This window comes from Dermochelys coriacea, chromosome 9 (genome assembly GCF_009764565.3).
Source record: "Dermochelys coriacea isolate rDerCor1 chromosome 9, rDerCor1.pri.v4, whole genome shotgun sequence".
NCBI lineage: Eukaryota > Metazoa > Chordata > Testudines > Dermochelyidae > Dermochelys > Dermochelys coriacea.
Genome location: NC_050076.1, coordinates 37,402,617 through 37,474,705, shown reverse-complemented (window position 1 = coordinate 37,474,705; position 72,089 = coordinate 37,402,617). Strand labels below are relative to the sequence as shown.

The 72,089-nt window shown below is 41.9% G+C and overlaps 1 protein-coding gene across 1 annotated transcript; it reads right to left on the bottom strand.

The window, feature by feature from the left end:
- Nucleotides 1-14,065: 14,065 nt before the first annotated feature.
- SERPINE2 (serpin family E member 2) lies at nucleotides 14,066-58,188 on the bottom strand. Its single transcript, XM_038417555.2, has 9 exons — nucleotides 57,995-58,188; nucleotides 34,396-34,671; nucleotides 29,528-29,755; nucleotides 28,415-28,612; nucleotides 19,635-19,833; nucleotides 19,399-19,499; nucleotides 16,067-16,153; nucleotides 15,240-15,323; nucleotides 14,066-14,761 (listed from the first exon to the last, which is right to left on the bottom strand). Exons 2-9 carry the CDS (start codon nucleotides 34,649-34,651, stop codon nucleotides 14,724-14,726), a joined length of 1,191 nt encoding a protein of 396 aa, XP_038273483.1. The 5' UTR covers nucleotides 34,652-34,671; nucleotides 57,995-58,188; the 3' UTR covers nucleotides 14,066-14,723.
- Between the last annotated feature and the right edge of the window lie 13,901 nt (nucleotides 58,189-72,089).

Sequence of the window (72,089 nt, the reverse complement as noted above, 5' to 3'; positions counted from 1 at the left end):
GAAGGAGCAGCTATTCAATATTTCTTTTGTACTCCTCATTCAATGCATCCTTTCCTGGGGCTGCACCTTGACATGGTGGAAAGGCCTGTGTAGTCCTGAGCACTATGCCGGTGGAAGCCCTAACTCCTAGTAGGGTCATCCAAGCCAGACAAGGCAAAGGACAAGGACCAGATGAAAGGCATTGTGCTGGGATCTCTACAGTGGGGTTGAGGGATAGGTCAAAAAGTTAAGATATAGAACACAAGATTCCTGCCCTTGGCCATGTCCGACAGCACGGGAAGGATTAAGATTCAGGGTGTAGCCCTATGCATTATTTAGTACACACCATCCTGAATTCAGAATTATTCATTTCCCCAGGGGTTTTTCTGTGGTGCTGTCATCACATTACTCGAGTGCTTTACAAACATTGATGAAATTATCTTTAGTGAGGTGAGCTGAGCTATTCACCTAACTAGAATCTTAATTCAGTCATAAAATCCCTGTATACATCTTAAGCATCCAGAGCCCTTTCTCTGCTGCACTTTACGTGAAACTGTTTTCAATATGTTAGCAACTAAATATTGGTTTTGGAAGCTGATTAATTAACCAAATACCAGAAATAGCAGCTTAGCCTAGTGTACTGCAGGAGTGATGACTGCACATAAATGCATTTGTAAAAGAACAGCCATAGCCAATTTCTGATATGGTTCTGAACTTCCCCAGGAGCTTCTTGAAAAAAGTCAATGTTTTTGGGGGCAAATTGTTAGCCTTTAATCCTAGCGGAGCATGGACTGAATCCAGTTTCTGCTACAGATTGAACCAAGATCAAAGGATCAAGAAAATAGCTGATCTGCCCAGTCTCTGTTCTGGTTCTAAGATGGATATGAACTTGTAACCACGGGGGAAAAAAAAAAACACAGCCGTGGGTTTTGAAGAACTAAAAATCTACCAGAGCCCTAGGTTGGAGCTGGGGGTGACCTCTGGTAAGCTTTTTGGCATACGTGAATGAATAAATGATCAATAACAGCTGTCAAGCAATTAAAATTAATTGCATGATTAATCAGTCATAAAAAAATTAATTGTGCTGTTAAACAATAGAATACCATTTATTTAAATATTTTGGATGTTTTCTACATTTAATATATTGATTTCAATTACACCACAGGATATAAAATGTACAGTGCTCATTTTATATTTATTTTCACTGTAAAAAACAAAATAAATATTTTTCAATTCACCTAATACAAGTACTGTAGTGCAATCTCCATCATGAAAGTTGAACTTACAAATGTAGAATTATGAACAAAACCCCCCTGCATTTAAAAACAAAATGTAAAAACTTTAGAGCCTATAAGTACAATCAGTCCTACTTCTTGTTCAGCCATTCGCTCAGACAAACAAGTTTGTTTATATTTGCAGAAGATAACTATGCCTGCTTCTTGTTTACAATGTCACCTGAAAGTGAGAGCAGGCATTTGCATGGCACTGGTGTAGCCAGCATCGCAAGATATTTACATGACAGATACGCTAAAGATTCATACGTCCCTTGATGCTTCAGCCACCATTCCAGAGGACATGCGTCCATGCTGATGATTGTTTCTGCTCAATAATGATCCAAAGCCGTACATACCAATGCATGTTCATTTTCATCATCTGAGTCAGATGCCACCAGCAGAACATTGGTTTTGCTTTTTGGTGATTCAGGTTCTGTAGTTTCCGCATCAGAGTGTTGCTCTTTTAAGACTCCTGAAGGCATTCTCCACACCTCATCCTCTCAGATTTTGGAAGGCACTTCAGATTCTTAAATCTTAGTTTGAGTGCTGTAGCTATCTTTAGAAATTTCACATTGATATCTTCTTTGTATTTTGTCAAATTTGCAGTGAAAGTGTTCTTAAAAACAAACAACATTTGCTGGGTCATCATCCGAGATTGCTATAATGTGAAATATATGGCAGAATGCAGGTAAAACAAAGCAGGAGACATACAAATTTAATTAAAGCATTTTTTTAAATGAGCCGCATCAGCATGGACGCACGTCCTCTGGAATGATGGCCGAAGCATGAAGAGGTATATGAATCTTTAGTGCATCTGGCATGTAAATATCTTGTGATGCCAGCTACAATGGTGCCCTATGAATACCTGTTCTCACTTTCAGGTGACATTGTAGTTAAGTGTGCAGCATTATTTCCTGTAAATGTAAACAAACATATTTCTCTTAGCAATTGGCTGAACAAGAAGCAAGACCGAGTGGACTCGTAGGCTCTGAAGTTTTACATAGTTTTGTTTTTTATATAACTGCACTCAAAAACAAAACAATCATGAAAAAGTGAAACTTACAAATGTAAAGAGATTGCACTAGGGTACTTGTAAGAGGTGAATTGAAAAATATTAATCTGTTTATCATTTTACAGTGCAAATATTTGGAATCTAAGATATTAAGTGAGCACTGTACATTCAGGTTCCAAGTTTAGGCCTCTAATCTGAAGTATGGTTCATTTATGGTTTGAGGCAGTGGTTGCAGTTTGTGTGGTGGTGATTATTTGCATTATCATAGTGGAATGTCATTAATCTAGGCGCTGTACACTGTATTGTGTTGTAATCAAAATGGATATATTTGAAAATGTAGAAAAATCCAAAATATTTAATAAATTTCAATTGGTATTCTATTAACAGTGCGATTAATCATGATTAATTTTTTTGAGTTAATCATGCGAGTTAACTGCAATTATCGACAGTCCTAATATACCAATTCATTTATATATTACACACACACACACACACACACACACACACACACGTTCTCTGTAATGCTTTTATCCTAAGAATATACGTGCTTGCTTAGAAGGAGTTGCATGGTAACTTATAACTGTGAGCAATACACTGGTCAGTTTTCTGGGAGAAAGCAAAGCACAGGCACTGGTGTTTTAGGCAGTTTGGCTTGCTGGGCATTTTGCAACGTAAGAACTTTATTATGACAATAGTGATTGTACCATGGTCATGTTTGCTTTATGGTAATAACTGAACCTTTTATCTGTTACCTCCTTTTGCTCGGTGAATTGTTTCTCTTCTCGTGCCTGGTGACAATCTTTTTTCCTTCTACACTACACTAATACGATTCACTCCCTTCTCTGGCTGTCTGTGTCACTATTTTGGAAATCTGGAACTTTAACGTGCACATTTCTAGCCATTGTATATTTAATATAAAAGGACAGACAGCACTTGCTTCCACCTCCCTCAGCCCGTAGATGTTTCACTAAAACCACGACACATACCAGGCAAAGAATGACACTAACACATTGGTCTATTTTGACATGGTAATTGCATAAAATCCAGAGAGCTGGATTTACCCAGGTTGGCACAGGGCGGTATCAAACTAGCCGTCTGTTAGCCTAAGAGTCTGTGCCAGAGAGCGCCTCACCCCACACCTAAATGCCTTCCCTCAGCATTTCTGCCCACAGCCCTCTTTGTACCTTTGACCTCTTTCCCATGCCTGAACAATTCACCACCCAACTAACTCTCCTCTACTACCCCTTGACTCAGTCTTCTGGTCCTGTTCTAGGTCATAGGCTCCAGTCTGCTACTCTCAACTTCCGAATTCTCCCGTCGATCTAACTACCAGCTCTCAGGGACGTGGATTTCCTGCACCAGTGGGAGAAGCCCTCCTGTTGGCATAGGTAGAGTCTTCACTGAAGCGTTACAGTGAAGCCAAGTGAAGTGAAGACAAGCCCTATAACAGCTAAAGATCAGAGTTTTTACTGCTCAACTTCCCTAGTCAGGTTAGAACAGCATGGTGAGTAGAGCTAGGCAGAAAATTTCAGTGAAAATAAAATGTGGATGAAAAACCAAGACAAAATTTTGGTGTCCCCCCTCCTTACATTCTGACCAAATACAGAGCAAAAAAGGCCTAGATATTTCTCTGGATAACAAGGATAGCAGATTTCAGAGTAGCAGCCGTGTTAGTCTGTATTAACAAAAAGAAAAGGAGTACTTGTGGCACCTTAGAGACTAACAAATTTATTAGAGCATAAGCTTTCGTGAGCTACAGCTCACTTCATCGGATGCATTTGGTGGAAAAAACAGAGGAGAGATTTATATACACACACACACAGAGAACATGAAACAATGGGTTTATCATACACACTGTAAGGAGAGTGATCACTTAAGATAAGCCATCACCAGCAGCAGGGGGGGGAAAGGAGGAAAACCTTTCATGGTGACAAGCAGGTAGGCTAATTCCAGCAGTTAACAAGAATATCAGAGGAACAGTGGGGGGTGGGGTGGGAGGGAGAAATACCATGGGGAAATAGTTTTACTTTGTGTAATGACTCATCCATTCCCAGTCTCTATTCAAGCCTAAGTTAATTGTATCCAGTTTGCAAATTAATTCCAATTCAGCAGTCTCTCGTTGGAGTCTGTTTTTGAAGCTTTTTTGTTGAAGTATAGCCACTCTTAGGTCTGTGATCGAGTGACCAGAGAGATTGAAGTGTTCTCCAACTGGTTTTTGAATGTTGCATCAATTGTGACAAAGTGGGAATTTCCTGTAATTTTTTTTATGCATCTTGTGTGCGCGCCTCAGTTTCTCTCATATTTCACAAGAGTACCCAGTGTCAGGGGGAAGGACTGTTTGCTCTCTGGGCAGGCTAAAAGACATAGGTATAATTGTCATCTAGCTGTCTGAGCCTGAATGCCTCAATAAAAAAAGGACTGGTCAAGGCAACTCCATATCAATGGAGAATGAGAGAAGTCAATGGCAAATCCAATCACCAGGCCATAGATACCAAGCAACCAATGACCTAGAGGGATACGGATTTCCCCACTGCTCAGAAAGGAAGTGCAGCAATATCCCTGAGCTGGAGAGGTGTGAAGTTGGGGGACAAGAGTTGGCTACTGAAAGGAGGCTTGGCTCTCACCTGTGATCTGAGGAAGGAGGTAAAACAGAGACAGAGCTCGGCTGGGCTCCGGGCTGACTAGAAAGGACTTGGGCTATGCTCTAACCTTCCTTTGTCTATGCCAACCTAAGGACTTTCTATCCTGCACTCCGACTGACTAATAAGCACTACTGTTTTGACAACACTGTTTGAGTGTTACTGCAAATGCTTAGCATTAATCCCCAAAGAGTGTACGAGTCTCTGCCAGGAGTCTATCTCGGTTGGCCTTGCTGAACAGTGTGAAACAGGAATGCTGGAGCCTCCGAGCTTCAGTTTAAGGAGGCAGTGAGGCCCTGAAGAGATTCCTCCTAGAGACTGTTCCCCAAAGCTGGGGGCATAGCACTGATCCTATGGTTCCATGACAACAGCAGATAAGAGCTTTGAAACAAATATCCTTCAGGGTAAAAGTCAGCTACTAGCTACTGGGGGTTAGGAGGAACTTTTTCCTGGGGACAGATTACCCCAGAACTACCTGCTGCGAGCTTCTTCCTCAGACAGTTGGCCTGGTACTGTCCACCCTGTCAGAGAGAGGATACTAGACTAGCTGTTCCACTAGTCTGATCCATTATAGCAGTTGCAAAGCTAACAGAAATAGGATTTTGGCAAAAAATAAAACAAATATTTGGAAAAAACTGTCACCATTGTTTTTGACCTTGTGCTGCCTCATTCCTTATGGCAGTAGGTACTAATCTCAAAGAGAAATCTAGAAAGTGTTGTGGTTGAATTTTCTTATATCTTTTCCATTCTGCATTCATTGTTAGTGCAGCTTTAAATTTGTGGTTAGGGCTCCATAGGATACAACCCATCAAGGATCTACAACCTATCCTGAAAAACGACCCATCACTCTCAGATCTTGGGAGACAGGCCAGTCCTTGCTTACAGACAGCCCCCCAGTCTGAAGCAAACACTCACCAGCAACCACACACCACACAACAGAACCACTAACCCAGGAACCTGTCCTTGTAACAAAGCCCGTTGCCAACTGTGTCCACATGTCTATTCAGGGGACACCATCATAGGGCCTAATCACATCAGTTACACTATCAGAGGCTCGTTCACCTGCGCATCTACCAATGTAATATACGCCATCATGTGCCAGCAATGCCCCTCTGCCATGTACATTGGCCAGACTGGACTGTCTCTACGTAAAAGAATAAATGGACACAAATCAGACATCAAGAATTATAACATTCAAAAACCAGTCGTAGAACACTTCAATCTCTTTGGTCACTCGATTACACACCTAAAAGTGGCAATTCTTCAACAAAAAAACTTCAAAAACAGACTCCAATGAGAGACTGCTGAATTGGAATTAATTTGCAAACTGGATACAATTAACTTAGGCTTGAATAAAGACTGGGAGTGGATGGGTCATTACACAAAGTAAAACTATTTCCCCATGTTTATTCCTCTCCCCACTGTTCGTCAGACATTCTTGTCAACTGCTGAAAATGGCCCACCTTGATTATCACTCGAAGTCCCGCCCCCCCCCACTCTCCTGCTGGTAATAGCTCAGCCTACCTGATCGCTCTCGTTACAGTGTGTATGGTAACACCCTGTGTTTCATGTTCTCTGTGTATATACACATCTCCCCACTGTATTTTCCACTGAATGCATCCGATGAGATGAGCTGTAGCTCACGAAAGCTTATGCTCAAATAAATTTGTTAGTCTCTAAGGTGCCACAAGTCCTCCTTTTCTTTTTGGAGATGCAGACTATCACGGCTACTCTGAAACCATTTAATTGTAAGTAAAGGCTTTCTTTGAAGTAGTTAAATACAAAGCAAGTTTATACTTTGGCCACAAGAGGGTGCTATAATCATGCCTTGTTCATTATACATACCAAATCTTATAAAGGGTATGTCTCTATACACTTTACAGATGGCAAATTTTATTAGCTTCCTGAAGAGGTGTTAATAAAAGAAGATAAACATCCACTTCTGTATTTAATATTAAGTACTACCACATGTGACAAAGCCATCAAAGGCCAGGAAATTCACCAACATTATTGGCTCATTGAACCTGGTTCTTGTAGGACGATTTAAAAATAAAAGTTTTTCTAAAAAGAAAAAATGAAGTGTCACTGAAAATACAGAGCACATTCTTCAACTTCCCTAGCTCCTTATGTATGCTAGGCATGAGTAGACACTCTGCTATGAAAGATGCTGCTCAGATAGGCATTAATTCTATAAGGAACTAAGCACTATGATCCTGATCCAGCAGAGCCCTTAAGCACATGCTAAAAGTATATAATTATTTGTTTAAACAGAGCTCAGTCCCTAGGAGGATGATCCCATCCTATGGCGATGGGGACCAAATTTGATAAAATGTGTATGCTATTGTCAAGTTAATAACTGAAAAGAAAAGGCCAAAACCAGAAAGTGAAAGAGCAGCAGCACTTCAGATATACAGGCAGAGTGGAAATCTGGGGCTGGAGGCAGTTCTGTTATTGTAAAGCCCTCTACAATTGGTTGTCTGACAGGAATTGAATCATGCCTGACAGTTACAGGGGTTGGAACAGGGACATTGTAGTGAGGCTTGGCCTGATACGAGTGATTAACACAGCGAGGGAGGCCTCATTTTTTGGAAGATAGGATTAGGGAAGGAAATAAATTAGGTTGAAAACAATATTTGTGTTAAATAAGATAAGTAAATAGGTCAGCATGCTAAGACGACAGAATGTCTGAGCCAACTAAGATAAGAGGGAGAACACGCAGGGAACTATTTACGATGAACTAGATAACAAGGGAAGTTAGGAATGTAGAGATGAGGTAAAGAGCAAGCTGAACCATGTTCAATGCATGCTGCACAGGGATTGGTTCCTGCCAAGTAACCAAGCCAGTCCAAAAATGTGTGATGCAATGTATAGTAAATGCAATGAGATAGGTAATGTATATAAAGGGAGAAGATTTCTGTGCAACTTTGGAGCTGTGATGTACACTGCATCTATCCCCCCTGCGTTTGAGTCTGATCAACTCAGCATAGCATTGTTGTATGACAAATAAAGATATCTGAGGGATGAAGGCTGGAGTCGAATTGCGTTCTCAGGAAGCAGAGTGGAAAGAGGTCTTGCATGGAATCCCAACACATATCTGGAATGTACTGGCGACAACTTGGCCACTCTGCTCTCACACTTTTACCTTTCATGGGACCAGACTCTTTCCCCTCATTCTGGTGACCTTTATGTTTCTCACATGCCACAAACTGATTAACTGCCCAGCTAAGAATTCCCCTCCAACAAGGGGAGTTCAGGTGGCATAATGCTAGTGGAGCATGTCAGGTATAGAGCAGAGCTGCATTTCAGCAACCCTCAGCTACTGCATGGTACATTAAGGTCTACAGCCAACTGGTGCAAATTATATCAGTGCTGATACAAATATGGCTTGTAAATCAAGATACCAAAACCAGCTCCTTAGTAGGCACTCCTCTCTAGAAACAAGTGGATCTTGATACGGAAATAATCTGGCTCATTAGTATTTGCTTTTGATGTACCCCAAAATGTGTTAAGTGCTTCATAAAAAAAATCTGATGGTCTCATCCTATTGCATAAACACACTTTTGGTAGATAGTACACTTGGATTTGGTGACTCTGTATTTCAGGGTCACTAAGAAATAGGAATGGAAATGAAAGTTCTGGAAAGTCTTGAAGTCCTGGCAGGTGGAAAAAAAGTGTGTGGGAGGATTCCCAGCCTCTCTCTCACTAAGGAGCTAAAATTGGACCAGCAAGATTTCCAGAGGGATCTGAATGTAGCAAGGGCCCACAAGTTTGGGAGGAACACAATGCTGAGGTACTTTTATTACTCTAGAAGCTAAAAACACCTCACTCAGCCCATAAACACACATCAACAGTGCACAGAGAAGCATAATCAAACATACCACTTTAGGGGTGTAGTCCAGAAGTGGTGGTGTATGGTCTGATCATCTCCATAATGTCACCAGTAGATGGCACACTTCCCTGGGACTGACAGCTGGATCCCACCAGTTGTATCTCTGATTTGCTGTGTGACCCGAGTGATTTCACCTGTCTGTGCCTCTTGTCTCTGCCTAGGTGTGTGTCTCTATTTAGACTGAAAGCTCTTCAGAGCAGAGCCTATTTTGCACTGTTTGTACAGCGCCTAGATTAATGGCATTCCACTATGATAATGCAAATCACCACCAGACAAACTGCAACCACTGCCTCAAACCATAAATGAACCATACTTCAGATTAGAGGCCTAAACTTGGAACCTGAATTATTAAACATTTTTTGATTGCAAGTTTACAGCTAAAGCACTTTCCATTTTTTAAAGTGCAATAAGATGGGAAAATAGTTATTCTGTTCCCACTCCTTAGTGGAGGTTGCAGCTCTGTTCCTAGATGTGGATCTGAAATTCTTATTCTTTTTAACCTTTATTAGCCTTGCTCTACTACAGTACTATATTGCCAGGTGACAAACAGAATTTTAAGAAAAGTAACTTTCTGAAATTGGTTGCCATGGTTGAACTCTCTGGCCCAGATCCTCAGCATGTGTAAATCAGCATAGCTTCATTGAAATCAATGGAGCTATATCAGATTTACACAGGTTGAGAATTTTGCTTTTTTCCCCATTAATGGCCAAGACTTAAAAAATAAAAATAGAACTAGGTTTAAGTGGGCCAGGCTGATGGCATATGCAGCATGCAAGACCTCAAGAACATTTCAAATTTAATAAGCCTTAAGAAAAGCATGAAAGACAAAATATTTTAAGCCTCTGAAATTATGAAAAACTTTATGATCCACCAGATGAACAAAATTTCCTTTTCAGAAAAAAAATGAGTTCTAGTAGACATTTACTATGAGAAATCCCATGTAGCCACCCAGCCTCACCACCTTTAATTGCTTTATAAAGAGGATGCACTTTCATATGCAGTTTCTTGATTGTAGCCCTTCTTGCAGGAAACAGTCACTGACTGTTCTCCCTCTGTTTCCTTTCTTCTTCCTGCCCCTCAGAGACTCGCCCCAAACAATGCAGATAAAATGATTTACCCATGTTCATTCCCTGCCCAGCGCATCATTCATACTTTAAATACCTAGCTCTTATTAAGCACTTTTCATCAGTAGATATGAAGTGCTTTATAAAGGAACTCTGTATCATCATCTGCATTTTAGAGATGGGGAAATGGAGGTGAAATATTTGCACAAGGTCACCCAGCCGCAGCACTGGGAATAGAAGCCACATTTCCTGAGTCCCAGGCCAGTGATCAACCCATTCTGACATACTACCTCTCTAAGGAAAATAGTTTTCTTCCTAAAGGATGCCAATAAGAGGTAGGTTGTATTTAAAAGCACAAGTTCGCTTCCATATGGTCTGTTTCCAACCTCTGTTTTGAATACTGAGGTAGAATTATTTTTCTACCATCACAGGGATGTAGGCATGCTGGTTATAGTGGAATTGCATATATCTACAGGGCTACAGACAGCATGGTTCCCCTTGAAGAAAAGAAAATAGGGTACAGAATCCTTTGGGTCTTTTGTGGGGTAGAGATCGAGAATTAGATGGGCTATGGAACAAACAGGGGCAGTGGGAGAAAAAGTGTGATTCAGGCCCAGCCACCTCAACATTCCTTTAAGTGAAGTTAAGATGGATGTCTAGAAACATGAAGGCATCAAAATTCCAATTTCCAGAAGGTCTTGGGTGGATACCCAAAAAGCCTTAAAGAACTGGAGAAGCAGCCAGTAGACTGAAGAGACTATGGTGCAATAAGAATTAATGAGAAAAAACACAGCACAAAGCACAAGCAGAGTCCAGTGCTAAAGCATCACTCTATCAGTGATCATTTGGATATTTTATATGAAATAACTCACTGAACTCAAAGTCTGTGTTTGTGGGAACAGTATTGATGCAGTCAGGGGTTTATCACAAAGACACCCTTGACTCTGCAGGGATCTACAATCTTTACAGTGGCCAATTCAGCCACTAACTTTTTAGATATACATTTCTCTCCCTTCTCCCAGATCTTCTCCTTATCCCTCTTTTCGGCTAAGGTTTTGGAGAAAGTCAATAAACAGAATATATCTTGTTCAGACTCATTTTTATCACCTTTGTTAGACATTTCAATCAGCTTTTCAGCCTTGTGTTAATACTGAAACAATTCTACAACAGGGAGCATCAAGAATAGTGGAATTCAAGAAACATGAGTCCTAGATACTAAATATTTCGACTGTGGATCCTAGAATTTGTAGGCGGATGGGCAGATTTCACTGACACTGTCTTTGTTTAGCTTTGTGCTGCTGCTTTTACTTGGAAAATTGTTCACTACTCCCAGTCCGATTCAATAAATGACATGCCACTAAATTATGAACAAAGAGGTCACAGACTCCACAACTAAAGATGAAAAGGTTTCTGTTGAAAAATCCAGTTTTGACCCCTTTTCTGATTTTCAAAGGAAGCCTTCCGGTGTGCCTGAGGATTCAAATACTTCATCCCATGCCAAGAGAAGGGTTTTTTGTTTGTTTGCTTTTTGCACTGTTGGAAGGGAAGGATAAAGTAGTTGTTTAAGGGGAGAAGGCGGCTAAGTTAGAACACACAGTAAAGTTGCTGTTTTTCATTTCTGGAGACATGAACGCTTTTTTGTCCCCCCCCGTAATTCAAACCCTACTTACTGTACAGAGTTCATACTGTTCATTCTCACTGATAGCTCCTGCCTAAGTCCCATTTGACAAAGCTTACATTCTAAATTAAAAAGTTATAATTGCCAATTCCTTAATATTGGCTACATCAGATTTCTTAGTGAGGTTTTAACTAGAGCTGAGTGGAAAACAGATTTCTACAGCCCCCCGACCCCCTTAATATTTTGCCTTTTTCACAAAATATCTAAAATACAAATATTTCAATTCAGAAACGCTGCTGTAATGACTAAAGGGAATTTTAGAATGCGTCTCATGATTCCATTTTCCTTTATAGGCCAGATTCCTTTCTCATCATGCACCATGATCCTTTATGGGAAGGGAAAGCAGTTCATCATGGAAGATGCAGTACAGCCAGGGAGCCCAGTCCATAGAGGAGAACAGAGACATGGAACATAATGGTACATATCCAAATGGAAATATTTTGGTTTTCAGGCTTCTAGTTTGACCAAAAAATCTAAGTTTTCTGCAGTAAGCAGGACTTTTTTTTGGCAAAAAGTTTATCTGAAAACCCAATTTATAGCTGAAAAACTGTTTTGATGGAAATTTTTGACCAACCCTTTAACTTCTAGTCAGATGCCTGGAAAAATTGGAAAGTCCCACAGGGAAGAGCAAAGCTAACTTACATTTGTGGGTGTTAAAAGGGCGTAGAATTCAATTTTTCCATTTAAGCAACTAACATGTGAGCCTCATCTGGCTCCTTTCTGTGCTCAGGCTCCCTATTTCCATCCTTACTTTTAGACTGAGTCTAATGGAGGTGAGGCTTGCTGGCCAGAAAGGTTCACCAATACAACAACAAATTAGGATCAGTTACACAACTAGGCATCTGGAGTAGCTAGACCCAGCTCCTGTAATTCAGTGCATCATGGACAGAGATAGGGAAGAGGATCTGGTTCCTACCGACTTCCCCCTCAACTTCTTTGGAAGTTGTAGGCAACGAATCTGGCTTCTTCCAAGAGTTATCTACCATCACAGGGCAAGATCTACTTCCTCTCAACATCTGTGGGGTGAATTAAGAGGCGAGCAAGAGAAGGGGCACTCTCTTAAGAGGCAGCTCAGCTTCATTCAGGCCCTCTGGTTTACTGCCCTTAATGTACACAAAAAGAACCACATGGGAGTCAAGGTTCAGTGGCAGTTGGGGCTGAGCCTAGTTAGCTGCTTTGAGAGCTGTACTGACATACAGGTTTGAAAACAGGTCTGCCTCACTGTAGATATAGGGACTAAAATTTCAGAGCACTCCTTGACCCCTTTCCCCACCCCAGAAACACAGGGCCCTGCCAAAGAGTGAGACTAGTAACAGCTTTAGAGTCAGGGAGCTACAACGGCTCTCTGATGGCCCTTTCCTACCTCCTGTTCTGCACATATCTTGATGCGGGAGAGAACCTGGCCTATGTTGGCAGAAGGGTTATAAAGGCTACTGACTATGCCAGCAGTGCTTTGTTAAATTTCTTGTATTCTTCTTTAAGCAGACACTCAGAAGTTACAAGCTTTATTACCCATTGTCTGCCACACAGTACCAGAGCATATAGTGCTACTTCCCTACATAGGTAGGGCTCCTCCAAATAAGATCTCTTGAAAATCACCATCATTTTCTAGACAAATGATCAGGTATTTCCTTTATTCCTGCTATTGCAAATAAGCAGTTAATGTTGACAGCTTATTTTAATGAGACCCAGTCCTGATTATCTCATACTGGTGATAATTTAAATCCGGGACAGATGCAGATGTGCTTGTTATGTGGAACTGTCATTTTCTTCTACTGCTAAGTTAACATACTAGTTCACACAAGTTTTAAATGCTCTTAGGCTTGTGATAAACACAATAGGCCCAACTCTCCATCACTCTTCATGTTACGCAGACAGTTACGCCAATGCACAATGTGTGTAGGACTCTATTCAAACAGAATGGGAGCATTTTATCCACACTGACTCTCTGTTGCCTTGCACCAGAGCAGACCCCAAGTCACAGGGATACATTTGCTCACAGAGAGATGATATGAGGGACTCAAGAATCTTCTGTTTCCATACCTCCAGCCCCACCCCGACTAATTACACAAAAATGCTCTCAAACAAGTAGGAAGGCAACTCAGTTGTAGGCAAACCCATCAAGTGCTCTTCCTTGGAACACTTTGCTGATACACTGTTCCTAAACGATATCCTCCAGGTGTTGATAATAATACTGTTTAACTTGCATCCTTTGAAGTGTGGGAAAGGACCTTGTAGGGGGGAGCTGAGATCTCCTCCCGAGGTACATTTTTGAAAACACCTGCCATTAGGTGCAATTTGGGGCACTGCAAAGACAAAATATTTGCTCTTCAAACATATTTTTGAAGCTTTAGGGATAAGTCATCCACGGCAGGACTGGTTTAGCAGATTGCAGAGAGGCTTAGCTCCATCAGGCTAGGGAAATCAAGAAAACCATCCTTTCAGTTGGTGGTAGAATTTTAACAAATGGCTCCCAGGAGTCCTGCCCACAAATGCTCACCAGCACATCGCTGTGATACCTTGGCTTCTCTGACTGTTCATAATGCACTTTATTTTTTCCTTTGTACAAAAACAGATATAAAATTTAAATCCAATACAAAGTGAATACTAGCAATGACAAGTTTACATTACAGTAAAATAGGACGTCAATGCAAATGTGTTATCTATCAAGACATTAGTTCTTTAAAACTTTACCTCAGTGGTACATGCATTATATAAAATAAACTGCTAGAGCTTTTCATCTAGTTCCACAAAAGATACCCAATCATCAAGCCATTCAAGGGCAAAAATAGTGTTGAAGGGACATCTACAAACCCAAAGACATTTTCCACAGAAAAATCAATGCTAATAGAAATGGTTTGTTTAGTCATGCTCTTGTTAAAACCCTCCCACAAGAACTATGCATAAAATTCTTAGGACAGAAAAAGCTCAGTAAGTTTGTTAGCATAGGCAACCATTCAGTAGTTCAAAGAATCTTTTAGATATTTTGAAAAGGTATCATAGTTTTCAATTTGTATTTTCCCATAAAACCAGAACTACATTGACTCCTTTTTCAAAATCTAGTCACAGCTGGCTAAAAACTAGTTCTTGAGTGAAGTAAAAGTAGTGTACGAAAATATTTAACGGAACTAGCAAGGATGTATCAAATGAGTCTCTACTTTGCTTCTTAAGGAAAACCTTTTCCATACTCAAGGTTTGTTTATTTGTCCCATAAACAAGACTGCACCTGAGGGATTAAATAAAGACCAATATTACTACATATATCCAATTTGTAAGTATTGTAGAGCATTCACTGAAAAATACATTTACAGGATGTGTTCAAATAAAATCTAGGTAAGAAGGCTGTTTCACACTCCATGAGCTTTCTTTGTTTTGGTCAGGGGAACTGTAGATTAACAAACTATTTGTTTTTAGGTGAGCGTGGAGAGTATATGAATATAGATTCTCCCAAGAACCCTCCCATACACTTTAAGGTCAGAAGGGACCATCATGATCATCTAGTCTCACCTCCTATGGAGCAGGTTTTCCAGTTCTTCTGGTTTATTTTAAACAAAGTTAAAAGCATAATACAGAAGCATCTTTTATATTTGTTTTAGCAACACCTACTGGACAGCTTCAAGTTTTCCCACCTAGAAATTACAGTTTGCATGTAGCCATTATATTGTATGAACTCAACTTGCATGCAAAATACAAACATTGCTTACCTGTAGGATTGTGCCGGATGAAAAATACAAATGGTCTGTCTACTATAAACCAAGGAGGGGAAGACCTGGCTATTAAAATTGCAGCTTCCAAAGAAAGTGAAAGAAGAGAAAAATGGGATGGAAAATTAAACAAGTCAAACGCTGTCACACTATAAACAGTTCAAATATGAAGCATCAAACAGGTTTATGATTTGCATTAGATATTTGTTTGCTCCTGTAGACGTTCCATTTCACTATCATGCATCAGTTTATCGATTGTTTTATAATCATCAGTGGCAGCATGGGTCAGCCACAGGAGGCCATTTTATCCAATGCTATCTATTGCAAATGAGCCTCCTTATATTGCTCACCAGAACCACACAATCCATTAAAAAAAAATATCAAAATTCAAGATTGTTCCCCTACAGGAAAACCCAGCTGCCATCTTAGAGCAGTGTGGCATAAATGTGTGTCTCTGGAACGGCACAAGGAGGCATATTAGGAGCCAAGGATTTGGCCACTAAATTTTAAACTCGATGCTGTTCTATAAGTAGCCAGTGGAGTAAAGAGACGGTTTACAATTTATGGAAGGCTATGTTTAACTAATTCTGTATTGACCTAAAATTCACTTTAAAAAAAAACCAAACCAAACAAACAAAAAAAACCACCTCTCAATGGTAAAATTCACTTGATTTTTTACTGCCCTTTCTGAGTACGTGCTTCTTCTGAAGTGATCTCAATTTAAGCGTTCACAAAAGGTTTCCTATTTCAGAGAAAATCTAATTAATTTTTTTAGTATAGTTACTTTTAATTAAGGATTAAATTAAACCAGAGAGAGAACTACTTACTTGTTGCTGCAGAAGCTTTGGTTCCATCTTCACTAACTTCAATTTTTGCTTTTTGCAAAATATGAGATACATGAAGGCTTTCCGTTCCTGTGTGACCAAAACAAGAACAGCACTTGTGTTAACATGCAGTTATACATTTGTTATACTGTATGTAAAGTTTTCCAAAGTAGTAAGTTTCTTATATCTGATAGACCAACTGTATAGCAGAGCACGAGAAGGTTGCTACAATTCTAGCAAAGACTAGGGTTGCCAATTTTCTATTCACACAAAACCGAACACCCTTGCCCTGCCCCTACTGCACCTTGTCTCAGAGGCCCTGCTCCCCTGTCACTCCCTCCCCCCCTTCCTTCTGTCATGCACCCTCGCTCGCTCACTCATTTTCAACGGGCTGGGACAGGATTGGGGTGCAGGGGATGATGGCTCCAGCTGAGGGTGCAGGCTCTGGTGTGGGGCCAGAGATGAGGGATATAGGATGCAGGAGGCTGCTCTGGGCTGGGACCCAGCGGTTTAGAGGGTGGGAGGGAGATCGGGGCTGGAGTAGGGGGGCTGGGGCACAGCGGGGGGTGTGAGGGCTCCAGCTGGGGTGTGGGCTATGGGGTGGGGCCAGGGATTAAGGGTTTGGGGTGCAGGAGTGTGCTCTGGGCTGGAACTGAGGGTGATGGGGATGGGAGGGGGATCAGGGCTGGGGCAGGAGCGGCGGAGGAGGGTCAGGGGTGCAGGCTCCCAGCGGCACTTATCTCAATCAGCTCCAGGAAGCAGCGGCATGTGCCCCCTCCGGCTCCCACGCAGAGGTGCAGCCAGGCGGCTTATGTGCTGCCCCATCTGCAGACGCTGCCCCCGCATCTCCCAGTGGCCATGGTTCCCGGCCAATGGGAACTGCAGGGCCAGCGCTTGGAGTGCAGACAGCATGCTGAGCCCTTTGGCTGCCCCTACGCATAGGAGCTGGAATAGGGACTTGTCGCTGCTTCCGGGAGCTGTGTGGACCCATAGCAGGCAGGGAGTCTGCCTTAGCCCCGCTGATCAGACTTTTAACAGCCTGGTCAGCAGTGCCGACCGGAGCAGCCAGGGTCCCTTTTTGACTGGGTGGTCTGGTCAAAAATGGGACACCTAAGAATCCTAGTAAAGGTTGAAATCATGGTGGAGGCAAGAGGATTTCATCCTATTGTTAAGATGCAGTTGCTGGATCTGACCACTACATAAGCAGCCAATCTGATGACACCAAGCAGAGAAAGCAAACAATATGCTTCATGTAAGGGAATGGATTAGTGGGACTTCTGCATGACTCTTTCTTATATAACCATAGTATATCAGTTATTAAATTGAGAAGTATTAACACAGGCACAATATTGCTATTAGTTAACACGTACATTAGCCAAAGCACAGAAAGGGTGCTAATATGAAGTTTAACACACTAAACAAGTCTGCTATGGCATTTGTGAATACATGACATTGTAGTGTTAGCACGTTCTTGTGTATATAATTAAAACAAACACATGGTGATGGACAATGTCCAGAATCAGAATCTATTGCCCTGGCTTTATTTAGTGATGCAGAAATCAGTGGCACTGATTAAGTGCATTATGTTTATGATGACAGTAATAAAATAAATGGGATAGAAAATGTCTAGATGACTGGGGGACATGGTTTACCCCAAAGATGCAGCAGTACTAATCATTTAACTAAAAACTACTGGTACGATCTTAGATTCTGAGCTTATTTGGTGGTTTTAAAGGTAAAACTGAAAATTTGTAATCAGAGTAATTTTTTCTTAAATACAAAAGTTATAGCAACAGGTAACCTGGAATACAGTTTAAATTCATCCTAAATATCTTAAAAACTGTTTAAATAGAACACCTTGCTTCCAATAAAATAAAGGACCAAGGGCTGACAATTAATCGCAGTAAACTCACGTGTAACTCAAAACAATTAACTCAATTAAAAAAACTGCGATTAATCAGTTTTACTTGCACTGCTAAACAATACCAATACAAATTATAAATATTTTTGTTTTTCTACATTTTCAAATATATTGACTTCAGTTACAACAGTGTACAGTGCTCACTTTATATTTTATTACAAATATTTGCACTGTAAAAAGGATAAACAAAAAATAGTATTTTTCAGTTCACCTCATACAAGTACTGTAGTGCAATCTCTTGATCATGAAAGTGCAACTTACAAATGTAGTTTTTTAAATAACCGCACTCAAAAACAAAACAACGTAAAACTTTAGAGCCTACACGTCCATTCAGTCCTACTTCTTGTTCAGCCAATTGCCAAGACAAAAAGTTTGTTTACATTTACGGGAGATACTGCTGCCCGCTGCTGATTTACAATGTCACCTGAAAGTGAGACCAAGCATTTGCATGGCACTATTGTAGCCAGCATTACAAAGGTATTTATGTGCCAGATATGCTATACATTCATATGCCCCTTCATGCTTCGACTTGTACATTGCACTTTTATTACCGTGCAAATATTTGTAATAAAAATAATGTAAAATGCGCATTCTACACTTTGTATTCTGCATTGTAATAAAAATCAATACATTTAAAAAAGGTAGAAAAACATCCAAAATATCTATAATAAATTTAAACTGGTATTCTGTTAACATGTTTAACAGTATGATTAAAACTACAATTAATTGCAACTAATTTTTTTTAACCATTTGATATCCCTAAGAGGAACTTAATCTCTTATTTCAAGTGGAGAAGTGTATAAGAGATATAAATGAGTTGTGTTAACAAGCAAGGTCTTTTTGTTTTAGATAGGGTTTTTTTTTTTGTTGTTTTTTTTTTTTTGGAGTAACTAATCAGAAATCTGATGGGGATATAAAATTCATAGCCACAAGACATCCAGTTTTCTTTTAGAAGTCAGTGCTCCATTGTCAGAAAGAGAAAAAAGTTTATGGATCAATTATGCAGATCAATGACTGTTCCATTTTTACTCAACATTACCATCAATTTGGCAGACATCCTTCCTTTCTCTCAAATCCGTTGATACAAAGTTTATAAAACAAATTGTAAAAGAAAAAAGTGCCTCAATTACATCTTCCATTATAGTCTCATCTAACATGATATTTTTTGTAAGCCAAAAGGAAAAATATTGGAGAAAACGTAAGACTCTTACTGTGAAAATGCCTCATGACATTTTATTTACTTCTCGCAAGACACACCATAAGGTTAACTTTTTGTTATTAATTTAGAAGTTTGCCTTTTGGTGGAAATGTTTCAAAGCAGCAGGTTGTTTTAATGATTGCTATTGTAAAACAGTAGTTCTAGAAAACGTGAACAAAAACCAGAAGAAGAAGAAGAATTTAAACAAGAACCTACTTGTTATTTTTGCAAAGTTTGCCTTTGACTGCTCAAACATATCTGTAATGCCAAGTACTTTCAGAGGCTCCTTTAAATCGGTTTCTGCTACTGCTGTGAACCTGATTGAAGCATACAAAATAGAAAAGACATCAGAATTATGACAACGTTGCTTTAAGTGCTGAGAAGGACTATAGAAGAATTCCTTATTTTGGGGGCTGGAGAGGGAGAAGAGACTGGAAGATATTAGTACTCACTTGGGTAAAATAACTTGCACTCTCTTTTGTATCATGGTTGTCATCCAGCTCTGTATTGTTTTTGTGCTGATGTGAGGAATGATGGCAGAGAGAGGGGTCGTGCTTTCTGTAGGCAGAGCAATCAACATACTGATGCTTTCGCCATGGTAAGGCAATTCAATTATGTTATACCACAAGTCATTTGGGGTACTTGTTGTGCCTAAGGAGAAGGAGAGAGAGAAGTCAATTCTCAAACAGTTAAAAGCCTTCAACCTCGGATATTCAAAAGCAGTGAGTAAAAATGTTAAACCTATTGGCAAAGCTTTAATACTATTGTAACTGTGAAGTCTCGATATCACAGTTGGGTTACCATCTTCCAGCAGAGTTCACTTACATAAGAAGCATGGAGTCTATATAAATGTTAGATTTTGAAAATGCAATGCAAATAGAGCCAAAAAAAAAATCTATTCTATGGTGTCTCAGATTAGCTTCTACAAGTTACATGAATATTACTTGGTGGGTTGTTGGAGTTTCTTTGAAAATATAAAATAGCCATGATGCAGCCTGCTTCAGAGTCTCATCAGCATCTACTGAAACGGTAGCGGGTGGGAGACGTGATGGAAATAACAAAAGACCGTTCAAAAGAGCACAAGATTCCTTTTGTAAAACAGGTTCTCTTTTCCTCTAAGGACTATGGTACACTGGGGATCAGAAAGAGTCTTTAATAGTCTCTGCCAACTGCCAAACCATCTGCATTTGAACCCCATTGAATCTTGTGCTGCTTCTGAACTGCGAGTAAAAGAGCCTACTCTACAGTTCACCAAGGAGACTCCCCTGGAAACAGTAAGGTAGGCAAGTAAAGGACACAGATAAGAATAAGAACAGAGGACAGCAAAAAGAGACGAGCTTAACCCTGAACTACACTAGGCGTTGAGGTCAAATTTAGCAGCGTTAAATCAATGTAACCCTGCACCCGTCCACATGACTAAGCCCTTTTTTTCGACTTAAAGGGCTCTTAAAATTGATTTCCTTACTCCACCCCCGACAAGGGGATTAGCGCTGAAATCGGTTCTGCTGGGTCGAATTTGGGGTACTGTGGACGCAATCAGATGATATTGGCCTCCGGGAGCTATCCCAAAGTGCTCCATTGTGACCGCTCTGGACAGCGCTCTCAACTCAGATGCACTGACCAGGTAGACAGGAAAAGGCCCGCGAACTTTTGAATTTCAATTTCCTGTTTGTATGGTCACCTGCAGCTTGCCACACTGGACAGAGCTCATCAGCAGAGGTGACCATAATGGAGTCCCAGAATCGCAAAAGAGCTCCAGCATGGACTGAACGGGAGGTACAGGATCTGATCGCTGTATGGGGAGAGGAATCCAAGCTATCACAACTCCGTTCCAGTTTTCAAAATGCCAAAACATTTGTGAAAATCTCCCAGGGCATGAAGGATAGAGGCCATAACAGGGACCCGAAGCAGTGCCGCATGAAACTTAAGGAGCTGAGACAAGCCTACCAGAAAACCAGAGAGGTGAACGGCCGCTCCAGGTCAGAGCCTCAAACATGCCGCTTCTATGATGAGCTGCATGCCATTTTAGGGGGTTCAGCCACCACTACCCCAGTCTTGTTGTTTGACTCCTTCAATGGAGATGGAGGCAACATGAAAGCAGGTTTTGGGGATGAGGAAGATGAGGAGAAGGCGGCTGTAGATAGCTCACAGCAAACAAGCGGAGAAACCAGTTTTCCCAACAGCCAGGAACGGTTTCTCACCCTGGACCTGGAGCCAGTACCCCCCAAACCCACCCAAGGCTGCCTCCCGGACCCACCAGGCGGAGAAAGGACCTCTGGTGAATGTACCTTTTCAAATACTATACAAGGTTTAAAAGCCAGCATGTTTAATGATTAATTTGCCCTGGCATTCGTGGCTCTCCTAGATATATTCCCAAAGCCTTTGCAAAAGGTTTCTGGGGAGGGCAGCCTTATTCCATCCACCATGGTAGGACACTTTACCACTCCAGGCCAGTAGCACATACACGGGAATCATTGTAGAACAAAGCATTGCAGTGTATGTTTGCTGGCATTCAAACATCATCCGTTCTTTATCTCTCTGTGTTATCCTCAGGAGTGTGATATCATTCATGGTCACCTGGTGAAAATAGGGTGCTTTTCTTAAGGGGACATTCAGAGGTGCCCGTTCCGGCTGGGCTGTTTGCCTGTGGCTGAACAGAAATGTTCCCCACTGTTAGCCACGCCGGGGAGAGGGGGGGCAAAATGCGACCTTGTAACGAAAGCACGTGCTATGTATGTAATGTTAACAGCAAGGTTTACCGTGAAAGAGAGTGTACCCATTGTTCTATAAAAATGTGTCTTTTTAAATACCATTGTCCCTTTTTTTTCCCCCTCCACCAGCTGCATGTGTTTCAAGGATCACAGGATCTTCTCCTTCACAGAGGCTAGCAAAGATTAGAAGGTGAAAAAAAAATGCACTCGCAATGAAATGTTCTCTGAGCTCATGCTGTCCTCCCACACTGACAGAGCACAGACGAATGCATGGAGGCAGACAATGTCAGAGTGCAGGAAAGTACAAAATGACCGGGAGGAGAGGTGGTGGGCTGAAGAGAGGGCTGAAGCTGAAATGTGGCAGCAGCGTGATGAGAGGAGGCAGGATGCAGTGCTGAGGCTGCTGGAGGATCAAACTAATATGCTCCAGCGTATGGTTGAGCTGCAAGAAAGGCAGCAGGAGCACAGACCGCCGCTACAGCCCCTGTGTAACCAACCGCCCTCCTCCCCAAGTTCCATAGCCTCCTCACCCAGGTGCCCAAGAACGTAGTGGGGGGGGGCCTCCGTCCACCCAGCCACTCCACCCCAGAGGATTGCCCAAGTAACAGAAGGCTGGCATTCAATAAGTTTTAAACTTTTAAAGTGCTGTGTTGCCTTGTCCTTCCCTCCTCCACCACCCCTCCTGGGCTACCTTGGTAATCATCCCCCTATTTGTGTGATGAATTAATAAAGAATGCATGAATGTGAAGCAACAATGACTTTATTGCCTCTGCAAGCGGTGATCGAAGGGAGGTGGGGAGGGTGGTTAGCTTACAGGGAAGTAGAGTGAACCAAGGAGAAAAACAGAACTTTCACACCATAGCCTGGCCAGTCATGAAACCGGTTTTCAAAGCTTCTCTGATGTGCACCACACCCTCCTGTGCTCTTCTAACTGCCCTGGTGTCTGGCTGTGCGTAACCAGCAGCCAGGCGATTTGCCTCAACCTCCCACCCCGCCATAAACGTCTCCCCCTTACTCTCACAGATATTGTGGAGCACACAGCAAGCAGTAATAACAGTGGGAATATTGGTTTCGCTGAGGTCTAAACGAGTCAGTAAACTGCACCAGCACGCTTTTAAATGTCCAAATGCACATTCTACCACCATTCTCCACTTGCTCAGCCTGTAGTTGAACAGCTCCTGACTACTCTTCAGGCTGCCTATGTATGGCTTCATGAGCCATGGCATTAAGGGGTAGGTTGGGTCCCCAAGGATAACTATAGGCATTTCAACATCCCCAACAGTTATTTTCTGGTCTGGGAAGAAAGTCCCTTCCTGCAGCTTTTGAAACAGACCAGAGTTCCTGAAGATGCGAGCGTCATGTACCTTTCCCGGCCATCCCACGTTAATGTTGGTGAAACGTCCCTTGTGATCCACAAGTGCTTGCAGCACTATTGAAAAGTACCCCTTGCGGTTTATGTACACGCTGGCTTGGTGCTCCGGTACCAAGATAGGGATATGGGTTCCGTCTATGGCCCCACCACGGTTACGGAATCCCATTGCAGCAAAGCCATCCGCTATGACCTGCACATTTCCCAGGGTCATTACCCTTGATATCAGCAGATCTTTGATTGCATTGGCTACTTGCATCACAGGAGCCCCCACAGTAGATTTGCCCACTCCAAATTGATTCCCGACTGACCGGTAGCTGTCTGGCGTTGCAAGCTTCCACAGGGCTATTGCCACTCGCTTCTCAACTGTGAGGGCTGCTCTCATCTTGGTATTCTTGCGCCTCAGGGCAGGGGAAGGCAAGTCACAAAGTTCCATGAAAGTGCCATTACGCATGCGAAAGTTTCGCAGCCACTGGGAATCGTCCCAGACCAGTAACACTATGCGGTTCCACTAGTCTGTGCTTGTTTCCCAAGCCCAGAACCGGCGTTTCACCGCATGAACCTGCCCCATTAGCACCATGATGCCCACATTGCCAGGGCCCGTGCTTTGAGAGAAGTCTGTGTCCATGTCCTCATCACTCTAGTCACCGTGCTGATGTCGCCTACTTGCCTGGTTTCGCTTTGCCAGGTTCTGGTGCTGCATATACTGCTGAATAATACGTGTGGTGTTTAATGTGCTCCTAATTACCAAAGTGATCTGAGCGGTCTCCATGCTTGCCGTGGTATGGCGTCTGCACAGGTAACTCAAGAAAAAAGGCGCAAAACGATTGTCTGCCCTTGCTTTTACGGAGGGAGGGAGGGAGGGAACGGGGGCCTGACAATATATACCCTGAATCACCCGCCATAATGTTTTAGCCCCATCAGGCACTGGGATTTCTACCCAGAATTCAAATGGGCGTGGGAGACTTCGGGAACTGTGGGATAGCTATCCACAGTGCAAAGCTCCGGAAGTCGACTGTTGCCTCGGTACTGTGAACACAGTCCGCCAACTACATGCACTTAGAGCATTTGTGTGGGGACACACACTCAACTGTATAAAAACGCTTTCTACAAAACCGACTTCTATAAATTCAACCTAATTTCGTAGTGTAGATATACCCTTAGGAACTTAGATACTGCCCTGGATAGGACTGCCAGCAATTTGTAAGCACAAGATGCACAACAGATTGTGGCAGGCCGACTATCTGTAATGTGCAGGACCATATTCAGTGTGTAAAAAAACATGGGGTATCATCCAAAGGCCACTGAAGTCCATTGGGATCTTTCCATTATTTTTAAAAGATGCAAAATCCTGTTAGTGTTTTAAAAGGCAGTTTTCAGTATGGGAACGTTCAAAAAATTATTGGATTTTTTTGTCCCATGTGATGCTATTTTAGCAGCAGTTTATTGTGGTTAGACATAAATCCAATGGTGCATCCTATAAAATAAATTCCAGCCAATATACTGAATAAAACTTGCCAGCATAAACACCTACATCCAAATTATGCTAGCATTCAAACTGCTGCTGGTAATTCACCAGGGACCATAACTACTATAGTTAAAGACCATAATTACATCAGTAGCATACTATTACAAGACATTTCCATGCCATTTGGAAAACAAAAACAAACCCAGACTATCTTCTTCCTTGTTCTGTTATGGGATATTAGGACATGAAAATGAAAGTACTATGCAAAAAGAACAACAGGGCTGATGAAAAGCACAACAGGCTTGTTTACCATTTGCAAAAGAAAGTAGAAAAAAAAGTCTAGCTACTTGAATGGATCTTGATTAGCAAAGAACATATACGGAGACAGAGTTACAAGAAAATAAGTGGTCAAAAAAGCTAAGGGAGCTGAAAACCATTTTATATGTTCCAGGACACAATTTCTCTGTGAAATGAACTAAAGTTCTCCTTATTTTATAATTACAGAAAAAAGGAAGAAGTTAACAAATTAAGTTAATCACAAGCTTGTTTCACAATAACATCTCTTCTCACAAAAAGAAAGCAATAAAAAGACATCCTGAAATTTATTCAAGAGTAAAGAGATTTCCACAAGTAGCTCCTATTGCTGGTAAAGCATTACACACCATAATAGGCCTCCAGCCAGCTCAGCTCATGCTAAAATTCTCAAAAGGCCCCTTTAACTATCAAGACACTAACTGGTACTCTAACAAACATCACAGGTGTTAGTCATGAAGGATTACAGCTAGCAGTTTATCTACAAATGTCCCATGTCAGAGGACTGCACTGCAACTTGAAGATCCATTAGCAATCTGAGAATCTTTCCTATGTCTAATTACTAGCATTTTATTTTGAAAGCTAATTATTTTCTTTACTTTTCTGGAGACACAGTGGAGGACGATAGACTCTAATAGGCTGGTTTCCTAATCAAAGAGATTCTTTTTTGTGACAGGGAATCCCTTATCAACTAGAATTCTTACCATCATCAGCTGGGTGGACAGCATGCTGCCTACATATTTAGCTGAAAAGCACTTACTTGTAAGACCAGGAAGGAAACTTTTCCCTCAGTGTTATGCTCTAGGCATTCAGATTCTGTTGTAACATTGTCTTGAGTGGACAGTCCCTTTTATAGGGTTGCCAACTTCGTAATATTTAAAAACTAGACACCAGTAGGAGTGCCAGAACCTCCCCCGCCCCACCTCTTCCCCCCCAAGGCTCCACCCCATTCATTCCTCTTCCCACATCTCCTCATTGTTTGCTGCTTTTCCCCCTCTTACCTCCTGCTCCCCTCTCCCTAGGTTGGGAGGGACTCGCAAAGCCGGGCTGGGAATTGCAGTCATCCGATGCAGGTAGGAGGCAGCCCCAGCTGAATAGGGGTTGGCAAAGGTGATGACCCAGTGCCTCCGCTGCCAGTTGTAACTGGACTTTGGGTATCCAGACAGTACTACTGACTGGACACCTAGTCAAGTCCTTTTTTCAACAAGACTTTCCAGTCAAAAACCAGGCAGCTGGCTACCCTAGTTGAATAGGGTCCCTCTTCCTGCTCCATCCTTTTTTCAGTTAATATGGCTTTTTAGACAAGTGCCAAAAGAACAAGCTTCATCAGAGAAGACTTAAAGGAGTCTCTCAGATGAGAGACCTGGTCTATGTGCACAGATCACAATGTGCTAGAGATTGATACTTGGGATAGAGTCACTACACAGCAACATCTCACTACACTTCCCACTCTGGATCAAAATCCCCATCTGCGTGCCAACCCAAATTGATGAGGGATTTCTGTACCAGAAAATTAACCTTGTTAGCAGAGCCCTGCAACCTTAAGACTGCTTGCCTGAAAACAGCTCATTACAGAGATGGTAGAAGGGAGCAGTTACCTTACTTCTTTTTTTAGCTCACCTCCTTTTCCAGCTCAACTAAAGAAAATGTTTTCTGTCTCATTATCTCCTTTACATTAGGCTTGTAGTTCTCAAACTAGTGGTCCACAGAGAGCCTGGTGATAACATGTTGCCAGCTTCCCTCATTCACAATGGCTAAATTACATTTAAAAACAGCAACACACACTTTACTTTCCCATACTACGTTTCCATGCAAACAGTTGCTGTAGTTGTCATAGGATGCTGTGATCTTCAGAGCTGAAAATGGGCATGGAGGGTATCTACAAGAGGTTTGTGCTCCTCAGATGCTTCTCACACTACTAAGGAATCTGAGAACCTCTGCATTCAACTGTATTAAGCTATCATGTATTAAACATGAGTTTCAATTCTGCAACAGGAAGCTTAATACTTTCCATCTAAAGTCCTTGAAAATAATGGCCTTGATTCTAATCACAGTTATGACAATGTAATAAAAGAGTTACTGCCAATTTACATCAGATTCAGGCCCTATGAATTTTAGGGTAATACAAGAATTGTAAGCAAGACCTGACCATGATGTGTGGTCATTTGCTGAAGTATAGATCCTAAACATTTCAATACATGATTTTCATTCACACCTCTCAAGTTTTATCTGTCTAAAGAATTTAATTTTTGCTTTAATATGTAAACATTTTCAGGACATGGCCAAGGTACAAAATAGTTTCCTATTTTTTAAAACCAGAGTGATCTATTTTTAAGCTCTTATGTTGGCTAAACGAGCACATTTTTAACACTGATCACTTATAACCAAAAAAATAGAGGTAATGCATTTATGTTTGCCCTCTTGGCAAACTGATGGTACATTCCTTTACCAGTAACATTATTTTTTCAGATATATTTCTACATTTATTCATTGTAACTGTGTTTAGTGCATACGAAAGCAAGTTACAAACAGCATGCGTCTCATCTTAGACCACAGGCAGAAAACATGCATACACGCTTCTAAAAATGCTGCCAATGCACTGTGAGCCTGACCAGCAAAACCAATTTCAGTACTGGAAATCTTGAGTAGAGGCTGCTAGTCATGTGGGCTTCCGTTCTGGTTTTGTGACAGACATAGAAATTAGGCTGAACCCAGTGAACTCCTTTTCACTTGCAACCGAATTTAGAATTTAAATACTGGCCTCCAGACATAAACAACTAGTATACTAACCCTGTGCTACTCAGTCCCTTGGTTCCATGGCTATTGTCTGCAAAACTGTTTCCAGCTGTCCACTACTTCAGAATCTAAAGTGAATTTAAGCATGCTTTGTTTACACTTATTATGGCCTGCTATTAAATAAAGAACTCTGTATTTTAATTTTTATTTGCAGATTTTTGAAGTATATTCCTTCCCACAATATATGGGTAAAATACAATATAAAAACAAAGTAATTCTAAGGTTTTCTACTTTAGACAGGTTTTTGATTAAGGACAGGACACATTTTATTTCTTATTTATTTGGCTAAAGGTTTTGAACAAGAGCATCTAAAACAATGCACCTAAATAAAAGTCATCCGATTTCCGGAGGTGCTGACCATTCACAGTTCTCAATGTTTCATCAGGAGGAGATAGGAGTTTGAAAAGTTTTCCCACTTAACCAACAGTAACTTTCAACACAAATATCTACTCAAACAGGAATGCTATGTATCCCACCCACAAACACATATATTAACCTTCTTTGCCTACATTTTGAAAGGAGTACAGTACAAAAAGATTTGCATTTCATTTACAAGAAACTAGCTTCTGAGCTTACCACAGCGGAACAGAGACAACTGAGCCAGCATAGGTACTTGGTAAGTCTTCCCATCAGCTCCATTAAATGTGCGTTTCTTTGTATTTTCAGGTTGAAAACGAGATTTCCATAAACCTTTGAAATACACGGCATTTACCAGCACCAGCCTGGTCAAAGCACCATCAATAATGTCTGGAGATAAGAGATTATCAATCATACCTGAAAATAAAATAAAAAAAAAAGGAAGGGGGGAAATTGAGCATTTTCTGTCACAATGTAAGCCAATTGATCATGAGGAAACGTAAGTGCCAATTACTTTGTAATTCACTAGGTAACGTTCATTCTGAATTGGAGCAAAGATAGCTGCTAACTCCAGCCTGAAGAATTATAGCTCTGCTCATTTCAGGGCCCGCTGACATCAGTGGAGTCACTTAACTGAGTATAGTGTCAGCTGTATTAGGATCTTAGTTTTCACTAGCAAGAGAATACTCTAGCACCCATCTAAGAGTTGTGCTCAGGTAGGGCCTTATTTAGCAACATTTGTGGTGTGCTTAGTTTAGTAAACAATTAAGGCTGAATCAGTCACAGCCTGGAAATGAAAAGTTAAAAGGAAAAATCTCCAGCTTGTTGCAACCCATGTATTGCCTTCACCACAATCAATTTTATTAGAGCATAAGCTTTCGTGAGCTACAGCATCCGATGAAGTGAACCACAATCAATGACACACTGCAAGCATCCCCATGATGTCACTCATCTCCCAACAGAAACCAAAATGCAATACAAGCTAATTATGCTGTTATGCAAAACCTGAACTCTGGCCTCAACAATATGTAGATAATTTTGAATAATGGGAGTGGTAGGTTTTGCAGTTTCTCTTTGTTTATGAAAATAAAATCACTGGAATTAGCTTCAAGGAAGTGACTCTTAAAGGACAATAGATACCATGCATCTCCAAGTGGTTAGACAAGGTGCACCCAAGTTAACTTATCCCTTTATTTATTTATTTTTTTTTTTAAAAAGATGAGATGCTGTAGTGTCTTCCCACCACTTTTAAAAAACTTTACACCTCTCTCAACTTTAGTGTGTCTATAAAATAAGTGTTTAACATAGTTACACAAAAAATTCAATACCTACCCCTTGTTTCATTTTTCACCCACTGGTTTATGGAATTGCATGCTGAATTTTGGTCCTCGAAATCCACCGTCTTGACACTGCACTGAAACACCTCTTTGTTTCTTGTAACAAAAGGCACTTCCATTTTAAAGCCACTCTTTACAAACACTGCATTAGCAACTGTCACAATGTCTTTATTCTTCTTTGAGACTATGGCCTTGTTTATCTTCTTTAATACTTTACCAACTCCTAGTTAGAAACAACAGCAAGTTTTATTTAGAAAGGAAAATCAAAGAGAAGTTTTAAAGGAGTTAACTTGTATCAGTAATTACTCACATACACACGATGAAAGAATAAAGAAAGAATACCAATGCCATTGACAGACATTCTTAAACACTCATCTGGGCAACAGGATCTCTGACTTATCTGAAGGACACTACTTCACAGCAAAGAATTTGCCTCTGTCTAATCCTTGTACTGTACATCTGAATCCTGGTGTGGTATATTAATCAATAACTTTCTGGCATGGACAATACAGTTAAAATGTTTATTCCTGAATAGGTAGAAACAAACAATCTAGTTAAACTGTGATCAATTACACTAGAGAGCCAAAACATAAATTAGGCTGCAACATCCTGACCCTATGTTGACATGTTTACAGCACTGCAACTTTACACAATACTACAATGTTATTTTGTGGATGAGAGTCCTCATCTTCCCAGCAGCTACAACTGAATAAGGATTTTCATTCTGGCCACTCAGAGTAGAAGAACCATGGAAACTACCCTTATTCCTGTGCCTAAGAGGCAGAAGTCATGGGGGGGGGGGGGGGAGAAGAGAAGAGGGTGGAAGGAGGGACTAAGACCATACACTGAAAAACTAAGGTTGTCATTTTTGATCCCTCCATTCCATTCAGTAAGAAATAGGGTGGATATAAAAAGGTTTTCTGGAAACTGTGTGCTAACCAAAAGAGAGAGACTGACCTTTGGAAAGTTTCCAGAACAAACTAAAATTAAATCTGAAGACTAGGCTACACTAGTAAGGAAATTCAGTATTAGACTCCAACATCTAATCGGAAGCAGAGTATTTATCCAAGGGTATCAACTATTAATAGATTGCAATATGCTCCATAAAAGTCTCTCTGAAAGAGTGGTCTTCCAAGGAAGGTGTTATGACCCCCATAAGTGTAGACATGCCCTTAGAGCGGCACAGAAAACTATTACATTGGTCACACCTCAGTTCTGTCATTAATGCTTCTAAACAAGACAAAAAAGGTGCTGAGAAGGGAAAAAAAGAAAGCAAAAGATTCAAACACAACCATTTCGGCTCCATGTAGGATAAGTCCTCAATAGTTGGCCCTGCTGGTTACATTACTGTGAATCTTTTAGTAAGATAGATCACATGATGTCCGTGTACTCACTGTCTTCAATATTATGGGCATTTTTTTTTTGGTGAGCATACCATAACAGATGTTTTAAGCTAGTCTGTGCCCCACTAGTCATCCACTGAAATTTGCTGGTGGTCTAGGGAGAGCTGGCTGCTCACATGGTACAGGCTCTCCTTCTTGCTTCCAGACGCTAAATTGCATTAAAAGATAGCTAAAAATGCTTTAAATACTTCCCTAGAGAGTTACCTTTCCAAGTAAACAACTTTTGTAGCTGTCACAGGGTTATTAGGCAATAGTGAACAAGAGAAGTGGAGGTCCATGCAAACATAAAAAAGGTGGTGGTCCATGAGACTCTTTATATTAAGATATGGGTCACACTACAGAAAAGTTTGTCTCATGTGTCTAGGATTGTTAGACTAAGTCAACCAAAACCAAATAAATTAATTAACTTTGAAGCATTGAAACTCTTGCAGATAGCTATGTTTAGAAAACTCAAATGCTTTTAAATTCAAGATTACCGCATAAAAGGATTCGAATCTTCAACATTTCGATATTTTACTAAGCAACACTAAATCATTTAGCTGTACCCAAAACAGAAAACTGCACAGCAAAACAATTAAGGAGGGGACAGCGTGTTACAGGAAACATCAACATCACTCATTCTTTATAGGTCTGAAAATGTACTCACCTTTTGGAAGGTTTCACATTTCATAAACACAGCTCCTTTAAGATTCTGTAAGTGCCAGCATTCTGTGCTGCTGCTAAGCCTCACTGGCATGCTAAGAGGCAGCAAGTACTCTCACCCTACTCTCTAGAGGAAAGGCACTGGTAGAGGAATAACAGGGATTCATGCCAATGTCAGGAACAGAGACTGAAAGAAAGGGGTGTTTGAATAGAAAGAAGGCCCAGGAAAGGCTAAAGAGTCTGGGATCTTGACAGAAGAAACAGAAGCAAAGCCAAAAAAGCATCAAAAGATCCAAAAAAGAGAACCCTCCAACTAAAAGGGCTCAGAGGCCTATAAGAAACTAAATATAAATATTTTATTGCCCAATAATTTCTGAAATCTTAAATTAAAGGCTGTTGTAGTACAACAGGGATAGAGGCATTGCAATCTACCCATACTATGCTGGCACTGGACTTCAACTTTGTGCTGCAGAGATTATCTGTAAAGCTAAGAAGACTGTTTAGTCTCATTTATTTCTTGGCCCCTTGACTGAAACTGCCAACAAGGTCTGTATCCTGGGAAAGTCCCAAAACATGTGAGCCAGTGTGGCTCTAGGAAACCCAAATCTCCAGCAGAAATATATTTTGGCAAGGCCACACACTGTAACCTACACAGGAACCAGTATGAACAGCAACAACAAAAATGGTCACCTACCTTTCGTAACTGTTGTTCTTTGAGATGTGTTGCTCATGTCCATTCCATTCTAGGTGTGCGTGCGCCCACAGTTGTCAGACTTTTGCCTTAGCAGTATCCGTAGGGTTGGCTGTGGTGCCCCCTTGAGTGCTGTGCTCATGTGTCAGTATATTAGGCGCTGCTGACCCTACACCCTGTCAGTTCCTTCTTGCCAGTAACTCCGACAGAGGGGTAGGAGGGCGGGTAATGAAATGGATACGAGCAACACATTTCAAAGAACAATAGTTATAAAAGGCAGGTAACCGTTTATTTTCTGAGAGTGCTTGCTCATGTTGATTCCATTTTAGGTCACTCAAAAGCAGTATCTATGGAGGTGGGCTCAGAGTTCACAGTTTCACAGCTTGTAGTACTGCCCTACCAAAGCCAGCATCGTCCTGGGCCTGCTGGGTAAGTGTGTAGTGGGATGTAAATGTATGGACGGATGACCAGGTGGTCACCCTGCAGATGTCCTGGATAGGCATCTGGGCCAGAAAAGCAGCCAAAGAGGCCTGTGCCCTGGTCAAGTGGGTGGTGACAATCGCCGGGGCGGCACCTTCACTTGATCACAGCAGAAGCAGGCAGCGATCTAAGAAGAAATTTTTTGGGCGGATACACGGCCCTTTCATCCTGTCAGCCACTACAATGAACAACTGTGTAGACTTACGGAATGGGTTGGTCCTGTTGATGTAGAAGGCTAGAGCCCTCCTAAAGTCCAAGGCATGCAATCTAAGCTCCGTTTCTGACTTGTATGGCCTTGGAAAGAAGACTGGTAAGTAAAGGTCCTGACTTGAATGAAACAGAGACCACCTTGGGCAGGAAAGCCAGGTGGAGTCTCAACTGGATATTGTCCTTGTAGAAGACCATATAGGGTGGTTCTGAGGTGAACACCTGAATCTCAGACTCCGTGGGCTGAAGTCACTGTGACCAGGAATGCAACCTTCCAGGACAGGAGAAGGAGTAAACAGGAAGCCAAAGGCTCAAAAGGAGGACCTGTGATAGCACCAGGTTCAAATCCCACAGAGGAACATGGTCCTTTACATGTGGGTAGAGGTGCTCAAGGCCCTTGAGGAATCTGGCCATCTGGGAGATCCTCTAGGATCGACCAGTCGATCACGATCAACTGGTTGGTGACCACCAATGTACAGATTAGGTAGAACAAAGGTCTATGAAGAACTGCTCATGCTCTTGCGAATGGCGAGACGAGGCACTCCAACCTCACAGGAGGTAAGAAGGAACTAAGAGGGCGTAGGGTCAGTGGCGCCTAATATACCGATGCATGGGTGCAGCACTCAAGGGGGCACCACAGCTGACCCTACAGATACTGCTAAGGCAAAGGTCTCCAACAACTGTGCACGTGGGCACGCACGCACCTAGAATGGAATCAACATGAGCAAGCACTCTAAGAAGAAATACTTTTCTGCTGCATCAGTCTTAATTGTAGATCAATAGTAGAGTTTTTAAATGGTTTGCAAGGCACTTCCCCACAGGTCAGGGATCAATAACACACACCAATCTTTGTTCCAGTCATGGTACAGGCAATCTAAATTCAGGAGGATCTTTTGGGTCACGAAGTCATAACAGGCTACAGATGTTCAGGTGAACCTAGAGAGCTCTCTACACAATCACCAATTCTGGAGTCTCTGGTTCTCCCAAGCACATCTGGATCAAATGTGTCCTTCAAGAGATGCTTAAGCTGCATGTAATGCCATGTAGCTGGACCAAGTAGATTGTATTGTTGTTGGAGGAATGGCAGAAACTGATTTTCTGAGCTCAAGAGACTCAAATTATCCCTATATATCTTTCCACACCCTCCAAATAAAGAGCTTATAGGTCACCCCAAAGCATGGCCCCAATATCAGTGAGAAGGGATGGAATTTGAATTTTCTACCTAAACTGGGTCCATGTTTATCTGGTAGCCTATATTGTAGGGGACATTTTAGGATGTATGGCCTTCTCTTAGTGCTGATCACTCTTTGCATCACAAACCAGTTTTAGTAAACAGTGTAGCAGAATTTGAAGAACCTCCCATTAAAATATATTGTCCTTCCAGCCTTAAAAGTTTATGAATCACTTTATAAAAAACTTGCATAACAGATAAAAACTGACCATTTACGCTGTATCTCATCACAGTTGTCAGCTGCTTCTTTGTCTTGCCATCAGCCCCCAGCTGAAGTATTCCCAGTACAGATGCAATCCCATGTGGAGAAACCACAATATTCTCCTGAGGTCTAGCTTTGACTATCTGATTGAAGACTTGGATTCCAATGTCAGAGCCAAGTTCCTCAAGAGATAAAGGATTGAATTGGGACCACACAGATGTTAAAGTCACGGCAGTGAAAAGGAGAAGGAAGTGCCAGTTCATGATTTCTAAACAAAAATAACCTAAAGGAGACAAAAAAAAAGTTAAAGACCACTTTCATGAGCATAAAAATTCTCTGCTACACTTGCATGCACTAAATGCAGTGTAGTTGTAGCTGTCTCTCTCTAACATTAGCTAAAGTCAGGCATATGTAGTGGATGTTTTGTGAAAACTTCACATAGCTTTGCCAATAAGCCTCAAACCTCAAGTTCAGTACCCCTACTATTCCAAGTCAAGAGCCGTCCAGAAGCAGAAAGAATGACAACTGTGCTGAGTTATATGGTTATTTTATGATGTAGGTAAAACTCCACTAAAACAGACTAAGTCCAAGTTCAGTTACCTGTGTCTTAATTGACTCTGATCCCGGTTTTAAAACATCAAACTATCACAACACTCATACAATTGGATTTAGAGTGCTGTACTTCTGATTAAGGCAAGTACACCATAACATCTTCACAAGGATAGTTGATGTACTTGTACACACAATAGCCAACTGTCCAACAAAAGCAGAGATACATGACGCACACATGAGAAGGAGAACAAGTGATTTGAAAACAGATCTGACACCTGCAGTTAACTCTGAAATACAGTAGTCCAAGTTACTTTACATTTTTATTGGTTAACTTTAGGCATAATTGGCATTTTTCACAGAGAAGAAAGATTACTAATATTTGCTAACTTCTCAAAAGCTGGCATTGGGTTTTTAGTTTTTCCAAATATGATTTTCTACCAAGAGTCACCCAGTTATAGTAAAGCATAACTGCATTTGAATTGTTCTGTATTATAAATACTACCTAGCTTTTATATAGCAGTTTTCATTTGTAGATCTCAAAGTGCTTTACAAAAGGATGTCAGTATCAATCCCATTTTACAGATGGAGAAACTGAGGCACAAAGAGGGCAACTGCTCCAAGGTCACCAAGCAGGCCAATAGCAAGCCAGGAATGAAAAAACAGGTTTGAGTTCCAACCAGAGCTCTATCCGTAAGACAACATTGCTCTCCTATGAAGCTTTATTTGTAGGAGCACAGAGGTTATAAAATAGATGTGTCATTGAATACAACTTGATAGTGATAACTTGGTCCAGCATAATTTATGGAGTAACCGATCTTTTTTTCCTCTTGCATATTTGAAATGCATCATCCTATTTGCAACTTTGAAGAGCTCAGATTTTTCGGACATTAATAATGCACTAGTACATCACCCTTTACTGTCTTTTGAGGTCTTAGTTGTTCCAACTGTAAAACCTTCTTTACCCTCACTGTAGGAGACTTGTTTATTATTTGCATTAATATGGACTAGTGTATATTCCAAAAACTACTTAGAAGGCTCCAAAGCAGTAGCCCTTGAACATACAAAAGTCACTAGTTACCTGGTTTACTAAAGACCAGTTACAAAAATCATTATCTAATAAGTCTTTATAATATATGTATATAAAGTTTATATACAGTCAATAAAACTCAGATAATTTGTATAGTACATGCAAAAGCTCTATGAATTGTTTCATTCCTTCTCCCTTTGAAGATCCTGACCTCTGTTGCATTTGCAGTTTCCGGAGAGCACTAATTGTACAAGTCATTCATATACTCACTGACTTTCAGTGCAATTCTGGCAATGTCCCAAATCAGCACTGTACTGAAATTTGTATAGTCATTTACATTAGAGCAAAGGGATTACACAAAGTGGATGTAAAACTCTACCAGGTCAGAATGGGAACAATTTGTATCCATCTTGCATGAGTGTAAATGACTGCACAAGGTGCAAAGCAACAATGAATTATCAATGTACTTGAACTCTGCTAAAACCTTAGAAATGGAAGAACCAGAAATGCTGTATTTGTCAAGGCTATATCATAGTTCAGGGGATATAATTCAATCATGGTTTGCTCCTGTACCGCAGATGGAACCAAGGCACAATTTAAATACACCCAAGAATAGCCATGACCCAACCTAGTCCACCAGCCCAATTGTATTTCTAGTGTAGATGCATCCAGAGAGAAATTCATGGGTCTTGGTTTACTAAGTTATCTAGAAGAGGAATTCAGATTCAGTATAAAACGTATGCATGCATGTTACAATCCTTAGTTTGGAGAGGAGATAGCTTTTTATTTTAGGATTTGAAGAACTGTTTGCCTATGTTCATTTTAAACATCTTGCCTATCAACCCAAAGTGGTGTAGCCCTTTAAACTTTTTTTTGAAAATTTTTAGAACCATTCTTAAAAAGGATTGATGTAAAAGCAACTATTAGTTTGCAAAACAGTGAGTTGGAGCTCTCTGAGCATAGTGCAGACTAAACTGGATTTGAACAGTAGCAGTTGATAGAGTTTTTAAGGGGAACTACAGAGGTAACTGAGATCCTATCCACATCACAATACAACAACCATGTTAGTTACAACACAGTTGATAGCAAGAATCTAGTAGTTTCCTTGACCTGTACAGGTAAGATTTTTTTCCCCTTGTCCTCCTCCCTCGAGAACTATGACATAGGCTACAGCTGGACCAATAATAGAAATAATTATTCAATCAATTAGATGAACTAGAAGCCGAATTTCAATCCATCATGTTGACTATTAGTTTTGTTTATGAACATTCTTACTAGTAGGGTTTAATTGTACTGTATTTGTAAACAAATGTGTCAAATTTTGTTTTGGGTAGATGAGGAAATAATAGACTTCCTCCTTTTCAAAGTTTGTCCAGACCAAGAGGGAGGAGGAGTGGTGGTGAAGGTGTTGCTTCTTTGATGCAAGTCACTATGTCCTGCCATTTGTAGGCAAGCCAGGTTATGACAATGAAACTATGCTGGTAATGCCCATGTTAAGGTTGCCTCTTGGCCTACATACATCTTTTTGACTGACAAACCCTGACAAAAAACAGGAACTCAGTAAATGCTCTCAGTAGATAGGTGAAACAGTGATGTAAATGGAACAAGATCAAGTGTCTGAACAATACATTATCACTGAACAAAACGCTAAACCAAAGCTTTTGCATAACACATTTAAACAATATTAACAGGACATTGGATTTTACACTTTGCAGGACTAGGCAAAAATCCAATCAGAGGCAATTAAACAAACAGATAAGGATATTGCTGCTATCTGCATGGCTTGGGACCATGCATGTACATGTCAATATGCAATTAATCTTAAATCGGATCCCATAACTAATTCTACAACAGGTAATTTTATTTATTTATTTAATTTATCTAACAATTATGTGCCAGGCAAGGCCTGACTCAAGGAGCTTGGTAAAGTAAGAATTAAAAATATTCTAAAAATTCCCTAATCCTGTCAGCCTCGTTCCTCCCAGCTCCACAAACCGTCCTAACTCTCTCTCTGAGAGAAGCAAGAGATCAGGATGGGTATAATGAAATCCCCGTTTTCTACATTCATCCAATCGGAACAGAAACAATACCATGTGACAAAAATGACCAGTCTCAGTAGATACAGCACAAGTACAGTTCACAATCAATCCATATGCTGAAATATGTTCATAGACTATTCAGAAATTAGAAATGCACAAATACGAAAAAAGTTAGAATTTGCTTGTGAACAGAAAAATGGACTTGCTCATCAGATAAATTGTTATAAATAGCTCACACAGATCTAAGATGACACCAATATTTTTCTTCCATAGTGTTTTAGCATGAATGTAGCAGAAGAGAGACCTTAATATTGATTATCCATGTTGTCAGAGTCAAGTCAGGTTTGTTTTTTGCTTTTATGATTCAGTGAACAATTTACAGTCTCTCTTATGTAACCTTTCCCAGAAGTAACAACATCCCTGCCTAACCTCCCTTGTTAAGACAGACAGAGAAACATGCACTGAAATGGTAAAGGGCTGTGCTTAGCAGGTGCCTACTGACTAAGTGAAAGTTTGTCCCCTGCCCCCTCCACCCATCAGGACCCCTGGGGGAAACTCAGTGGCCCCTGCATCATTCCCCCATCAGCACCCCTGGGGAAAACTGGATCTCCCGCAGATTCCCTTGCCCCATCCCCACACCAGTGCCCCTGAGGGAAACCCAGTGCCCTCTGCTCCATCCCCTCATTAGCACCCTTGGGGGAGACTGTGCCCCCTGCCTCATCCCCCCCACCAGTGCCCCTGGGGGAGACTGGACATCCTCCAGTTCCTCCTGCCCCATCCCTCCACCAGCACCCCGGTCTAGGGAGGGATGTGGGTCTGGTCCAGTTCGGGGGTTTCGGACTGGGGAGGGGTGCGGGTCGAGTCCAGTTTGGTCTGGGGAGGGATGCGGGTCAGGTCTGATTTGGAGGGTTGGCCTTGTCTTTTGGGGGCACAGCTGGTCCTGATCCTAGTCTCTGTTCCTCTTTACCTGGGAGGGAAGGACTAGCAAGACTAGTATGAATAAGGACACTGAAAATAAAATGTATTAAAGTTTTTCGTATTTTTTATTTTTAAATGTTTTAAACAGTTTTTAAATTTGCCCCAATTTCATACAAAAGTTTAATTGAAGCCCTGGTAGTTCATATGAGAAATGTGAAGGATGAGATAGCATGATGGTTCCCTTTTAGTGGGATTAGCACATGGCTGGTGTTTTCGCTAGCTTTGGCTTTTGTTAGCGGTTTTTACCCACACACGCACTCTCTCACACACAGTCTCCCTCCCAAACACACACACCAAGACTCCCTGCATCCAGGTAACTTTCCCCATCTCTGCTGTGCGGCATCAGGAGCTGCTGCTCTTGGGCCCTCTCCTTACGCAGCCCAGGTGGGAAAAGTGACCTCAATACAGGGAGCCCTGATGTTGCTCCTCGCTCCCCTGCCACCCCACATACCCCTAGGGGTGTGCAAGGCAGAGGAGCAGCAGTCCGGTGGGGAGCAAGCAGCAATGCCAGCTACATTGTGCATCCAGGTCAGTTTCTCCACGTGGGTGCAGGAGGGGGATGCAGGAGTTAGGAGTGAAGGGGGTGCAGGGATTGCGGTGTGGGGGAGGGGGGAGAAGGCCTTTGGGGAAAAGGGAGGAAGAGGAGCCTGGGGAAGCCATGGGGGCCAGGGGCAATGAGGGGGGGTGCACCACACCCATGGGGCCAAAGGCACCATAATGCAAGTTCGCCAAGGGTGCCATTTTCCCTAAGACTGGCCTGTGTTACACTTAAAAGCATGTTGCAATCTTAACTATATTGCATTCACCATTTAGCCCCTGCTATACCCAGCCTGCTCCAGAACAACCTTAAACAGCATCATGACACTAGACTGACACACAAACTAATTTTACTAATGAGCTTGTTTTAATTCATGGCAGAAATGACTTCCACATATTATGAATCAATCTGGCATTTATTTCAGCATTTTCAACTCTGCAATGTTAAGGAACAAAAAACAGAACTGATCATCCTAAGAAGAAAAAAAAAAAACAGAGTGTAAATAGGATCAAAATGCGATTTTCCACAAAATGTGAGATGACAACAATGTAATCCATAATCCACCTCACACAGAAAGATCACTGCACACCCACTTATGAAGCGAAACACCAAGGACATATAATAGATTGAAAGAGAAACTAAAATTATCTTAATTGATTTGTATTGAGGGTCATTAGTTATTTCAATATCTATAAACATTAGGGCTTTTGAAAGGTGCTGGTTGGTCTCAAGGGCCAACATTCTTGATCCACAGAGCTGACACATTATAGGAAGTACAACTCCTGAAAATGCAGACTTCCCCAAATCACTCTGCCAATCTTAATTAACTCTCATCTAGACAAGGAACCCCATTTAGAGTGAAACTGTCCATGCAGATTCAATACTTAACCTCTATGCAACAACTCTCAACCAAGAGACAATTAAAATGCCATAAGCTAGTGACTTTATGAGGGGTGCATGTGCCCATGGGAATCCTACAGAGAACATCCTTATATTAATGCCTTACTGAATACCATTATTTAGAATGATAGATAGCATGCTGATTTACTTAATTAGTCCAGACAAATTCAAACCCACATTTAACTCTAGTTGGAAGTTAAGGTACTGTACATTTAAAGATTAACTGTAAGAGCAACAATGTGGTATGTATGCTCTTCAGCTGATTAAAAAGCTACAGGATATACTCCTTTGAGTTCTCACATCCCAATTCAATACCATACTTGTTTTGTGCTCACATGGCACTTGTTCGTTCTCTCACACTAAATGTCAATGTTAATTTCTATACGGATATTTCCCTTCCCCCACTATACACTTGGACACAAGAGCTCAATGGAATTGCAATGTTTTGGAGCCACTAATCTATCTCAGTCTCCTGAGAATATGTCAAATTCACTCATCCTCATACAGTGGACAGCACAAATTCAGAGCTCTCTTCCAGTCCCCAAATATTTCTTAACTTAGTTGTCTTTAGTTTAGTCAGAGTTTCCCCTATTCAGAAAGTGCTAAAATGGCCAAGAATCAAGAAGAGCGTAACACAGGGTAGCCAACAGGCAGACCGCGAGCAAAATCCACACCACCAGACACTTTTGAATGGACCCCGAAATCTTTTTATTTACTTATTATTTTTATTATTTTCTCTAGAGTCTGGACCTTAGTCCAAATTTCTTGGTCAAGATATAGGTCTTGACAAAAAATAATTGAATACCCCTGTAAGAACAAGACCAACAACAGGCTCTTCTGATGGCAGGACGTTCTAGGCCAGTTGAGTCTCTGATGCCAACCCTTTGAAGAGTCCCATGATGAGTCTGAGGCCGTAAAGCATCCCCACAGCAGCAACGAACAAGTCTGACAGCCAAGTATCTTTGGACTAGGTAGGCAACAGTAATGCACAAGCAAATTAGGGCTCCCTTATTTCTTCCTTTTTATTAGTCGATGCCTTTATTGCTGCTACAGATTATCTGGACATAGGTAAACAGTGGATGGCAAACATAATAAATCAGTTGTGTTAAGATGAAATAAACCCAAAGTTAAAATCTGCCATTTAAAGCTAAATATATCCTTCTGAAAGAACCAAAAAGTACAACTATGAAAGGGGTCAGATCATTGGAGAATGACTTTTCTATCCTAATGTATTCTTGCCATGATATACTAATTTATAACACAGGGGAAACAGTTCCAACTCTTGATTTAAATCCACATGAACTACTGACAGGATGACTGGATCCTTTCAAGAAGAGCTACAGAGTTAAAGCCTAAAGGAGTTTTGCTTGAATAAAGATTACACAATCAGGCCCAAAAATGAATTCTTTAGGGAATTTGAAGAACAATGCTGCTTATTTCTTATCAGAGTGCCAACCATTCTGCTACCTTACAATTTAAATTTCATGACAGTTGTACTACAAACTTTTGACAGGATACCAGATATTTTATTTCAAGTTAATATTTTTACAAAGTTCTAATGCCTGAAGATAAAGACAGAAGTTTTACTTTTGCTGCTAACCCTCTGTCCAGTCCTGCAGGAAAAATGCTCAACAAAACTTGTAAATATTGGTTGAGACAGGCTGCGCTGCACAGAACAACTGTTCCTTCAAAGCAGTAAGACCAGAATCTAGCTACATGGTGAAGCAAGGCAGAGCAGGATGAATCCATCAGGAATATGCTGACACAACTGCTAGTAGCAGTTATATCCTATTGGCAAGCTCTTCTTCATGCTATTTAAAGGCTGTTCACAACTCTTCAATTGCCTAAAATTCTCGGGCTCTTATCTCATCTCCTTGCCCACTAAAGTTGCCAGGCTCATGCACCATTAGTCTCCTTCTCTTAGTCCTCTATTTCTGTTCCATCTCTAGGTATGCCATTTAGCACCATGGCTCATCAGCTCTACGCATTCAAAATTCCTTTCTTTCACAATGCTCACCAAATGTGGGCAACTCCAACCAAACCCTCAAAGATACAAGACAACATTTATACTTCTTTGGGGATTTCCAGTGTCCCCTCAGTGTTATTGCCTCCCTTTTGCCTTTTAGATATTCAGTACTCTGGGACAGGGAATGACAAAATAGGGTCTCATATGCCACCGAAGGACATTGTTGCCTCACAAATTGTAATTTGTTAAGCAACAATCACCAGCTTTTCAGATTTGCCAGATTTGAAAAAAATTGCTGAGTCAGGTGCAGTATATCTGTCTTGCTGCATCTCAAAGTATGCTGTTTACTACTCAGTAGCTAGAAGATTTAATATGTGTAGAATGTTGCTAAGAAAATCTGATTGCTAGCTTTAAAAATGTTTAAAAATATAGTTATGGCACTTACTACATTAATCTTAACAGGGATAATATCTTGCTGGCTGCATGAACTGGTCTAGTACATGCAGATCAATATATTTGATTTGAACAATTTGGAAAGTTACAGGATTTCTGTTTCAGACTTTATTGTGCAGCAAACCACATGACATGCCATATATACTTGTTCATAAGCTGAATATTTTTGGTAAAAAAAAATGATGCATCAAAGAGCTGAGGTCAGCTTATAAATGAGCCTACACCAAAATTCGATAATTTTAAACTCTATGAAATCATTGAGCTGAATATCTAATACATTGTCGTTTTGTTTACCTGGAGCATCTGCAGGCACTTCCCGCAGCTCCCATTGGCTGGGAACAGCAAACCGCGGCCACAGGGAACTGAGGGGTTCCATGCCTGCAGATGCTCCAGATAAACAAAATGTCTTGACCCGCCCCCGGCTTACCCTGATGGGCCGGGAGCCAAAGTTTGCCAACCCCTGAAATATAGGGTCGGCTTATGAAAGGGTCATACAGTTTTTACTATTTGTACCTATCCATCTGGGGGGTCAGCTTATAAACGAACGGGCTAATGAATGAGTATATACAGTACTGTACAGTAACTAAGAATAGTATTGTGTTACTGTATGCTAGCAGGCAGTCATGGACCAGGATCCCACAATGCTAGGCGTTGTGCAAACAAAGAAAAAGAAGATAGCCCCTGTCCCAATGAGCTTACAACCTAAGTAGAAGACAAGCGACAACAGATGGATACTGATAGACAGGGCAGTATGAGGATAACAACGTTACCTGCCGCATGGGGGAGTTGTGAGAATAAATACATTAAGAAATTGTGAGACTGCCATTACTATAGTAATAGCAGCCATACAAGTACCCAGGAGGGATAAAATGGTGTGTTTATTTAAAAAATAAAAAAAATAAAATGGAACAAATCTTCTGAGAGGATGGTTTAGCCAGTTTGGGATTACATTGCAGTCTTGAGTAAAAAAAAAAAAACCAAACCCCAAAAACTCAGTTCTATGTGAAAGGAAGAGGATACAATTTCAATACTCAATAGGATTTGGAGGTTTATTCAACACATCTGTCTTCGTCCTTCCCCCCCAAAAAAGCAAGAGACTATTTAAAACACTGGGTCAGGGCTGGAAAATTAGGTCAGTTGGAGAAAGCACTATTTCATTGAACATCAAATATGATAGATAAGTAAATTTGTGGCAAATCTGCACCTGTTATAAGTTGTCATAGCTCAATTAATTTAAATGGAGCCATGAAAATTTATACCAGCTGAGGCTCTGCCCGTTATATACTGGGAAACATGTAATTGTCCAATTTTTGTCCCAACAGATTTGAAAAGGTAAGTTACATATAGAAATTAAATTGTATGTTTCCTAATGAATCACACCGTACCAAACATGTTAGGAGTTTATTTCCATAATTCTACACCTTAGGGTTCTGAAATACCTTCTGTTCTTGTGGTTATAGAAACTTGGATTCTAGTGTCATTTCTGTCACTGGCTTCCTATTGTGATGTCACTTAAGCTCCATACTAATTTCCTAATTTATAAAATGGAAAATCTTTCCTACCCCCCAAGACGACATAAAGCTAAATTAATCGTAGAATGAACTAAGATCCTCGTCTGGAAGATGCTGCAAGTACAAAATATTATTGCAGTAAAAGAAGCTCAAACTCAGTACCAGTCAAAGGTATGGCAGATATAAAGGAGAATTCTGCAAGAGATAGACAGCCATCATTTGTCTGGCTGAAAGTAGGGCAGGTTACACAAGATTTAGTATGATCTGCTGACTTGATATCTTGTTCTTTTAAAACATTTAAGATTGTGTTTGAAACAGTGTTACCTTTTCATAGTTGTATAAAGCTATTACTAGTGTTGTGTTACTGCATATTTTAGAATGATCCTACAAGTTGTATTCCATCACTAAATAACTTCTAAGACAACAGTGACTTGACACAACTCTTGCATATTCTGTGAATGATGAGCAAAAGAATGTTGGTTAGTCAGGATCTAATGCACAAGCAGACCTGATTGTACAAAGCTACTAACTCATCTGTCTGAGACCTATGATAAACAGGACAAATGATTTTCAGCTACAGTATGGCATGCCCTTTCAAATCTTGATCAAGAGAAGCAACTGTACATACAGGTATGTCAAGAAGGGTGTTCCGACCATTTTCTTTCTATTTCACTAGTAACAGCAGATCTGCCAAAGTGAAAGGCGACCTGCACAACACAAAGGATGAATTCAAACTGGAACAGGTACAGAGAAGGGCTACTAGGATGATCCGAGGAATGGAAAACTTGTCTTATGAAAGGAGACTCAAGGAGCTTGGCTTGTTTAACCTAACTAAAAGAAGGTTGAGGGGAGATATGATTGCTCTCTATAAATATATCAGAGGGATAAATACAGGAGAGGGAGAGGAATTATTTCAGCTCAGCACCAATGTGGACACAAGAACAAATGGGTATAAACTGGCCACCAGGAAGTTTAGACTTGAAATTAGATGAAGGTTTCTAACCATCAGAGGAGTGAAGTTTTGGAAGAGCCTTCCAAGGGAAGCAGTGGGGGCAAAAGATCTATCTGGTTTTAAGATTCTACTCGATAAGTTTATGGAGGAGATGGTATGATGGGATAAAGGGATTTTGGTAAGTAATTGATCTTTAAATATTCATGGAATATAGGCCTAATCCCCTGTGATGGGATATTAGATGGATGGGATCTGAGTTACCCAGGAAAGAATTTTCTGTAGTATCTGGCTGGTGAATCTTGCCCATATGCTCAGGGTTTAGCTGATCGCCATATTTGGGGTCGGGAAGGAATTTTCCTCCAGGACAGACTGGAAGAGGCCCTGGAGGTTTTTCACCTTCCTCTGTAGCATGGGGCACGGGTCACTTGATGGAGGGTTCTCTGCTCCTTGAAGTCTTTAACCACGATTTGAGGACTTCAATAGCTCAGATATAGATGAAGTTTTTCGCAGGAGTGGGTCGGTGAGATTCTGTGGCCTGCGTTGTGCAAGAGGTCGGACAAGATGATCAGAATGGTCCCTTCTGACCTTAGTATCTATGAACTTTATGATCATACCACTCAACATACAAAACTCTTACTGGTGGATTTTTAGAGACCTTATCTGAAAGTTGAGAACGTAATTCATCTTTGTTTGGGATGTAACCCAGGATTCAAATATTTATCTTCAGAGATGAAAGGCTAGCAGATTAGTGTTCTGTAAAACTTTCTGTAATGTTGAATTGACAGACAATTCAAGTGTCAAATTCTGCTCTCAGTAACACCAGAGTAAATGCAGACTAACTTCATTGCTAGCAGGACTTTTATACTTAGAGAAGCCTCAAACACTGGACTTTAGTGGGATGATGGCAGCAACTGAACTATATTGCCATCTTCACTAATGTAATCAACTCCACCAGCACAACGGTATGGGACTTACAACCGTCTCAGACACTGCTGGTATGATGTGTCCAGGGATTAACTAACTAGCTTCTAGAGAGCTCAGTGTTTTAAGATGACATGCCAAGGAAAACAAACAAAAAAATTGTGCTTGTGCTCTTTTTGTTTCTTTATGATGTACAAAGACAGCCTGAAATATTCCCTTAAACCTCCATTAGATATATGAAGGACCAGAAAGTCAAATCTAGTCTTGCTGGTTTTGCTGAAACTACTCAGATGTGTGATGTTGCTTATGAGCCCTTATTTGAATAAATACACTCATAGACTCAAAGATTAAGGTCAAAAGGGACAATTATGATCATTTAGTCTGACCTCCTTCATATTGCAGGCCACAGAACCTTACCCACTCCTGAAATAGACCAACCTCTGGCTGAGTTACTGAAGTCCTCAAATCATGGTTTAAAGACTAAGTTAGAGAATTCACCATTTACACTAGTTTAAATGTGCACATGCCCCATGCTACAGAGGAATACTAACCCCCAACAGGATCTTAGCCAATCTGACCAATCTGGGGGGAAATTCCATCCTGACCCCCAAAATAGTTATCAGTTAGATCCTGAGCATGTGGGCAAGACCCACCAGGCAAATACCTGGAAAAGAATTATCTGTAGTAACTCAGAGCTCTCCCCATCTAGCGTCCAGTCTCCAGCAATTAGGAATTGCTGAAAAGATTAGGGAAAGATGCCTCTTTTTACAAATGTTTTCAAGATATTTGTGTTAACAAAAATTTTAAAAAGCACCACACAAAGCACTTGTAAACAGTCCCATTTTAATTAATCTGGCTATCTTGTATGTTATCACTGATGACTTAATCCTACCAATTTTCCATTACCTCTAGGAAAGGCCAAATTTAGAGTCTGAACAAAAACCTCACATCTTGCAAGACTTCATGCATCATAATAAACCAGAGACACAAGTCTTCTCTCACCTCCCTGCAGATCCCCTTTAATTAGGCCCCCCAAAAAGGTGTTACTTGGTTCAAAATCCAGGCAGAGCTGAAGACCCCCATTTCAACTCTCTGCACCACCTAACGAAGACTCAAAGTAAATTGGTATGTCAAGCTAACCTACCCCAGAAGCGATCACATGAATGCTCACCAGGAAATACTTGTGATTTGATGAAAAATTATTTATCTGAAATCTAACTATATTTTGACTCTTACCAGGTTACAGTCATGGTAGTGACCATGCACAGGCCAAGGATCAAAAAATCTGGCAACCATACCATTCCCTTGAAAGTCAACGGAGCCCTACTATATACATATGACGGAACAAGCTACTAAAGCAACATAATCTCATTCAGTCAGGAAGTCTGACACAGTGATCACAAAAATCATAAATTGTGTTATTTCCATCTTTTCCCGTTAATCTCTAAGACGTTTTTTGGAGGGGGGGAAATCATGTTAGTGTCACAGCCAATGATCAAGATTTTGAGGATAATCTTATTTAACCTCTCTTTACCACATTCCATACCCACATTGGGGTGGGGCTGGGGGAAGAGATTCTGTTAGTGAAGGAGAAATTCACAATTATCCAGTCAGTTGCCTCAGATGGGATTCCTGGCAAGTGGGGCCAGGTTGGGGTTTCAGGGGTCTCGATGATATATGAGGCTTGGTCTACACTAGAAAATTAGGACAACATAAGGCAACCTAATTATGTTAGTATCTAGACTACAGCCTTGCTCTCACCAATGTATGTGCCCTACTACACTGACATAGTAACTCCACCTCCACAAGAGGCACAGGGCTTATGTCGGTGGAGTTAGGGTGACACGGTGTCTGTGTAAATACTGCGTTCCTTACATCGGCTATTGCCTGGAGCTGTGAAATTGACAAGAAAGCCAGGTCCACAGGTGGGCTGCTGCTAGGTCTCTGCTCCAAGCTGAGCTGCTATGGAGGCTTCCGGCTGGGGCTAACACCCGGGTGCCGCGCTGGGAGCCCAGCTGATCACCAGGGTCCTGGCTCCCCACCAGGGGCACAGCTGCCGACCGGACTCTGGGCACAAATCTCCCCACCTGACGTGAGGAGCACCGGGCAGCATCTGGGCTCCTAACAGGGAGCTGTGAGCCCTGGCTGTCAGCCCCCCACACTACTCCCATCAGTTGGTGGAAGCGCTCCTGGTAAGGACGTGCACCACTGACAGAAGAAGGGTAGTGTGGACATCAGCCACTGCTGTAAGTCAACCTAACCTAGGTTTACTTAAGATTGTTGTATAGACTTGCCCTTACACTATATTAAAAACAAAACAAAAAAAGAAAAGAAAAAAAGACAAATCCAGGAGTGAGAATTCCTCCAGTCACTTGTCCTTCCAACAGTGGAATGAATAGGATTAAAATATGCTGGCTGCTAGATGTAAGAACAAAGAAATGCTGGTATCTTTCTTTCCTAAGACTGCTGGTTGACTTAGTAATATTGTGGAGATCCTTGCAGTTAAATAAACTAGGATTTTTTTTTAAGCTTAATCTAACTGGAGCTTGTAACATTTAGACATTTCACAAGTTATAATACAAGCATAAATGTTTTCTAGTAACTACATACTGCTGCATGCCAACATGTTAAATCATCCTGTGACTAGTTTTTAGAGAATGTGCATTCAGAAACAAGTAGCCATGTTGGTTCCCGGATATTAGTGTGATAAGGTGGATGAGGTAATATCTTTTATTGGACCCTCGTACGTCTCTCACCAACGGAAGCTGGTCCAATGAAAGATATTACCTCATCCACCTTGTCTCACCTAGAAACAAGTTATTTTTAACCTGAATTATAAACAGTCAAAAAAAAAGCAGCAAATTTTAAAAAGTGTAATAAGCTTTGGAAACTACCTTTTCTGGTTACATGCAAACTTTCCTTAATAAGGCTCCCTCTGGACACAGAATACACACAGTGATTGTCACACAGAAAAGAAGGTCTTGGAGGGTGAGGGGGGATTTCTTTTTCTTTTTTTTAAAACACAGATTATTCAATAGATCATCAGGTTTATAAATGAAAGTGGTCATAAAAGGTTAACTTTGGAGTCATGATTTGATTATCTTGACTGCAATGGCTCTCCTTTTGGAGAGTTTATTTTCACTCCATTGTACCACAATGTTCAGTCCTGACTAATCTGCTTTTTAAGTGATAAAAAAGAAGACATCCAATAATAGGGCTGTCTCCACCAACCCTGTTACTGAAATTCTACATAGTGTTGCAAAAAAATCAGCATAAAAATTTGTTAACCCAGGTACAATCACACTCACCCATTCTTCCCGTAACAAAAACTGAGTGGTACCTTACTTGCTCATGAAAATAAAAAGTAAAATAACTTGCCACAGGCAAGCTGGTTTTGGTGGTTAGTTTATTATTTTGAGCAGGAAGAATATTAAAGGTACCAAAAAGAGTCCATTCTTGGGAAACCACTACTGTAATTACTAGGTAGAAGACACAAGATTAAGAATGCACTGAAATTTTTCTTAAGACCCTTTCTCTCCTCCATTCCTCAACTCAGGTACTACTGGAGATTCCTCCTCCTTACCTATCCCTGAGGGATTATAGCAGGCATTCTTTATTACAGGGATGTAAAAGGTTTTGCAAAAAGGTGGGCCTTGCACCATGCACCTGGTCAGGCTTACAACCATCACAATGGAATTCTTTAGGAAAGTGCCCTTTGCTAAAAATGCTCTGCCCTCTCTTCCCCCATCAGATGGAGTATTTCAGTGGTTCTCAAACTGTGAGTTGGGACCCCAAAGTGGGTTACAACACCGCTTTAATGGGGTCACCAGGGCTGGCGTTAGACTTACTGAGGCCCAGGGCCGAAGTCCAAGCCCCACTGCCCTGGGCGGCAGGGCTCAGGCTTCAGCTCCAGCCCAGGATGGCAGAGAGCTCAGGCTTCAGCTCCAGCCCAGGGCTCAGGTTACAGGCCCCCTGCCCATGGCTGAAGCCCTTGGGCTTCAGTTTTGGCCTCCCTGCCTGAGGCAGCGGGGTTTGGGTGAGGTTGGAAAAGCAACAAGACCCATCAGACCCCCAAACTGTAAACTTCCGTCAGGGGACAAGGCTGATGTTCCTTCTAGCTCCTCAAAGCAGGAGTTCAGATTTGAGGCAGTTATTTTGCTCTGGTTCTAAAGCCTTTGAGATATAGGAACTGAACTGGTTACAGAAAGGTCAGTAGTTTTCATCCTAGGTGATTTCCTCCCCCCACTGACAGACAGCTGGGCCAGAGCCATGATTGTGGATGCTGAAAAGAGAAGGCACGCTATTTGTGCTGTGTAGTAGGTCCAACAATTATTGTATAAAGGACCAATCAGTATTGTTTACCCAGTTGTGCCAAGGACTGCACAAACACTCAGGAACACAGGGTGTCTGAAAAGCTAGGCTCCTCCAATATACTGGTGGCACTGCAATATAGAATATCTCAACTGCTCTAAGCAGTCAAAAATTAATGAAAGCAGGAGATGGGTATAAGCCTTGTGAAACTTCACTCAGTCTTTTGGCAAGGAACTACTTACCACAACATTGTAAAATGTCTATAAGAAATAATCAAAACCAACTTTGAGCTGCACTTGTGAGAGAAGCACAGTCATGCATGTGATCAGCAGCACCATATGGCCAACTGTATCAAAGGCTTCTGAAAGGACCTGAAGTAAAAGCATGAAAGTTTGTCTTGTTCATATCCATAAGAAGGTTCTTAATCCATATCAGATGTATCAATGCAGTGTCCTAGAGACCTTCTGCTGTAGGTACTTACAAGTATAACAAAAATATTTTTATTTAGCAGTGTTTTCTATGTATACCAAGAGATTTTTTTATACCTCTGTTTTGTAAAGTAAAAATCTGCTTAGCTATTATGTGAAAATGTCATCGGAACCATCCATAACTGAAGAACAGGGCAGGACGGGCATGCATTGATAGAGAAAGCTAGCACAGCACTTGTTTGTATTATGACATTACTGCCTTGGTTACAAGACTACTAACTTCATTCACAACAAAAAGCACATTCCTTTCTTTATACCACACTGCAACTCATGTAGTACAAATTAATTCTTTCAAGAATGATTAAGGTTGCCCAATATTTTCCACTGTAAGGCGCCCGTTTTCGGTTGCTTATAAACTTTGCCAACTTTAGTAGTTGGAGCTGATTTATTTATTATTAATTATTATTATTATTTCAGATGCTTCCAAGAATGAGGCTAAGCAAAAGTACATTGTTTTGCCCATGTTATTCTAAAAAAATTGAGTCCTTTTCTTTTAAATGCTCTGGCACCCCCATGCTTGGTAGCAGGGGCTCTCCTTCCTTCCCCCACTCCCTCAGGGCCAAAAATTTCAAGTTCCTACTCCCCTGTAGAAAAAAAATAATGTGATCAGATAATTAAAGATTGTGTCATAATGCATATGAATGCAGAAGCATATGCATGGGCAATCTTACTTCTGGCATTTCCTAATTTTTGAGTGCTTGATTTTGAAATTATGGTGTTCTGTTAACAGTGTGTGTGTGTGTGTAATATGCAATTAGTGGGATAAGCATTACTGTATATTTTCACAAAAACTGAAGAAATCAGAATATACAAACTAAGATTAGAAGATTACCCATATTTGTCCAGCAAGATATTTTCAACATATCTAAAGAATCTACACAGATTGTGCTCAAGAATCTAGGAGATTTACAGCTTTACCTTCTTAACCCACCCCCTCCCAAAAAGCCACATTTCAGTTAGCCTTTCAACAGATCTCAATGTGTAATCAAGTTAGTAGTAGATTTTTAAATTTTTTGCAACAGTTTCAGCCGGTAGAGGGTGTGCTTGAACATGCAAGGGAACCTGAATATATCCAGCTAGGTTTCACATACTGAAAACATTCAGACATATCTTATGGAAATATCAAGAAAGTTATTTCTGAAATAAGATTCTCTCCTCAGCTTGTAATGTTAGAACTTTCAACAAACAAATACTGAAAAAGGGTTGATTCTTCCATGCTACATTCCACCTCAAAGCCAAAAGAAAAAATGTATTCTACATTTTGCTTTTAACAGATTTTTCAGTTTGTTAGTTCAGAATTGGTTTGTGGTCAGCATCGGCTGTCTAATCTACATGTTATTTTAAAGTAGGTATCCTGGCAATGTCTGCTGCATCTTCCAACTTGTAAATTTTATACACAGGAGAATTCATTTATTTAATCATCTCTCTCTCCAGTTTGGGCTGTTCCTCATTTTCTGTGTCTTCAAAGTACATTTGCTAGTTCCACAGCTATGCAGCAGTATTTTGATCACCAGTATATGCACCAGATTCTCCCATTCCCCAAATCACACACAGTGTTGCTATATACATCTGCTTACTGTTTGTGAGTAGTCACTTCACTATAATTCACAGGAAACCTGCTTTTTGGAGGGGTCAGAGGAATACTCAGAAAATTTGAAAAATATTTCAAATTAAAGTTTTATGACCGTTTGGGGCGAGGGACATGTAATGCAATGCAAAAAAACAGCAACCCTTTAAAGACCACTTACAGAGATGATTAATCTGTTATATCCTCTTCTTTCCCAGGATATGTGACCTTTGATATTGAATTCTAGTATTACTTAGTTTAGTATACCAAATTAACAGAAAATTCTTTGAGGTTGCCTTTGGTTTTCCCCCAATGAATACTAAAAGGACTTATGTTATACATGTTTGTGATTAAGCAATCAAAACTGTCTAGACAACCCTAAATAAGATTCTCAAGAAGAAAAAGCCTCCACTGGGACTCTCTTTTTATCCAATTGCTTTATACTAATTTTATTAGAGTTAAAAAGACTAGATGGCTCATGGAACTGTTAAGATACTGAGAGTCTTTCACCTCTAGTTCCACAAGTTCAAATCTAACCCAAGCCAGCCCCCATCCGCAGGCATCTGAAATGAACGTATATGTTGTTGTAGCCATGTTGGTCTCAGGATATCAGAGACACAAGATGGGTGAAATAATACCTTCACTGGACTGTTCAGAAGTTGGTCCAATAAAAGATATTACCTCATGCACCTTGTCTCTTATTAGGCAAGACATCCAAGTAATCAAACAACAACTGAATTTGGTTCATATTTATAAACTGGCCAAGGATAAAGTAGACTTATCATCAAATAAATTACTTTTCCACATTCTAGTTGGTGTCTGCATTATTTTTGACTATGTTCTACATAGCTCTCCCTCGCCACAAATACACATACCAGTTGCAAAGCATGATATACTTGTTCTACAACAGTTGTTGAACTGCTGACCAAATCTCAGGACTTTAGATGTATGCTTAAAAAAAAACAAAACACACACACTTTGTAGACTGCTGAGACATTAACCTAGTTTACTTATTGTCACTGATAAACAGTAGGAACAGCAATATTTCTGCATATACCCGTACGTGAGATTGACTATTATTTTGAAGCCTTCTCTTTTGTTATACTGACATGAATTTACTTCATCACCTAGCTGAGGTATGTGGTATAACACGTAAGCAACCACCCATACCCATTACTATAATCTCCACCAGTCTGAGTGAGAAAAGTCATTTTTTCACACTTGAATACCTTAGTAATGAATGCAACAGAAAAAAACAAAATAGATTTTGGTGGGGGCAGCTTTTGTAACATCTTAAAATGGCCAGTTTTGACCTGTCCATTATGCAGATCTCAACTGTTATTATTAGCAGATGCTCATTTTACACCCAACTTTACTGATGTACCAAACACCTGCTTTCCCTATTTCTCACTATCTTACCATCAGAAATGCTAGATCTTCCAACTTGTAAATTTTATACACACGAGAATTCATTTATTTAATCATCTTTCTCTCCAGTTTGGGCTGTTCCTCATTTTCTGTGTCTTCAAAGTACATTTAGTAGTTCCACAGCTATGCAGCAGTATTTTGATCACCAGTATATGCACCAGATTCTCCCATTCCCCAAATCACACACAGTGTTGCTATATACATCTGCTTACTGTTTGTGAGTAGTCACTTCACTGAAATTCACAAGAAATCTGCTTTTTGGAGGGGTCAGAGGAATACTCAGAAAAACATTCTTTTTCTTTGCTATCAACCTACTTTCTCAAGGATTACAAGGGGAATTAATTGCTTGGATTATTTTTGAAGAGCAGCCCAGGAATACAAAGTCTGTTTAAGGGGTAACGGAACAGTATGACAGTAAACATACGGTTACGGGGAGATTACATTTTGGGGCCTCAAGCTTAAAAGTGGCCCATTTTAACAAGTTAAGAGTATCATCTCAAATTATTTCCAAAACCATGGCAGAGATGCCATTAGGCTTGCTAACAAACAGTTATGTAGAAAAGCTCCTTCTGCATTTGCACACTTGCTACTCAACACATTACTGGCTACTATGAAGAAAAGCCAAGGGTCTGATCCTGAAACATACTGAGCATCCACAACTTCCACCAAAAGGAAAGTGTTGAGGATAATTCATATCTATCAAGATAAGTAGTGCCCTGTGCGGATACAAAATTTGTTTCCACATCCGATCCACAAACATTGTCTACAGATATCCACAAATTTGCAAGACTCTAAAGATGCAAAACAAAGGTATTAGTTAACTACAATTTGTTATTCTGATACGCACTCAGTTCTTTTGTACTTCATTTTTTAAAAAAAGCATCGTTTACCCAACTCCAGCCAAGATAAATCCTTGTCTTCTTCCTTCCTGTATTTCTCCCCCACCAGTTCAGTTCATCACCTGCTTAAGTTAACTCTTTACATAAATATATTGCCACCTTTGGGAAAAGAAAAGTTACTTTAGAAGAGTAACTTTCATGGTTGACCTTTAAACTTGTGCTGCAGTTTCTCCTACCAGTGTTCTATTTCTCACAGTAGAAGATAGTCAGTGACTGAATGACTGCTTATAATATTAAAACTAAAGAAACAATATCTGACAAAACATTCATTGGGGAAACAAACACCACAAAAACAAAACACCCCAGCCCATGTCTGAGATTATGATTAAATCTTTAGGTCTGAAAGGGACTTCCTTCACTGCTAGTAGACACTGTTCTTTAATTGGCTGAAGGAGTTACTATTGAGCAAGTCAGACCATAAGGAATAGCTCAGTGGTTTGAGCATTGGCCTGCTAAACCCAGGGTTGCGATTTCAATCCTTCAGGGGGCCATTTAGGGATCTGGGGCAAAAAAAAAATTGGGGATTGGTCCTGCTTTGAGCAGGGGGTTGGACTAGATGATCTCCTGAGGTCCCTTCCAACTCTGATATTCTATGATTTTCAGATCTATGATAAGAACGGCGATACTGGGTCAGACCAAAGGTCCATCTAGCCTGGTATCCTGTCTTCTGATAGGGGCCAATGCCAAGTGCCACAGAGGTAATGAACAGAACAGGTAATCAACAAGTGATCCATTCCCTGTCATAAACAGAGGCTAGGGACACCATCCCTGCCCATCCTGACCAATCCATCCATCACTGGGTTGGACCAATAGCCTCTTCTGGTTCAGGGAGTGAAATCTGGCACTAAACCCACATGAAAGCGTACAGCATTAGGCCTTATGATTTAATTTTAGGGCATTTGATTCCTGGAAGTTTGGTTCAAAAATTAAACAGACACTATCTACTTTAAAAAAAAATAAAGCATTAGGAAGTACCCCAGTCATGCTACAGTTCCCTTATATTACTATTGTTTACATAACAATTTATGCAAATGGCTGGCACTAAACACTGGAAAAGACTTTAAAGATCAGGATAATCTATTCAATTGAACTACATAATATTTAGAACTTGCATAGTACTTTATATTTTCAAAGTGTAAGTCAAACTTCAATCTTTTGTTAAAAGCCCATTTGTTAATACTTGTTCCTATATAGTTTAGTTAGTTAGTTAGTTGGTGTGGGTGGGAGTTGTCAAAAATATTTATATTTGTAAATAAATATTCCATGTAGAGAAGACTTTCCACCTATTCCCCAAAACTTTCGCTGAATAAAATTTCTCTGGAGAATTTGGACAGCTCTATACAGAAGAGGTGCATAAATCTTTAAAAACAAAAACCACACATAAAAAGTCCTGTCTGTTGCATGGACAAAGATCACACGGCATTTTTCATAAGATTAAGGATTTGTCCTTGTGTTATTGACCCAAGATTTCCCCTGTGGGCCAGTTGGTTATTGCCCCCTGATCAGAGAGGTGGCTGCCCAACACTTTAGCTGTATGCATTCAATTTTAAATTCTTTTTAGAGAAAAAAGCTTTTAAATTATTATTGAAGATGCAGATAAATATTTTAAACAAAAATTATTTTTAAAATTATTTTTAAAAGCATACCGAAGAATAATCACACATTTGGGAACAGTCAGTTTTTATCCAGTCTATCACTTGGCATATACAGTATTCCCAATTTTATTAGTGTGTTATCCTGATAGACCAGAACAGTTTCCCATAAATCTCCAGCTCAGATTCTCATCCATTTCTGAGTATAATCAGAAAAAATATGTTTCCCTCCTGCTTGTACCTCAGAGTACACCTCTGCTCTTATTTTTCTATTTTAACTTTTTAATTCTTCTTTAATGGCAATGATAGTGTTTTGAAGACGCAGTACAAGCCACAATACAAAGCTGCATTGTAAGATTTGTACAAAGTGTTTATCCAATAGTTCCCTCTCTTGCCCTTTCCTAAAGGGATCCTATTCTCTTCATCCTTACATCTGTTTAAGACCAATATAACCCCATTACCGTTAGTGGGGTGACACTGGGAGTCTGTGAGAGCAGAATCAAGCCCATAGTCTTTTATGGGCCTCCTTACTGTCACTATTCCGATATTAGCAACAACACAGATGTTCAGCAATGTCTACCCCAGGCTCTCTACAAGCAATTTTGCACGGTTTTCAACACTGACAGTAGCCACAGTGGGTGTAATGTAGACAAAGCTCCCATGCAGCTGCTGGTGTTTTTACCCCTATGTCACTCTAAGGCCACAGGTGCCGGAACTAGGGGTGCCGCAGCACCCCCTAGGTTGAAGTTGGTTCCATCAACAACATGGTTTAGAGTTGGGTTCAATGGCTCTCAGCACCCCCTCTATAAAAACTGTTCCAACACCCGTGTGAGGCAACAGAGGTGACAAAAAGCACGGGCAGCTGTAAGCACCTCGTCTACACTAGGGCTCCCACTGGCACTACCCTTAATGCGGCCGACCTCACCTTAGCGCCAGTAGGGAAGAGCTGAGTATAGAGGAGGCCTCCAGCAGGGCTGCTCCAGGAAAGTCTGTGGCCAGGAAAGGGCAGGGCACGGATGGGAGGCAGGACTCAGACTCTCTCTCTAGCGCTAGCCGCCTTGCGCCAGCAGGGGACGGTAAGGGAGGGGGGAGATAGGAAGTTGGGGTGGGGAGAGAGGTTCCCCCACCGGAGGCAGGCGATGGGCAGCCGCGGGGGCCGGACCCTTTACTCCCGGGGCCCCGCAGGGGAGAAGAGGTCCGCGCACCGGGGCGGCGGGCTCAGAAGACGCAGGACCCTAGGAATCGGGGGGAGGGGTGGGGGAGGGGCCGCCGGCAGCCCAGGAGGCAGGTAACGACCCCGATCCTCGAAGCGGGCTCAGCGCGACCCCAGGGCACCGAGACAGCCGGCTCTCCGGGCAGGACCGCGCCCGCCCCGGGGCTAGCAGCGGGCACTGTGCGGAGCCCACGCACTCACACAGGGAGGCGGGGGTGGGGCTCCGGCTGCCCCAGGGCTGGGCCGGGGCTCCCCCGAGCGGGACGCTCACCTACTCTCCTTGCTGCGAGTGCCCGCTGTGCGCAGCCCAGGCTCCGTCGCCGCGGCTCCGGTCCCTTTAAATCCCCTCCGCAACTGAGCAGCGCGGCGGCCGCGCTCGGGATTTATCCCCGCCCGAGGGGAGCGGGCGGCGCGAGCAGAGCCCCGCCCCCATCCTGCCCTCTCGACGAGACCCCGCCCCCGCCCCCGCCAAAACGCTTCCGCCTACCCAAGCCCCGCCCCTTCGGAGGGAAACCGCGCCCCCAGCCTCCCCGGGTCCACACCTGGCCCTCACATGACCCTCGACCCCGGTCCTCTCCGAGGCAGATCCTGACTCCTGTTCTCATCCCAAGCAGCTCTTTTGAGACCCCCCCCTTCCCATAAACATATTCCACTCACTCCCCTACTCTCCATCGCCACCCAGAAACAGCTTGCCCCCTTGTGCCTTACCCCAAACTCCCCCCTCTCCCAGTGCCACGTTAAAATAATCCACATCTCTTCCCCCGCCCGCCTCCCGACCCCACCATTGCCTTCAACCCTTGTTTGAGGTAGCTGGAGCACAGACCACCACTACTGGTCTGGGGAGGCTGGGATGTCACCCCTCAACTGACCACTGCTCCTGGGCTGCAGTCTGTCCTGGAGGAAGGACTTGGTATCCATACACCCAATGTGAAGGTCCCTGCTCACATCTCCTGAATAGAAACATGATGTGGAGTCAGCAGCAAGCCTTCCCCACACGAGCGGCAGGTTTCAGAATATAAAACCCTATATCCTTGCCCTCCCCTTCTCCAAACTCTACCCCTTCCCCCCTGTAGTTCTACAGTAGAGCAAGAAAGAGCAGAGGGATTGAAGCACATGGACAATATGGAAGCTCTGCAATCTAAGTCTCAAAAAATTCCTGACACTACAGTTGCTAGGACCAACTTCAGTTGGTGAGAGAGACACGCTTTCGAGTTTGAACAGAGTTCGAAAATAGACTTGAAGAAGAGCTCTGTGTAAGCTCCAATGCTTGTCTCTCTCACCAACAGAAGTTGGTCCAATAAAAGATATTACCTCAGCCATCTTGTCACACACATACCCTTTGTCACGCTAAGACACTCACCCTGAGTGTGTGTGTTCAGTCTCATGTGTTCTATGTCACAGGTGCTACTGTTAGTGACGGGAGCTGGCTAATTTCCTGGTTTGAGGGGGCTTTGGCCCTTCCCTTACATTTTGATGCCATCTGTGGCACTGTGACAAGGAGGAAGTATTATACTGGGAAATGCACATTAATCTTAACATTGGCTGACAGCCCTGAGGATCCTGACAGCCCTGTTAATACCACTTGGGTCATTTGCAAACTAAACAAATAGGCATCCTCTGAGCCTGGGGGAGTGCAGCAGTCATTGTCACACATTAGAGCTGTTTGAAAATTACAATTTTTTTCATTTTACAGGTTCAGCAAAAGAGATGCAGCCCCGCAAGAGAGGGACAAAGGCTCTTTAAACCATCTTTATGGTCTTGGATTTCTGTATTGCTCTGGGAGCCAATATACAACCCAGCATAAACTAGGACAGCCAGATGATGCTTTAATTTATGGCAGCCTCCTCAGGGCTGCTTATGGACTGTTCCACAGTCTGGAGCAGCTCAGAATCTCTGTACCAGTCTGCACTGTGGAGAATCTCCTCTCCCATCTCTGAAATGCCCCCGTTCCAGAAAACTCATGAGAGGGGAGCCAGTGGTGAGGCAGTAAGGACTAGGATTTGGGGACAGACAATATTCCATAATGTTTTGCTTTATTAGCAGTATCAACCAAAATTAGTATTTTTGCAAGTATTCAATACAAATGCCACCATTGTTCAATACGTGGCCCATTTTTGCTTATTTTCACTCAGAAATACTCTTCCCGCCTCAAAAATGCGCACACTTTAATGACTTTAGAGGAAAATGCAAAAACCCGTGAATTTCAAGTAATTTGACATTTGTCACACACACTGATTCTCAAACTCTTTCTTCATGTGGACCAAATGTTAATATAGAGTTAGCCTCATGGATGCATTCTTCTCCTTCTGAGTGATCATGCAGACCCTTTCGCCTTCCTTTCATGAATACAGAACATCCCTGTAAAAACTATGTGGAAAACTAATATTAGGAATGGATTTTTAGCAACACTTTAATGCAATTTAGCTTCTGGGAATAAGGAGGAGGGGGAGCCAGAACCAAGTGACTGGCCAGCTGTGTGGACCACTAGCAAGTACCCCTTACTCTCTAAAGACAAACCAAACCCCAGCTTTAAATATCCTCAAACTTTGGCAAAGTTTGGATCTGATTCGAAATTTTTCACTCTAGTCTGTTTCTAGTTTAAACACAAATGTTGACAAGACCAAGAGTGTTTCAACCAAATTAGATTGAAATGGTTTTCAGTTGTATTTAAAACCCAGTTTGGGTAGCACAGTTCCCAGCTCAGCGTAAGCAAAGCCTTGGAATTACGCTGCCAGAAAGCAGCCTTCTTCCTTCCACTTTATGGTTGCCACGGTGCACTGTCAGCATAAGATCATGTAGAAGAGAGCAGCCACCTCTAGCCCAGATAAATAATCACTATTTTTCTAATAAATTAATGGCCTTACATAATTGTACTTGTACCTATTATAAAGTAAATTATTAACACTTCTGCAGGTATGTAAAGAAAACATCATGCATCACTCCTGTTAGTTATTTTGTATTAGCACTGATTGATTTTGTATGTAGGCTAAAATTAATGAGCCAAATCCTGAGGTCCTTACTTAGGCAAAAACTCCAGTGACTTCAACAAAAGTTTTCCCTTAGTAAGGATGATAGGATTTTGCCCTGAATTTGTATATAGGTCTGAATTGAATATATGTCTTGTTACTATTTGAATTCATTTGTATGAAGGTACTTATGTGCACCAGAATTTAATATAATCATATGTATATAAAATAAAACTTCCTACTCATATCCAATGTGTTACAAGGCTATACTTAGAACCAGATAGCTTTGTCAGATGAGACCTAGTCATTTTGAAGGGAGAGGGTTAAAGTCGCATACAGTCACTAATAAGGCTACAGAAAATATCAGCAATTTCTATTTCACTTATAGCAAAATATCTCGTCATGATGGAAAAATGTCACTTAAATTCAAAAGGGAAAAAAATCAAAGTAATATGGGAAAATTGATTCAAATACAAGTAAATCTAAAATTGACAAGATAGTGGATAGACACTGTCTGTCAAACTACACCCTACCTAATTTTGGAGAATGCCTATTTTTTGGTATCTATGAATGCTGCCATCTGCTGAGGTTAAAATGTTTAGATTAGTGTTACTAAACCTTTTCAGGTGGCAATTCTTTATTCAAAGTCAAAAATGTTTCAACCCCCCTGCATTTGCTATAAAAGAAAAAAAGAAAAGGAGTACTTGTGACACCTTAGAGACTAACAAATTTAGTTGAGCATAAGCTTTCATATCCGATGAAGTGAGCTGTAGCTCATGAAAGCTTATGCTCTAATAAATTTGTGAGTCTCTAAGGTGCCACAAGTACTCCTTTTCTTTTTGCGAATACAGACTAACACGGCTGCTACTCTGAAACCTGTCATTATGCAAGGCAAAGAAAAAAAAGTATCAGTGCTTACAATGAAAAGCCTATATAATTTATTTATATGCATTTTGAGACCTTGATAGAGAATACATGAATTTGAAGTGTGTGTGTACAGGAAGCAATCTAACTATTAGTATTAGTGACATTGGTTATAATAGGCCTGTAAATGAAAACGCCAATGTGGGACACTTGAACACAGCAATAAGAATTATGTTAACAGAGATAAGAATTTTTGCTTTTTTAGAGTTCATACTCAATACAAAGCTGGAGTGAGCAATATCATCTAGGTTTTTTGAAGGCTAATTGGCTCATCTGTGTTTGGCATAGTCAAGGATCAGTGAGATCCGTTACTAAACGGTGGTTTCCTGAAATAGGTTGAAATCCATTAAGGGGTTATTAGCAGAATGTGTGTGTATAATTGTGGTGAGGGTACATTTAAAAGAAGCTTAATCCCTTTTCAGAAGATTTTTATGGCTCAATCAGATATGTGAGAGAGTCTCACGCTGGAATTAGAATGGGTTGCCTGATTGTACCTCAGAATCTGCAGCTGAGTAGAGTTTCTTTCCGGAGGCACAATGAAGTCATCAAACACATTATTTTAGGTGACTTCTGTGTTCACTGGAGATAACTGAAAAGTGATTTCTAGCTTCCTGAGTAATATGACATTTATACAGCTATTGCAGCTGGGTTCCAGCTCAACACCTATAGCTGGCCCCTCTCTGGATCTTCCATTGTATTTTTCACTGCATGCATCCGATGAAGTGAGTTTTAGCCCACGAAAGCTTATGCTCAAATAAATTTGTTAGTCTCTAAGGTGCCGTAAGTACTCCTTGTTCTTTTCTCTGGATCTTGTTTTCCAGTTGGGATTAAAGATGTGAGCAGTGGAAGTAATTATTTCATCTTTATTGACCACTGTTCCCTGTGATTTGATGTTGGTGCACATTTCTGTTATGGGGGAGAGGAACCCATTGTGGATTAGATTTAAGGATTACATTTATACTTTGAAATATACCGAGGCAGGGACCATGTTATCCACTGTGTTTGCAGCTAGCACACTGTGACCTTCTTAACAAGTGTTGCCAGGCAGGAAAGGCCTGCCTACTACTTTGGATTATGGGGGAAAAGAGACGGTAAGGGAGCCAACTCCAGACCTAGAAGAAGGCAACAGAGCAGACTTGGCACGAACAAAAAATAATGGGCTAGCTGGCCTCTGTGAAAGAAAGTCAGTGGACCCAGACTTAAGCACAAACAAAGCAAATGGCAGTCCTAAACAGGGCCATCCTTAGGATTCATGGGGCCCTAATACAGTATTATTAAACTGGTGCCCCATGCCCGACGGCAGCCCGGGTTCACAGAAAGAAAATGGAGCATGTTTTCCACTGCATGCCAGATGGGTGCAGACTGGACATGCAGAAGGTACCCAATTAATAAATAAATAAATGTCAGTCACAGGTTTCTTGATATCCCTGAAGTTTGTCAGAGATTTATAGGCAAAAACATTGTAGTAAGGGTGAGTCAGCTGTCTTGCTGAATACAACATTAAATATTATGGAATATATTATGCAATTCTTCTGTTTTACATTTTCTTAATCAGTATTTCTAAGCTGATTTTATATTTTAAATGTACTCTTAAGCCTTCATAAAGTAATCATTCCAGATTACTACATATTTAACTCACTGAAACAAAGACATTATTTTAAATTAATCAGTCACAGAGGTTTAGTGTGTTCATAACAATGTTCATTGCTTTTAGAAAAAAGGAAACACTAATTTACTTTGTGTGCTCTCCATAACAAGACATGTTTATGAAATTTCACCAACTTTAAAAAATGTTTCCAAAGATTTTAGGCGTAACAAAGGATTTTATATCTTACTAGGTACTGATTTTGCTGGAGGGTTCTCTTAAAACTAGTTCACATAAAAGTAAAGAAAGGGAAACTCTTTGTCCAGCTATCTGGAAGGAAAGGGGGTGCTGTCCCTTTAAGGGCTCTCTTCAATGGGGAAGGGGCCTGGGGAGAGAGTAGAGGCAGTGAAGGGAGAAAGGGATGGACAGAAAGGACAGGAAGACTTTGGAAGCAAGGGTTTTTTTACTATAGTAATTAAAATTAAAATGTGTATTTTAGATAAGGGTGGTTTTAAGAAGGATTTATTTAAAAAACTATACGTCTGAAGATCCAAGCATTTAAGGCTAAAGATGATTGTGCATCTAAAAATCTATGCAAGGATTTTTTAGAGATGTGATTTTATAATCTTCACCAACTCACTAATGAAATATTTTTAAAGCAAATTTTAAACTAAGGTCCTGTAGAATAATATGTTCTGAGTAAATATTACAGTAATGCACAACTGTTTTTATCAGGAAATTCAGAAACTGACCCTATTTACCTGGAGGTTGGCAAATGCCTGTTAAATGGCTTCATTATCACTTTTTTTTGCGAATACAGACTAACACGGCTGCTACTCTGAAACCTGTCATTATGCAAGGCACTGAATTTAGCCGTACAGAGTGGAAATCTGTCAACTTCATTTTTCTTTTAAATTTGTTAGTCTCCAAGGTGCCACAAGTACTCCTTTTCTTATTATCACTTGAGTAGCTCTTTAACAATTTTAATGTTGTGCGAATAGGTCTGGCAAGATGGAAGGCTTTTTCACTTTTAAGTTACTAGATCCCCTCTGGAGTAAGAGTCACCAGGCTGCAGCAGCCAGCTGTGGGAGCCTGCAGGAAAGGTCAGAACAGGAATAGGAAGAGCCAGGCTGGTGGACACAAAGACCCAGTGGTGCCCCAAATTTTCAGGTGCCCTATTTTCATACATGTATGCTGCATATGCCTAAGGACGGCCCTGGTTCTAAGGATGCTCATGGCTCCTGTGAAATAGACCTAAGCCACTAGCCAGGAAGTTGGCTGCTTACAAGGGCCAAGTCCGACAGAGAGATAAGATGTGAATGAATCACCACTTTTACTGGTAGAAATACCTCTGGATTCAAAGATGGGAATGAGACAAATTGTTTTTTTGTCAATATCCTATTTGAAAACGCAGGATTCTCTTAGGATTCAGCCCATTGGCTAACAATCTTGTTTCAAATTGCACATAGCTCTGCATAATCTCATTTCCACTATTTCGTGCCTAAATTACACTGCTTTCCCACAACAATGCAGTGGATAGTATATACACTGATCTCCTTTGACATGCTTATCATCCAGCTGCCTTGAAATTCACTTTAGATTGTTTGTAGTTTACCGACAGAAAAAACAGAAGCAGTTGATCAGAGCAAGGACATTATTTCTATGTGGGCTGCTCAGCCTATCACAATTTGATATTCAGTTTCAAATAATACTTGAACTAATTAACATGGGCAAAAAGAAAAACAAACAAACAATCTAAAAGGTGTAAAAAGAGAAATCAAAATAGTCTAAGATGTACTGACCCCAAGAGAAAAGCTTTGTGCATAGTCTTTAAAACAACTCCAAATGGGATATAGAGAGAGGATTTCATAGACTGAGTCCCTAACGTGTAAAGGTATTTAGGCATTGCACCCCGAGTATTGGGTCAGACTTTTGATTGTCACCAGGCCCCCATCCTCTGCTGCCCCAGAACCTGCTCGCATCCACTTTCTTTTAGTTTTCAGCCAATATTTGATTCCAAACCCTTCCACCAACACCAGTACAGTGCAACATCACAGTTTTTAATCCCTAGGTCTTTCAGTACCTCATTTCCAGGGCCATAAGAGGAAGAGAGGTCTCCCTGTCTTGGGAGCTCTTTCAGTCAGGACTCAGCTACCCTCCTTAACATTTTCTTCTTAGCTTTTATCAGATTAGCCAGATGAGGGCTAATTAGGTCCTTATCTCTCCTTCTGATTAGCTAATTTCTCAAATCAGTTGTCACTGGGGAAATTAATTGAGGCTACAGTGATCAGAGTGCTGAGGCCTGACTGGTGGGTCAGCACTTTCACACTGTGATTTATCAGCGTGGGTCACACTGTGTTGCTCTGGTTCTTCCCCGAGGGCACAATCGGCACTACTGATTTGGCAGGCTTATTCTTCACACCTGATGTCCTACCTTCAAACTGAAAATGGTGCTATGTGGTAGTTATTAGTGCATATGTGCCAAATGATTCAAGGCCTAATGCTGAGAAAGATGCTTTTCATTCTGTGTTAGATGACTTATCTAGTATGTCACCCTGAAGATATCATCTGGAGAGATATAAGCATGTGAACTGGCCATGACAGAACTGGATTTGAACTGGTACAGGGATCACACAATTTACTAAAAGAGAGATCAGATCATGGTGCATGTTTATTAGAATGTGCTTCTCCACATGGATTATTTTTATAGCTACTTGGTTTCAACACAAGAATTGCCGTAAGTATTGATTTTGACCTCTATCGAGTGACAGTGCAACCTTGCATCACTTGCTAGTACAGAAATCCTTGACTAAAAAAAAAACTCATCCGGGATATACATGTATTTATTTAGGGGGTGCTAATCTTGCTCCGGAATGTGATCATTAACTCCGAATAGCAACAATGATGTTTCATTTAATAAAGTTCTAGAGGTGGGTATTTATTGCATCAAAACACTACCAGATAGATAACCTTTATGATGAAGTGATTGCTAATAGTTATGTGGTAGTGATTTCAAACAAAATATTCCATGTTGGATGACCAGCTGTCTATAGGGGGAGTTTGTTTCTGGATTCTATCACAGAGCTGATGGAGAACAACTGAGACTAAGGAGAATGAAAAAATGTTAGATTCCAAATGGTACCATCAGATTATGGGAGAGAAAAAAAAAAAAGAGGCACGATGCAGAACGGATGCACTTGAAAATCAGAGTCAAGTCAGTGAAGATAGGAGGATATGGGCAATAGAGGAAAAAAATGTCTTGAACAAGCAGTCAAGAGGGGTTGTCAGGGTGACAGTAATCAATGGTGGAACAGTATGGCTCATTGCATTAAGGAAGCCTATGAAAGACATGACCAGAAATGTATATTTGAGACATGAAATGATAGAGTTCATGATTTTAAGGAATGGTAGGAGGGAGAACAGCAAAATAAAGACAATGGATTTCAAGAAGGCAGACTTCAGGAAACTCAGGGAGCTGGTAGGCAAGATCCCATGGGAAGCAAGTCTAAGGGGAAAAACAATAGAAGACAGTTGGCAGTTTTTCAGAGAGACATTATTAAGGGCACAAGAGCAAACTATCCCTCTGCATAGGAAAGATAGGAAGTATGGCAAGAGATCACCATGGCTTAACCAGGATATCTTCAATGATCTAAAAATAAAAAAAAGTCCTACAAAAAGTAGAAACTAGGTCCAATTACAAAGGATGAATATAAACAAATAATACAAGTAAGGGACAAAATTAGAAAGGCCAAGGCACAAAACAATATCAAACTAGCTAGAGACAAAGGGTAACAAGAAAACATTCTACAAATACATTAGAAGCAAGAGGAAGACTAAGTACAGGGTAGGACCATTACTCAGTGGGGGGGGGAAAATAATATCAGAAAGTGTGGAAATAGCAGAGGTGCACTTAATGACTTCTTTGTTTCAGTTTTCACCAAGAAGGTTGGTGGTGATTGGTCGTCTAACATAGTGAATGCCAGTGAAAATGAGGTAGGATCAGAAGAGGCTAAAATAGAGAAAGAACAAGTTAAAAATTACTTGGACAAATTAGATGTCTTCAAGTCACCAGGGCCTGATTAAATGCATCCTAGAATACTCAAGGAGCTGACTGAGGAGATATTTAAACCATTGGTGATTATCTTTGAAAAGTCATGGAAGACAGAAGAGATTCCAGAAGACTGGAAAAGGGCAAATAAATATAGTGCCAATCTATAAAAAGGGGAATGAGGACAACCCGGGGAATTATAGACTAGCGTGACAAAGCTTTCTCTCCGCCTTGGTGGGTCTCGTGCTTCCATTTAGCGGCAGGCTGGGGTATTGCTCTTTTACCTCAGAATTTTCCACATGCCCCTGGGTTTACTGTCCACGCCCTGTTGGAGCAGAGTTCCTCCGGGCCTCCCTGCCAGGGAGAGGAGCCTCTCAGTTTCTGGTAGCCCTTCCGGGCATGGTGGCAACAGACCAGACACCCAGTTCAGTCTCTTCCCTCAGACCTCCGGGGCCCAGAAGAGCCATCCACCGTGTTGGGTGAGGATTCTCCCACCCTTCACCTCTGTACCTGTGTGGCTTCTCTCGTAATGCTTGTCGGTGTCTGCACTGCTCAGTTCTCCAGCAGCTCGCCTTCCTCCCTCAGCTCCTATCATGCACCCCTATCTGTCTGAAAGGGGGGCTTTTAACAGGTTCTGGCAGGCCCTTGATTGGCCCCAGGTGTCCTAATTAACCTAGAGTAACCCCTGTTCAGCTACCAAGGGAAAAGGAACCTGCTTATCCTCGGGCTAATATATCTGCCTTTCAGCATTCTTCTAGGATCTTAGGAGAACAACTGAGACTAAGGAGAATGAAAAAACTATGTTGGATTCCAAATGGTACCAAACAGATTATGGGAGAGAAAAAAAAAAAAAAGGAGGTACGATGCAGAGTGGATGCACTTGACAGTCATAACTCAAGCCTGACCCCAGATGTACAGTATCTTCCCTCTTAATTTGTGTAAATTTGATTTTAAATAATCAGTTTAATGGACGGAATCACAGAACTACATTCTCTTCCTAAAATTTAATTTTCTCTATCATGGACCCCAGAACTAGGAAGGAAGACCACTACGCTCCAGGACAGACTGAGAAGAGGATTGCTCCCTTGCTGGCTCCACAGAAACCTTCAGTGGTTGCTGCTCCTGCATCTACTGCCTCCCAGAAAACTCAGGAGGAACCGACCTCGAAGACCACCCTCGCCACTTCTAGGAAGATGTGGACAACCAGCAAGGATGAAAAAAAATCAGCGCCTTGCTGAAGAACACCCCTGGGAATACTTTTGCAGGGCAATCTTGTGCCACGAGGACGGCTTTTCTAGACCTCACAGCCAGGAGCAACAACATCTTGCCAGCTCTTCAGGAGGAGAAGGACCCATGGAGAACCTCTCCCACTGCCCAGGACCCAGATGCTACTCATCACCCTGCTACTCTTGAGAAGGCCGCTACCAGAGGAGCCCCTACGATGACCCTGGACCAGCATACTGATCGTTGCTCTGCTGCCCCCAAGAAGGCTGCTACCAGAGAAGCCCCCCCCCCCCCAATGACCCTGGACCAGGACATGGATCACTACCCTGCTGCTCCAGAGAGGGATACTTCCGAAAGAACCACTTCCTCAAACTGGGACCCCGATGCTACTTATCGCCCTGCTGGCTGGAAGAAGGCTGTTCCAAGGGGAACACTCCATGGCCCTGGATCTCGATGCTGCATATTGTCCTATCAGGCAAAGAGATATCATGGCCAGCAAGTCTAGCCCCCGCCCCAGAACTTCATCTCTTCAAGCAACTCTGCCAGACTGAGAGGAACCACTCGGTGAGCCTGCAGGCACAACAGAGGTCCGCCCCAGAGAGGGTGAGGTAGGGGAAGATGACTACACCTACCTCCAATACCCAATCTTACAGGCCTCCTCCTCTGCCCTTTCTGCTTTTCCTTCCGTGGAGTCCAGACCCTCGGGGCCCTCAGCAAGCACATTCGGAAAGCCCCCAACAAGCGGATCACCTTCTGGTGTAGCTGCTGCGGCCTACCCTTTGAAACTCAAAAGAAATGTAAGTATCATCAAACCACATTCAAGAGACTCCTAACAATGGGGATAGCCAATTCTACTGACACGCTGCGGGTGCCTACTCTAATCCCCACCAATGCTCTGGCTTCAGCACCCCAGCCAGTGTCCCCAGAGCCACAACTGCCAGCTGAGGGGAGGCGGAGACCAACTGCCAGCCAAGAGAAGCATGACCTAAGCCTCGAGGACTGACCAACAGGACAACGCCACTAAAAGAGCTAGCCCTGTCTCCAGAATCCTCATGCTGAACCCAGCCGTGAGGGGGATTACTGCCATCTTGCAAGTCAGCAACCTCACCAGACGCCTCAGCAACCTCATAGAGACCATCCAGCACAACATGGATGCGAGACGGGGCAGTGCTCCCCGACAGGTAACCTCATACTGCTCTACCGTAGGAGCACCCAGCATCGCTTCCCAGGCCACCCAGTGAGATCCAGCCGATGGAAGAGCCTCCCACAGCCCCCAGATCCCACAGCGGCACCCCACCCCTGGGAGATCTGACATCTCCTCCAGGGTTGTCCAGCGAGACCCCAACCACAAAAAGTCCTGTGCCCCATCGAGGACCTCCCAAGCTGGATGCTACCTGCAGAAGAATTAGCACTATCCCCAGCCCTTCCGGACAGGACCATATACCCACAAAGTCCAGCACCGGTGCTTCCAGAACCCCCTCCCTCCCAAAGGGGCCAGTGCTGCCTGAGAGACACTGAGAGCTGCCCCCCCACACTGCACCAAGACCCCCACCTCAAGATCCACCCAAACACCGCTCCCCACTCCAAGAAACAACAAGGTCGCAGTTCGACCCCGCAGCACCTGAATTATGAAGACAGCATGGCAGGAGGGGCGATGACCACAAGCGAGGGTCACCACACCGTGGCAAACCGCCTGGAGAGAGGAGCTGCAAAGGCTGACAACTTTGACACTCTGATGGATAGACTGACTGCAGAACTGTCTCTGGAAATCACAGCTGGGAGGAGGGAACCCCAGGAGACCACACGGACCACTCGCAGATTCCCTGCACTGAACCATAACACCACCACCAGAGAAGGCAGGAGAGGGGATAACAGCCGCCGCTACAATCCGGTGGCTGCATCCCATATCCAGAAACTATACAGGACTAACTGCCCAAAAGCCATGAGGAAGATCCTCGATGGGACCTCATCCTACTGCGTCATCCAGTCTGAGAGGCTCTACTCCAACTTCAAGGACATGTTCGATCGCGAGGCCCAAACGGATGAGTGATGTCCAGAGTGCCTTTTCCTGCTACCCCAAATCAACCTCACAGAGGACTTGGAGTGAGATTTTTCCCCACAGGAGGTGCTGATGAGGTTGACAAGGACCAAAACCACCACCCCTGGAAAAGATGACATCTGCTACCACTTGCTGAAGAAGAGAGACCCCGTCTGCTTGGTGCTCACCACCATCTTCAATAAATGCAAGCAGTTTCGCTGCACCCCCCGCTCCTGGAAAAAATCTAGGACTGTGCTCATCCACAAAAAAAGCAAACGAGACAACCCCGGAAACTGGAGGCCCATCTTCCTCTTCTCCACCATCTACAAGCTGTATGCCAGTTGCCTCACGGCAAGGATCACAGACTGCTCAGTGTGCCGGGCGCCATCAGCTCAGCACAGAAGGACTTCATGTCCTGTGAGGGATGTTATGAGCACGGACTTCCTTTTTCAGATGGCCATCCAGGTGGCCAGGAGATCCAGGAGGCAATGCACCGTAGCATGGCTCGACCTGGCCAACGTCTTTGGGTCCATACCCCTCCATCACATCTTTGCCACCCTTGGAGAGTTCGAGATGCCGGAAATCTTCCTCCAGATCCTCCAGGACCTCTACAAGGACTGCATCACCACCATCTGCACCATGGATGGAGAGGTGGACGCTGTCCCCATCTGCTGCGGCGTGAAACAGGGCTGCCCCCTCAGCCCCATCATCTTCAACCTGGCCATGAAACAACTCATCCAAATCATCTCCAGCAGCCTGGCGGCTTCGACCTGCATGGCAAGAGAATCAACATCCTGGCCTATGCGGATGATCTAGTCCTGGCCACTGACAGCTCGGAAAGCCTCCAGAGGATGCTTGACGTTGCCAACCAAGCCGCCAAGTGCACGGGCCTCCCCAAAAAGTGCACCTCCCTCCACGTCGATGGTGGCACCAGGGTTCTGGTCCGGGCATCACGGTTCCTGATCCAGGGCGAGCCCATGGCCTCCTTCTAGGAAGGAGAAGTATACCAGCACCTGGGCACACCCACAGGAGTCTGTGTCCAACAGACCCCCTGAAGACACCATCACAGAGATCCCATGGGATGCGGCCTGAATCGACTCCTCCCTGCTTTCCCCCTGGCAATCAATGCCTTCAGTATCTTCCTGATCCCCTGCATCTCCTTCATCCTCAGGGGATCGGCATGGCCACGGTGCCCCTAAACAAGGCTGACAGCACTATCAAGCAGCCGGTGAGAAAATGGCTCTACCTTCCCCAGAGCACCAGCACCGATATCAATATTTCTCACAGGTAGGGCGGTGCCAATGTACCTCGGATGGGTGACCTGTGTGATGCGACAGTGATCACCCATGCCTTCCGCCTCCTGACATGCCTGGACCCAATGGTGAGGAGCATAGTGGATGGTGCCATATGGGATGTGGTCAGGAAACGCATCACCAGGGCCCCCCTCCGGGCAGGAGGGCTGAGTTCAGGAGAGAGGGGGCGACCTGTCCTCTCTCTGGTCCTGCGCCTGCAACGCCTTGAGACATCTAGAAAAGAGGATCAGCTGCTGCTGGAAGTGGTGTGAGGAGCACCAGAAACTGG

Bases quoted from the DNA above. Each gene is read 5' to 3' on its own strand.
- SERPINE2 (XM_038417555.2), bottom strand. From the start codon at position 34,651: ATGAACTGGCACTTCCTTCTCCTTTTCACTGCCGTGACTTTAACATCT. The intron at 29,756-34,395 runs GTCAGTTTTTAT...GTTTCTAACTAG, and splicing joins GATGAGATACAGCGTAAATG to GAGTTGGTAAAGTATTAAAG. The intron at 14,762-15,239 runs GTAAGCAATGTT...TTAATCCCTCAG, and splicing joins CATCCGGCACAATCCTACAG to GTGCAGTCTTGTTTATGGGA.